Source organism: Nuphar pumila, chromosome 7 (assembly GCF_984573655.1).
Source record: "Nuphar pumila chromosome 7, dmNupPumi1.hap1.1, whole genome shotgun sequence".
Taxonomy (NCBI): Eukaryota; Viridiplantae; Streptophyta; class Magnoliopsida; order Nymphaeales; family Nymphaeaceae; genus Nuphar; species Nuphar pumila.
The window spans coordinates 97,453,565-97,525,653 of NC_143255.1; the positions used below are offsets into that span (position 1 = coordinate 97,453,565).

A 72,089-nucleotide genomic window follows, 5' to 3' on the forward strand; every position below is an offset into this window, starting at 1 on the left:
TAATTGAACCACTATGAAACTTTTTTGACAACCTTAGAACACATACAATCATGCTTTCATCACTATAAAATTGTTTTACTGCCTTAGAACACACATATGCATGATTGAATTACTATAAATTTTTTCTTAAAACACATTTATGCATGATTGAATCAATATGAAAGTTTTTTTACTGTTTTAGAACACATATGAGCATGATTGAATCACTATGAAAGTTTTTTGACAACATTAGAATACATATAAGCATGATTTCATCACTATGAAAGTTTTTTGACCGCCTTATAACACATATATGCATGATTGTGATACATAACACATTTATTTGACAGCCTTATAAACTATATATGCATGTGTGAATCACTGTTTCATTCTTTGACAACCTTAGAACACACATCTGCATGATTGAATCACTATAAATTTTTTTTCCAGTCTTAGAACACATATCTGAATTATGTTAATGTCCTTCAGTTTATTGCTAGTCTATGTGTCATTCAGCCATTTACTTTGTTACATTAGATTAAGTACATTGCATATAATTTATTTCATTATATTTTGTTTATAAATACTAACATTTTGGTTCTCTTGTAAGATGCTGGAGATGATCAGCGTAGAGGAGCTGATGGAGGCATGGAGGGAGGGGTAGATCGAGAAAATGAAAAGGGTGATGCCCAGAATCTTGGCGAGGATTAGATTCATTTGTTTAATTTGTTTGACGTACTTGTAACTAATTATAACTTGGCAAGGACTGTATTTGGTTGTTAAAGTTTGTTTAACTTAGAACTTGTGTTAAATTTGTTTCACTTGTATATGTATTTTTTATGTGTACTTTGTTTTTTATAAGCCGGTTATATGAATTGTATAACAAGAATTTTTTCTCGAGTTTCAGAATATTTCAAAAAAAATAATTTTTTTTTAAATTAGCAACGGATATTATCCATCTTTACTCCATTGTCAATTTAAAGCAGTCGTTGGTTTGCGACGGAATTTAAGCTATCGCTAATGGCCATCACCAAATTGGAGATAGACATTAGCGACGAATATGTATCCTCGTTAAAGAGTAGCAATGGATTATCGACAGATTAAATTCTGTTGCATAACCAAATTAGTCTCTATTTAGCGACGGACATGATCCGTCGTTAATCCATCGCTACTTAGCAATGGATTGATGATAGATAAATTCTACCGCAGTTTAGCGACTAGGGTTATGCGGCGGACGTTATCCGCCGCTATGCCATCGCTAAACACGTTAGTGACAGATGTTGTGATGGATAACATCCATCGCTAATACGCATTTTTCTTATAGTGTTACTCAAATTTTCAAGAAAAGTACTTCTTGAGTATTTTTCATCATTAGACAATCATTTGTCTATATACTTTTCATTTTGTTGTATCAATATACATTCATAATGAACACAAATTATTGATCATATTAACATCATTATCATAATTTTTTTTTCAAACATCTATCAATAATTATAATTGCCTGATAGGATATTACATTAATTTGTATCACTAATAAATATAGTGGTTTCTCTCAATAGTACTTTTCATCAAGATTGAAATAATTTTGTATCTTAGATATTTACATAAGTCATCCTTCATAAACTTTTTCATCTAGATTATATATATTTTTTTAGCTTTGGGTATTCACACTAATCATGTCATTTGTAAATCTCAAAGAAAATATAAATATGTCAAGTTGGAGCCAATTTGGCTCGGATCCACATACATAAGCAATTTATCCAAACTTAGGTGAAGTGGATTCTCTAGATCTGAAAAATGTCATTAGATAAAGAAAGTATGGGTATTACATTATGTCACTTGGAAAAACCTAAATATATATCAAACTTTCCCTCAAACATGATATAGTTTAAAAAATGGCTATCATATTATGAATTTGATAACCAAAGATAATACAAATGTATAAGGTCATTCATGATTTTATTTATATAAATCCTAGTGATCATGAGAGAAAAATTACCACCAACAATTCAAATATTGGTAATCAATAACACAAGAAAAATCATGTTTAACCAATTTGTATATTTTTTTTAAAAATAAAATTAACCCCACTGTTTTATAATCATAAAAATGCTAAATACATACCCCCTACTATGTCCTTGATTTTGAGGATATAACAAATAATAGGTTTTCATATTACCCATAATGTAAAATTTTCATTATGGAGTAAAATCTAAATTTACCTCCTTATTCTTGGAAGATCATGATACATTTTTTCATGCATTCTCAAAATAGTTTTAATTTATTTTAGTAGAATGAATACATATGAGATATACGACCAAACAAATATCAAGATGCATTTATTTTAAGTAGTCACCCATGATATAAAAAGCTTAGAGAATTTGAATATACAACATCTATCTCGGTATCTAGAAAATCATGATATCTTTATCCATCAAACAATCATGACTCAATTGCCCAATATAGTCATCACTTGCCCAAATTGAATGATTAATATTTCTCAAAAGTACTTTCATATACGATATAGACAATTATGATCAACAAATAATTATGATATATATCATGCCAAAACACTTCAGTTTGTCATAAAATATGCAATCACACTACTTAGAAACCTCAATTCAGAATTAAAATTTTAATTCTTAAAATCAATAACAACTCACAAGAAGCATATTCTATCAATCATTAACATGCATTAAACATAATAATAAACAAATGTGTATTCAATCTAAATAAATCTTGCTCTTATGGTTACATATTATAAGACCTATAAAATCATTATTTGGCTGATCATTCAACCCATAACTAATATTGCCAAATAGTTAAACTCATTATACACATTAATCCTTCTTTAGGAATAGGATATCTCAACGTATATATCATTTTATGATGAAGTTTCAATTTGGATCCTATGGTTTCATAACCAGTCCTTAAGTATGTTATCAGATCTAGCACACCAACTATTAAGAAGGTTTAAATATTGGCCTCAATATTTTAAAAAGTGCAAGTTCCCAAATTGTTCTTGGTTCTTCTCATTTGATCCATGCAATTTTACTAGTTCCAAACTTGTCCAATAAAATCCATACAAGTCCACTATAACCCTTTGACTTCAATGGGGTCTATTATGTCTAATTCAACTTGATCTTAATAGATCCAATCCAGCTTGAAAAGCAATCCAAGAAAGCTAAGTCCAACTCCAACTCTTGGCACAATCCATATACTTTAATCCAGTTTGAATTGTTGAACCCTGATTAAGGTGGATCATATTCGCTCAATACATATGAATGAAACCGTTTTGGCTTTACTTGATTCAATGTAGAACAAATCATAAGGTGACTAATATTTGCATGCAGAAGCAATGAAGTACCAAACCTTCGTATCTGGCTTTTGTCAATAAAGCAGTTAATTTGAGCAAATAGGAATTATAAAACTTAGATAAGCAAAAATATTTTTGATGATCATGAACAAAGAAGTGAAATTAGCTTTAGTTCTAGTTATTGTTCGTTACCAAAAAAATTGATTACTAACATTGGTTCTCCACAATGAACCCAAATAAAGCAAATAGGTTTTACTCCTAAACTCTAAAGCATACATGAAAAAAATGATTTTATCATGTATTTACTCAATAAATTACAAAAATATTATTATAATCCAAAACCTTAAAATCTAAAGCATACATAAAAAGTAAAATTAGATTTAGCATGCATTCACTCAATAAATTATAAAAAATATGGATCAAAATGCAAAACCCCTAAAATCTAAAGCATACATAAAAAAAATCAGATTTAGCATGCATTCACTCAATAAATTATAAAAAAATAAATTCTAATACAAAACTCTTAAAATCTAAAGCATACATAAAAAACTAGATTTAACATGTATTCACTCAATAAATTATAAAAATATAGATTATAATTTAAAACCCCTAAAATCTAAATTATACATAAAAAAAGATTTAGCATTCACTTAATCAATAAATTATAAAAGTATGAATTATAATCTAAAACCCCTAAAATCTAAAACATACATAAAAAAAATATATTTAACATGCATTCATTCAATAAATTACAAAAATATTGATTATAATCTAAAACCCCTAAAATCTAAAGCATATAAAAAAAATAAGATTTAGCATGCATTCACTCAATAAATTATAAAAATAAAGATTAAAATACAAAACTCTTAAAGAGAGGAGTGATCGGCAATGGTGGCTGATCTGGCTTGCTGGACGAGAGAGAGAGAGAGAGAAGGGGAAAATCAAGGTTGGTTTGCCCCTTTTCAAGTGTAGGTCTTTATTTACACACTTTTGCAATGCACCGGAAAAATAGCTTTTTATTGGCACACTTATTTAGTGCACTAACAAAAATGGATCTTCACTGGCGCACCTTTTCAGTGTGCAAAAAAAATGAATTGTACTGGCGCAATGCATAATTCACCAGTAAATTTCACTTTTTCACTGGCACTAGAAAAATATTCGCAGTGAAAATGTGCTTTTATTGGTGTGCCAATAAAAGTGTTATTTCTTGTAGAGATAAGACTATTGGTTGGGGGAGGATCCAGTACTCGAAACGAGTACCTTGCAAGGTACTTGGCCCCGACATCGAGTACGAGTACTGGGTCTGCTTTACTATTGGTTCCATGCCTGTTTGGACATGGCCAAAACAGAACAACCATATGATAGCCGGGTAGGATCATATATAGGCTTGAAAACCCTGTAGGATATATCGTTCCCTAGATTGACTTTGGTAAAAGACGGGTTGCCTTGTACTCTTTTGCTCCTTTTTTTTATCAATAATAGTAAAAGACCTAAGTCAACTACAAGATCCCCTTTTATAAAACAAGTTCAACATATGGCAGCACAAACACAATCTCCTCGGTTAGTCGTATTCTGATGATCGAATTCGAGGCAATGGTAAAGGAGCCTACACGCTTGAATCATGTGAGACCATGGTGCCTTATAACTACTACAATATAAATATTCTATAATGATATAGTAATTATCTGTTTATGACATGCGTCCCATCATTCAGATTTCATAGAAGCTATTCATGCGTAAGTGGTTAGGATTGATGCATTATTTGATGGAAATCACATGGCAGTTTAGGCAAAATTTTATGAACGTATGGGCCGTATGGCTCATCTCATAAGGATATCTGCAATTTCACCTTGACTCCATTTTTCCATTCCTGTCCATCTAGTTAGTTAGGACCAGAACTTCATAAAAAAACGCATCATGGGGTTAAGCATTTCGTCGCAGATTTTATTTTTTCAGACGACCTTGTCTTTTTAATAACTCTCTCTCTCTCTCTCTCTCGGCCATATCCCTTTGAGCCTCACATTTTTTTTGACAAGTATTTTATTTTACTTTATGTGAGAAGTTCACAGTTGAAGGTCAAACCCCACTTGTTTGAGTTACTCTTAAGAGGATACATCCCAATTAACAATTGAAGATTCCCAAACTTGTCCCCCCCCCCCCCCCCAAAAAAAAAAAAAGAAAAGAAAAAAGAAAAGAAGAAGAAACAAACTTGGGACATTATCCCAAGTGGTTTTCCTTGCTCGCTTTGGACAGCTCTGTTTTTTAATTCTGTAGCGACCAAGAGACAAGGTGTGTGATAGCAATTGATGAGCCTAGAACTGCTTATACCTTGAGTCAATCACATTTTCTTAATTTGAGCCCACTCGCTTAACCAGGACAATAAATCTTGAATGTCCTGGTCCACTTATCACCACATCCATTGGACTCCCCATGTGACTCAATTTTTTCAGCATGTCCTTGTTACCTTAGCTAGTCAACTCATGTAGAGAGCAGAGATCCGAACCAGCTAGCAATGAATCTGGACCAAGGCCCATGTCAACATGTTTCGAGAGTGATCCAACCTCAAGTTGCCTTCCTATTACATGCACCTCTTTGGGGGGAGGCTTTGTGGATGTTGATTGAAGGTAAAAAGACAAGAGAAAGAGCACAATACCCACATGTTAGGGTTAACTCCTCCCTGTGATTATTTGGGTCATTCTCTTTTCATATTCGTTTTGATATAACAACTTGGCTCAAGACATTCCACCTCATCTAAATGTTGGGGAGATCCAATGTAGGTTAATTAAAAGTGGTCCCCTTTACCTTTCTTTGTCAACCCCTAGCTTGGGGGAACCCCCAACAGTCCCTTTCTAAGGGTTTTAATACTGGAATCCCTAGCACATTCATTAACCTTATCCTTAATTATTATAATTAACTGCTGAACAAATGGAGGGGGTATGCTGCCAATTGTGTTAGTGGAGGATTGGGAAGGGGCACACCAAGGGCTTCTTTGTTTTCATCTTTTTACAAGCTTGTGAGAGAGCAGTTTATGGTTGGGGATGAGTAGGGGCACTACAAGAAAATTGCCAATTAGCGACAGATTTTTTCTGTCGCAACGTTGCGGCAGATTAGCGAGAGAAACTAATCCGTCGCTAAGTCGCAACACACGCGACGGTTAGCGAGGGATTTGGCAGCGAAAGTTTTTCCGTCGCTAAGTAGCAATGAAGTTAGCGACGAAAATCTTTCGTTGCTAACTGATCATGCAAATTTACGATGGTGTTGCGACAGAATTAGGTCGTCGTCAAATCCGTCGCTAATTTTTTCGTAAATCCCTAATGACAGCCCTTTTTCTCTTTCCTGTTTTGTCTCTCTCGCCCAGCCGACGCACTCTTCCGCTGCCCGAGGCACTCCCCGACCCGCCGCCCGTCGCTCCCTGGTCCGCCGCCCGACCCGTCGCCCCCGTTCCGCCGCCCGACGTCTCCCAAGTAAATCCCTCTTTTTTTTCGATAGGGGGGGAGTTTTATTTTTTCCGGCAGGGAGGCGACCCCCTGCCGCGTTTAATTTTTTCTGGTAGGAGGCGACCCCCCTGCTTCGTTGTTTTATTCGGGCAGGGGGTCGCCCCCTGCCGCGTTTAATTTTTTCTGGTAGGAGGCGACCCCCCTGCTTCGTTGTTTTATTCGGGCAGGGGGTCGCCCCCCTGCCACCACTGCGACCCCTCTTCCCCGTTGTTTTATTCGGGCAGGGGGTTACCCCTTCTGCCTCGTTTGTTTTTTCTGGCAGGGGGGGCAACCCCCTGTCGCATTTTGTTTTTTCCGGCATGGGGGTGACCCCCTGCTTTTCCGGCAGGGGGTCGCCCGTTCTGCCTCGTTTGTTTTTTCTGGCAGGGAAGGCGACCCCCTGCCGCGTTTTGTTTTTTCCAGCATGGGGGTGACCCCCTGCTTTTCCGGCAGGGAGTCGCCCCCTACCACTTTTTTTTCGACGGGGGGGGGGGGGGGGAGCGACCCCCTGACTCATTTTTTTTTGGCAGGGGGTCGCCCTCTTATCTTATTTTTTTTATTCGGGCAGGAGGTCCCTCCCCCCCCCCCCCCCCCCGCCCTAATTTTCCAGCAGGGGGGAGGGGGGCGACCCTGCCTCATTTTTTTTTTTCGGCAAGGGGTTGCCCCTCCTGCCTCATTTTTTTTCCGGCAGGGGGGGCGATGGGTCGGGTGGCACCCAGCGATCGCCGAGTTCATGAACCACGACATCACCCCGCGCCTGCCGCTTCGGGGGTCGATCACAGTATCTGGAGACCTCGTGCTGCTGTCGTACATTTCCGCCTCGTCGGAATCCCGTCCGGCTTCGATATTTATTCTAAATTTTTTTCTTTCGGCAAAGGGTGACTTCATTTTAACACAGTGTCTCTTGCAGATTTCTTAACGGATTCTGCTTGTGTCCCGCTACCCGTGGTAAGCGACAAAAATAATGCAAAACGGGTAAATATCGGTGGTGAGTAAGTGATGCAAGCACATCACATGTTATTTAATTTATTGGATGCAACACTTTACTGTTCATACACTTACTTAGTTGTTGATATCTAGGACTGCTTTGTTGGAGTTTGGAGATCATGCTGAGCATGATTTTAATGTATGAGAATAGAAGTGTTCTTATTTTTGGAGTACGGATTTCATGCTAGGAATGATAGTAGTTAGTGAGATATTTGAGTGTGTTTGTTGCAGGTACATGTTTGACATTTTTTTGATATGAATGATTTCAATGTATTGCAATGTTTGATGCGATTGTATCCATGCTTGCATGTAGTTGCTTTCAATTTGATTATGACTTACATGTGAAATTGTATAATGAAAGCATGATTTAAATGAATGTATCATGTTATGAATAGTTTGCATATAAAAATATTAATTTATCAATGCATTCATCATAATTCTTGTGATTGTATGACATCATATATTGCATGATAAATTTGATATTTTATTTATCATAGCATTCTGATGATTCTCTTTTAACTGGTTAGGATACTATTTGTAACATCACACGACAAAATGACTGCAAACTATGAATATATGTACCGTAGGATAGTTGACAATGAGTTATCGTATGGATATATGGATGGTGTTGAAAGTTTTATTGAATTTGCAATGGCAAGTGTCAGTACAGTAGATCCTACAGGTTGGATTAGGTGTCCCTGCAAGATTTGTAAGAACAATCGATTTATAGAACCTCATGGCGTCAGACATCACCTATATATGAAGGGTTTTGTGAGCGATTATCATAATTGGATGTTTCATGGTGAAGAATTTAGAAATAATTTTGATGCACAGGTGAATGTGGTGCACGATAATCCATATATGGATTTGATATTTGATATCGCAGGAACAGAATTGGGTTCTGCTATGGGTCCTAGTGATGTAACAACTACAATAGATGAAGAATCACCAAATGATGCAGCTAGTAGATTTTATGATTTACTTAGAGATGTTGATGAGCCACTTTGGAACGGTTGCGAGAGTCACACTATCTTGTCTGCAGTTATTCAACTAATGAATTTGAAGGCTGAGTATAATTTGAGTCAATCATGTTTTGACCGTTTGTGCATAATTATGAAGAGTATGTTGCCCAAAGATGAGAAATTACCACAAAATTTTTATCGTGCGAATGTTATGATCAACGCTCTAGGTATGGGGTATAAAAAGATAGATGCTTATCCAAATCACTGCATGTTGTATTTCAAGGATCAGAAAAATAACATATCATGCCCGTCATGTGGGCATCCTCGGTTTAAGCCAAAGACAAGAGGCAATGGTAGCATAAGATCAAAAAAAGTTTCATACAAGTCGCTCTGCTACTTTCCTATCACTCCTAGATTGCAACGATTGTATATGTCTTCAAGGACAGCTAAACACATGAGATGACATGCAAATAAAGTTTGACATGATGAAGACAAGATCACGCATCTTGTGGACGCAGAAGCTCTTTGATCGTACTCATTAGAACTTCACAATGGAAGTGAGAAATGTTAGACTCAGTCTATGTATAGATGAATTTAATCCATTTGGGGGGTAGATCAACTCCATACTCATATTGGCAAGTATTTGTAACTTCATACAATCTTTCACCAAGCTTGTGTATAAAGCGTCAAAATCTTTTCTTGTCTCTATTGATCCCTGGTCCGACCTCACCTGACCAAAATCTTGATGTATATTTAAGGTCATTGATTGATGAAATAAAAGTATTGTGGGATGACGGTGTTACTACGTATGATGCCCACAAAAAATAAAATTTCAATATGAAGGTCGTTGTTTTATAGAGAATCAGTGACTTCCCTGCATATGGTATGTTATCTGGTTGGAGCACACATGAGAGGTTGACATGTCTGTACTGTATGGAGGATACAAAAACTTTTAGATTGACACATGGAATGAAGCCTTGCTAGTTTGAGTGTCATCGACGATTTCTACCCAGTGACCATCCGTTTCGACGACAAAAGAATGTGTTTCGAGTAGGCACAACTGAAATGGAAGGTTCACCCACAAGATTGTCTGGCATAAAGATTTTAAGAAGATTGCGATACTTTTCAGATGTATTAACAGATACCCGTAGTCCGACGCCCTTCCTTGGATTTAGAAAGGATCACAATTGGACAAATAAATCTATTTTTTGAGAACTGCCATATTGGTTGACTTTATTGGTACGACATAATTTAGATGTGATGCATGTAGAGAAAAATGTGTTTGATACGACATAAGTTGTTTAGTGATAGACTAGCGGTAGATTAGCGACGGATTTAGGTCGTCGCTAATCCACAGGTTTCTTATAGTGAGGGTGTCAACGGGTTGGGTTGGGTTCGGACCCAGGTGGAATCAGACTTGGAAGAGATTTTCAGGTATGTTATTAGGTTTGGACTCGGGTCTACTATAAGAGAAACCAAACCCAGCCCCGATAAGAATTACATGAACCAGACCCAGTAAAATAATATTTTTTTTGTCATTTTTATATTGAAAATTTATGGGTCCTAATTGGAACTCGGGTTAGGCCTAGCTCTGATATAAAATTTCACAAACTATTAATCGGACGTTTGAGTCCAGGCCCAGGTCTTAATTGGGTCTTCTTATTTATCACTGTACCCAAACTCTATAGGGTTTGGTTCTGGTAAACCAGACCTATTGACACCCCAGGCACTAAGGGGGTCTCATTCTGTTTTGTGGACCTGCCTGCCGTAAGAGTGACAGAATGTGGGCCAACACACAACTCATGTATAGAGACTTATGTCAGACGGCCCTTTGGTTGCGACAACATGACCCAATCCAAGCCAAAGTTGGATCAAAAGTGTCCTTTATTTCCTCTCAATCATCTCATCTTTTTATCTTTGAAGTAAATTACCAAAAACCCACTTAACGTATCTACTATTTACAGAGAACCGCTACCATTTCACTCAGTACATTTAACTGCCTATGTTTGTTTCACAAAACACGCTTGGTCCTAGAATTACTTTGTTGATCATTGGTTTCTCTATCAAATTAAATAAAAAATACCATCAAAATTAATAAGCTCTTTATCAACAGAAGATAATAAGGGTTATTTTGTCAATAAAAGAACAAGGTAATTTTAGGCCTCAAAGGGTGTCGGAATAGAACAAGGAAAAAGCAAGCAGTTGATTGTCATAATGAAAAAGTGGAGCTGTTCCTTGTAAATAACTGATCAATTTCAGCTTTTTGTAACATTTCCTCAGTTCATTGAATGAAAAATATAGTGGTGTCATTTCTTGTAGTATTTTTAGGCCCTAGAAAGTATGGAAACAGGGTAAATCTGTCAACTAAGCCGGAGTGAAAAACACTGCGCTTTTGTCTAGATGAACAAGGGATCAATTGTAGCTTGATCTTCTTTGAATCGATCCATCAAAGCATGGTTATGACACGAGGCAACAAGTGTCATTTTTAGAGGGTAAAACAGTAAAAAGAAAAAGAAAAAGTGGGTAATGCTCAATTTCCAATGGGAATAATATGTGTTTTTGTGCATCCATTTCCGGAATATCTGGGAATTTTGATTTATTTTTTTTTTTGAAAAAACCCAAATGTCTTCTTGTCACATTGAGAACCTTGAGCTCTGAGTTTTGGGGCCCCTCGTTGAACGGCACTAGCAAGTCGGGCCAAACTTGTAATCCATATAGCAGTAAGAATCAAGAAACGAACAAAAAAAGGGAATTAGAAAATTAAACTAGCACCAAGATGGGTGGATTATTGTGCCCACCGCAAAACCCCACAAGGGCTTAAAGGCCGTTCTTAATTAAGCTATCAATTTTGTTTTTGTTTTTCATTTTCATTTTCTTTTTTATAATGTATAACCCTCGTCGAGAACCAGGGTCACTTATAGGCCATGCCTCCCTGAGAGGTAAAACTCTAGCTAGGTTGAGACTAACGAGGGCTCCGCGTGGTTGGTCAGTGCACATCTCCTTGTGATGGGACGTTGCAGGTTCAAAACGGCATGTTGAATATATAATAACTGGTGGAGTTTTACCTGGCAAAGAGGCAGGCCCGTTAAGTGACCCTGGTTGTCGGTGAGAGTTTTCCTTGGTCATAAAAAAAAATAAAAACAAAATTAATGGATTAAGCACGCCCTCTTGGGTCCCACGTGAGGGTATTTCTACGTGCAGGACACCAGCCAGACCAAGTTAAGGTGGGCCCTACTTGACAACTAGTGCTTGCCATATGTTCATCAGAGAAATTAAGGAGATTGGGATTCACACGTCTCATGGCCTGGGTCATACTTAGGGGTATCACCATGTAGGGTTTGGTTAGGACCCAGGTGGTACCAGACTTGGACCTGGTTTCAGGTATCGTATCGGGTCTAGACTTGGGTCTAATCAGGTCCACTATAAGAACTATATGAACCAGACCTTGTAAAACCATAGTTTCTAGCATTTTTATATTGAAAATTTGCAGGTCGTAATTAATTGGAACTCGGGGCGGGTCTGGGTCTGATATAAAATTTTATAAACTATACTCGGCTTCATGTATTAATCAGACCTTTCGAGTCCAAACTAGGGTCTTAATCGGATCTTATTATTTGTTACCATACCCAGACCTTATAGGGTTTGGTTCGGGTAAACCCAACCCGTTGACACCCCTAGTCATACTCATAATATAGACGCATGTGGCGAAGTTTGAAGTGGGACCCACCTGAAATCGCTGTGTAGTCCACAAAAATGGCATCATGTGATTGGTTACAGGACTATGAGACAATAAGATCACTTGATCCTGTACTTTTCCATAGGAACGAATTCAAAATTGTGTGTGGGGGGTTTGGTAAGGGGTGCTGTTCTATGGGCTACCATGTTCTTTTTCCAGTTACTTGGTCCTAACTACAGCTTTGATGTATTAACATGGGGCTCCGCTCGTTGTCTGGTAGGAGCAGGTGAACGTCACCTTGTGTTGGGACGTTGCAGGTTCAAAACCCAATGGTATATATAGTTGTATCTGATAGGGGTCTGCCTAGCCCCAGCTTGCCTTTCAAAAAAAATCTTTACAAAGTATTGACAAATGAATATATATATATATATATATATATATATATATATATATATATATATATATATATATATATATATATATATATATATATATATATAAAGTAAGGAAAACATAAAAACATTGAATTTTCGAAAACATGTTAAAATAAGTGATAAATACCACGCTTTTTGGAATTGTATTGGCGTTTGAAACATCATGATAAATCACTATATTTTCAAAATATCGCAATTATTTGTTACATAACTTCACCTGTCGTCCTAGACTTGATGAAGTACAGGTTTCACCTAAACCTTTGACCTGCTAAAATGTTTAAAAAAATGTAAAAGAGAACAATCTATGAATTTAACAGCACCACACGTGTGCGTGCACACACACACACACACATTCACACAAGGCACAATTTCTGGCAAAACTTTTGTGTTTGTAATCTTATAGGTTCCAGAATATATAATAAACTCGAGATGGAGCACCACATGATTGAAATGGCCCATGACTAGGACAATTCACTGGCTCACTGCTTATGGTTGGTGTTCTGGTGCTCCCCTTTGATGGTGTAACTTAGGGGCTTAACCCATATTGCCCTTTGATGGTGTCCCTTCGGGGCTGTTTGATTGGTGGGACTAGGGGTGCCAAATGGTCGGATCTGGTTTGGATACAGGTGTGCTCGAACCTGGATCTGACTAAAGGTGTGGGTACCGGGTTTGGAACTGGGTCTGTTCGGGTCTTTTATATGGAAAACCATACCGGGTCTCTATAAGAATTACATGAATCAGACCTGGTCCATACCCTGTAAAATAATATTGTTTAATCTTTTTTTACATTGAAAAAACATGAGTCATAATCGAAATTCGGAAATTTTTTGACATAAAAGGTTGAATTTTTCAGTCATAAAATTTTGGTATATTGTGAGCCATTGATTTTTGAAGCCCTTAGAAATCTTGATTATATATGTAGCACAATTGGACGATCCAAAACATGCAAGGCTTAATGAACAACAAAATTTGAAATCTCTCTCTCTCTCTCTCTCTCTCTCTCTCTCTCTCACACACACACACACACACACACACACACACACATATATATATATATATATATATATATATATATATATATATATATATATATATATATATATATATATATATATATATATATATATATATATATATATATATATATATATATATATATATAATTTTGGCTGATATAAAGGTACCATGCTAATGGAGCGAAATCACAATTTTTATTTATTTTTTTATCTTCCTTAAATCAAACTATATATACAAATGTGCACTACATGGTTTACATATTAGAACACAACACAGTTACGAAAATCTCAAAGTTCAAAAAATCATAATTTTATGTCAGAAAAATATAGTTCAAGATACTATTTCTAGCCAAAAAAAAACAAACAAACTGTTGAACGCATTTCAAAGTCAAATTGAATTGATACAACTTGCACATATGATTTTTAGCTTAATAATGTGGAATTTCAGGAGTAGCAAATATTAGTTACAAAAAATGCACATGAATGTGCTCCCTCATACATGCAAATAATTCCTCCCAACCCACAACTGGCCCCAAAGGAGATGACACCTGCCTATTCTTCATTATGTTTTGGTGTAACAAAATCATGATAGGCTTCTTTTCATCGCATCAACTACTGTTAAAATCTTTATGTATGTGTGCTTTCTTACCAATCAGGTAGAGTGTCAAAGCAGCTTCCTTACGGCCAAAAGAAGTCTTTGTTCTACCTTAGAAACAAGGGGGCACCTCATCATTTATAGTCAGAGTGGCCTTACCTTTTGGATCAAAGAATACAGGCCAAAGACAGCTGGTTGATTGATTCATGATCAGGGAAATGTGTCTTCTTGCAAAAGTCCAAGAGTGGAATAGAGTGCATAATTAATTAAGTCTAATAGATGTGAATGATTAGTGAATAACTTACAAATAATTAACTTGCTAAGCTATGGAACTTCCCTCAAGTATTTGTTCCAACAGCTGAACCATCGAAAGGACAGATAGTGGAATAGATAAATGTTGAATAATGCCATTTTTGTTGGGGAAGGCCAAGATCGATTCTGATTTTTTTTCAAAACAATCTCCAGCTCAACTATTTGTCTTCACTTGGGATAATACATTAAATCGATGACGAGCTTTTGCAAATAAACTTGCAATCCACAGTGATTCTATGCTAGTTATCAAAGTGCCGTATGCACCACCTTGTCTTCTTCTTTCATAGGTTACACCAACGTGGTGCATCATTATACGTAATACTTGTACTATATAACTAGCTAGCAACTTATGGAAGCACTTGGAGTTGTATTATTCATCAGCATAGTTATGAAAACTAGATATATAAATTAATTAGTCTCGACTAGGGGTGGGCATCGGCCCCGGTCAACGGCCCGGCTCATTTTGGTTCAGTTTTTAACGGGCTGGATCAATCTTAAAATGCATAAATGCTTGATTGAAATTATAGGTTAATGAGAGAATAGCAAGTTCTCATGCAACTAATTAGGTAAATATATAGTAATAATTAATAAATAACTCAGGTCCATCTATCGGGCCAGCCTGGTAGTCCGCGGGCCAGCACGAGCCCGACCCACGTATATAACGGGCCAGGTTTCGGCCCAGTACCTAAAGAGCTCAGGCTTAAAATCATGGCCCAAACCCAGTCCATGGCGGGTTCGGTCGGTTCTCTAGTGTTGACTTGGAAGCGTACAATGAGACAAAGTCAAGATGGATGTGTGAAAATACAATAAAAGATAAGATTCGGAATGAGGAGAGATACCTAAGAAGGTAAGCGTTGCACCCATTGAAAATAAGATGAGAAATAATAGTATACGGTGGTTTGGATATATTCGGCGAAGGCCTAATGATGCTCAAGTTAAAAGGATGGAGAAATGAAAAAATATATTAGTTAAAAGAGGTCGAGGTAGGCCTAAGAAGACATGGATGGAAATAATAGGAAAAGATATGAATGCTTTGAACCTCATCGAAGACATGGCATTGGATAAAAATGATTGGAGGAGAAGGATTCATGTGAAAGACCAAGAATGATTTTCTTTTTTGGTTCATATCACAGACCCCAATTATTTTGGGATGAAGGCATAGCTATAGTTGTAGTTGTTGTTGTTGTACTAATTGGGCGAGTGAAAGCTCCATTCAACTACCAAGTATTGGCGTTTTATGAAGATACAACAGCAGAGTCGAGAGAAAATGGTTCTCAAGGTGTATATGTGTTTTTCATTGTTGTCTGGGATCTCACCGCTCATCTCTCTTTTATGTAGATTCGGCCGTACAGACGAGTTTAGCATGATTCATGTGGTACGAATCATTTTTCCTATCCGTTAATTTGGATGTGAAAAGTCTTCATTTTTTTCATCTAGCATGATTCACCTTTTGGTCCTTTTCAAAGTAAATCTTAATATTAAATGTCCCAGCTCATATGATCATTGGTTATATTCAATCCCCACTACACATCTCAATTTTGTAAGATATGCGAGTGATATAACTCAATCTGCAGTTGTGAGGTTATGATGGAACATAACATCGCATACAATGTGCCGGCAACTCTTCTCAAATTAAATGAACCATGTTGAAACAATCTCTGAAATCAAAACTGTTTACAGGAAACCTCGTCCTAAAGGGGGGGCATTTTTTTTTATATATTTTACATGGAGACACCGTCCTCTGGATCGGAGACTTAGCCGCACTTGCTCTGCCTGCCCTACTTACTATCACTTTCCTTTGAAAGGGACACTTTAGAGGGAAGGTTGCTTCTCCATTGAAGGAGGCATGAACCCATTTTAATAAGAAAGCTGTTTTTTTTTTTTTTTTGGATTCATTAAATGGGTCTCAACACATATTTGGATCATGATGTTTGTTTCATCTTTTCTCAGCATCATGAAGTTCTATTTTCTATAAAAGAGAGCCTCTTTTTTCCTATAAATTAAAAGGGCATGAAACAAACACTAAAAGTAGAAGTAATGAGATTCTACTCATTGATACTAAATTTAAATTTGTAACATGCACATCGTCTATTTGTCTCCAAAGTCTTGTATGTATAATTTTTTACTTGACTCGTCCTACAAGCGCCAATTGACTTGTCATGGCCTCACTTGACATGAACCAAGAGAGTTTCTACCATAACCTTTTTTGATAGTTTTTGGTCGAGTGAACTTTTTTCATGAAGGAAAACCCTCATTGAGAATCATGCCACTTGGTAGACCCGCCTTCTTGCTAGGTAAAACTCCATGTTGAGAACACGACCACACACTCTTACGTGCCCCCAACCCTGATGAAGCAATAGTAACCCCCAATGCACCAGCCAGCTTTGCTACTGGGCCTTCAGCTAATTAAGGCTGGTCCCAGCTCACCACATGGGTAACCACGGCGGTGGTATTTGGTCGAGTAAACACTGAGAATGACATCACTCAATTAAAGGGTTGCTCAACTGCCCCATGTGTATTTCTTTGAATCCATCGGCCGTTTCACGGAGTTTAAGTGGCCACAGCCAAGATTAGACTGTTTCGAACAGACCAAGTCCACCGCGCAATGTGTTAAATCAACCCCACTCATGAAATAGTCGAGTAGATAAAATTAAGCCTCTTTATTTGTGGGAACATATTAGCCATACTTTATAGTACGGCATCTAGTTGAGTCTCATAAGTGGATTTTCATCTTCAAAAAAAAAAACTCATAGGTGCAAATATCTGACGAATTCGACTAGGGATGGCAGTGGAGCCGAGCGGGGCGGGGTGGGGGACAAGGTCTCCACCCCCGCCCCGCCTAAAGATTTTATCCTTCACCCCCGCCTCCATCCCTGGCGGGGATGGATTTTATCCTCCACCCCCGCCTTCATCCCTGTTTCATGTCCATCCCTGGTTCAAAAGGGGATGAGGCAGGGCGGGGCAGGGATATTGAGGGGAAAAGTGGTCGGGGCGGGGAAAAGTGCACATCCATCCCCGCCTCCACCCCCGGACGGGGATGGATTTTAACCTTCGTCCCCGCCTTCATCCCTGGTCTAAACGGGGCGAGGCGGGGCGGGGCCCGCTTTCCCCCTGTCCACTGCCATCCTTAAATTCGACCCTACAACTGCATTTAACATGGTTCGTTTTATTAGGAAAATGCACTTTTCATTGGGTGGTTTGGACTTAAAATATGATTTTATTATTGCCCTTAGAAAATCAGCTTATACAACATAATCTGGATCCAAATAGAATGAAAAACGTGTAAGGGTGGTTTTTACTTGGAGAGTACGATATACTTGAGGATAGCCAAAGATTTACAGACATGATCAACTCACCAGAATCTCTCTCTCTCTCTCTCTCTCTCTCTATATATATATATATATATATATATATATATATATATATATATATATATAAAAGCATTCTTCCTCCCATGTGCCTAGTGAAATAGAGAAAGAGACATCAGGCACTGTTCTCTTCACCGACTAATATATTGATATTTAATACCTTCTCGTTCTCTTTCTCTCTCTCAAACATTTATCAGGGTCCTGTAACAAGATTAACCCCCCCCCCCCCCCCCCGATTTGTGATAAAAAAACCACCAATGGGAAAGCCAAAGCTGATGGCATCCCTTAGAGCTCTCCACCAAACCCTCTGCAACTTTAGGCCCACTCCCCCCCGCACCTGCCTCTGCGTCCAACAGTCCCAGACCCACTCCTTCCGACTCGCCGAGGACGTCTACAAGAGCTTCAACTCCATCTACCTCCAAAACTCCACAAACGCAGACGAAGAAGAAGAAGACTTGGAGGAGCGAGACAGCCTCGTCCTCCCCCTCCGCACTCGCGACTCCACCTCCTTCGACTCCTCCGCCGATCCGTGCTCCTCCTCTGCCGAATCGTCCTCCGACTCGGTCCTCGACAGCCTGCTCGACGGCCTGAGCTCCAAGCGCTTCTTCTTCTCTCCCTGCACCACCAAATCCATCCTGGAAGAATCTAAGAGAGAGAAAGAAGCTGTTGGCGGTGGTGGTGGTGGCGATGATAGTGGTGGTGATGATGGTGGTGGTTTAGAGGCCAAAACAGAGGAAGAGTTGGAGTTCTGTAAGGAAAGCGTTACGTTGTCGATGAATTCAGACGACCCATATTGGGATTTCAGAGTTTCCATGGAGGAGATGGTTGAAGCTCATGGAATGACAGATTGGTCTTGTCTGCAGGCGCTGCTGCAGTGCTACCTTAAGCTCAATGAGAAGAAGACTCATCGGATCATCGTCTGTGCCTTCATTGATCTCATCATGAATATCCTTGATGACACCAAAGAGTGAGAGACCGCCTGTTTTTCTTCTTCTTTCTGCACTTTTTAACGGCTAATTAATGTAGGAATTTTGTGGAATGACAATTTATTGTACAGTTTCTGAGGATTTGTTTTTTTTGCTGCTTGTGGTGAGATGGAGGGTTTAAATTAAATGATGTTAGTTGGTTCAGTAATTAAGATATCTTCAGGGGTTTCTTTTTGTTTACTGCCTTCATCATGTCAGCTTCTTCATCTTCATCTGATTATGATTTTCCATCATTCAAAAGAAAAGAAAATCTTCTTATCATTTCCGTCTCTCTTATGTCTTTTTCGTTTGCATGTAAATTTTTGTTTTTTTTTCACTCTGATTATGTGGAATGCCCGTTTTCATCTGTATGTATTGTGAGAACGTCAACCTTGACCCTAGATGACAAATCAAGGGTTGAGAATCTCAATGTCATTTTCAAGGATGTGAAATTGTATTGCTCATCTTTGGAATGAAAAATAGGTGATTTTATTCATATTAAATAGTTGTTGATAAGAACGAAATTAGATAATTAATGGTCTGGAACATTTATCGTAGTGAGTAACTCGAGATTCTAAAATTTTGGGAAATCAGAACAACTAAGAGCTTGAATTCCCTCTCCCCAAGAATGCCCAAGCCCTTATTTTCATTTATTCACTCGTTTATAGCTAGGGATGGCAGTGGGGCGGGGCGGGGCGGGGGACAAGGTCTCCACCCCGCCCCGCCTCAAGATTTTATCCTCCATCCCAGGCGGGGATGGATTTTATCCTCCACCCCCGCCTTCATCCCTGTTTCATGTCCTCCATCCCCGGTTCAAATGGGGATGAGGCGAGGCAAGGTGGGGTGGGGATATTGCGGGGAAAAGTGGTTGGGGCGGGGTTGGGGTGGGGATCGTGGCGGGGACGGGAAAAGTGCACATCCATCCCCACCTCATTTTAACCTTCGTCCCCGCCTCCATCCCTGTTTCATACCCTTCATCCCCGGTTCAAACGGGGCGAGGCAGGGCGGGGCCCCGCTTTTCCCCGGTCCACTGCCATCCCTATTTATAGCCATGAGAGATGCAATCTTCTCTTTAAAATTTAATAAAGGTGGATGAGACTTCATTGTTGCATCAACAAGTTTATGCAAGGATCATAACTGTTAATTGGTTGGAATGTGTGTTTCAGCCTCATGATTCATATAGGTCTTGTGTGTTCTTTGGGGGGTAGGGTGAGGGCCACTCAGCCTCATTTAATTACTTTTTCCTGCATTCGCTTTTCGGTTGCAGTAATCTTTGGTGGTTTTTGTGCCGTGTCCATCCATTACTGAGTCTAAATTTAAGAAAGGTGCTACTTTTCACTAGACAGTATCATGTAAGATTCATTTTGTGTGTGTGTGTGTGTGTGTGTGCGCGAGAGAGAGTTCGCGCATACATATGTGTGCATGTCCATGAAAGGTACCTTCAGTTGTCATTCATCAAGGCCCCATCGTCTAAATGCTCCTTCCTTCAGTGGGACCCACAGATATATATTTTTTGCGCAATCTCATTAACAGATCACGATGAATGGCATCACAAACAACAATTCGCACATGGATCCTTAGGTGCCATTCATAATGAGGATGAGAACCAGCACCTTCGACAGATTCTCACCAGAATGTGGACTGATCCTAGCCATCCAGATGCATGGGTTGAACGGTTAGGAAGGACAGAGGATCCTACATCATATGTTTGTTGAGGGATATGATCCTTTTTCAGCATCGAGGCCAGATCCTAGATATCCTATTTGCATTGCAAGCACTTTCCACCAATCTTGTGAATAATTTACAGTCACTTCCATTTAGTTTATCTTGAAAATAAAATTATATAAAAAGCAACAATCATTTAAAAAATTATAGATCAAATAACATGGTATCTGAGTCATTCTAGTTGACTTGTATAGAGGTTAAATTCAACGTTAAGATACATCCTAGACCAAATTCATTATGAAAATAAAGTGAACTGGTTTGATGTTACATGAACTATGAGGCTCTGTTTTGATAACTAGCAGTTGGGATGGGAGTTTTTGCATTTTGGTAAAAACATGGCCAAAGTACAATTGGAAACTGGAAGTTGGGATGGGAGTTCATGCATTTGGGATAGAAAGTGAAACGCTCTCCTCATGTATTTTCACCAAATGCTGGATTTGATAACTGCCACCTCTTGGAGATGGTAACCGCCCAATCTAAGATTTGGCAGCTGCCACTTTTTCAAATACATAAAATCCCTCCTACCACACTTTCCAAACAGAAACTAAAGCGAGTAAAGGAGATGGAATGATTCACAGGAAGACGATCCATTCCCTCTGCCCCCAACCCCAACACACACATGCGTTAGTGCTCTCTCTCTCTCTCTCATATATATGCACACCTAGACAATAAAAGTTCAAGCCAGTTTGATGTGGTTCCTAATTTGAGTTTAATCTGGTGGGGATTCACGGCTTAAACTGTGACATGGTTCCAGATAGTTTTTTGGATTTTTAATAAAGTCTGATACACTTGCAGACATATAGGCACACATTTGTTGCCTTCTACAAACAGTGAAACCTTCTTAACGTCTCTCTTTATATATATATATATATATATATATTAGAGATCATATCATGGTGATATAAGATGGGTTCCATCTTACATTAAACCTAACGGTTCAATCAATGGTTAGGATTGGTCCACACTTTCACCTGAATGTGGACTGATCCTAGATGCTTCAGTTGGACCACTAGTAGGATCAACATCGGATGGAATCCATCCTATGTCGAAGGATGGGATCCTTTTTACTCTCTCTCTCTCTCTCTTGGAAAAGGGAAATGAGAATATCTTCTCCTGTTACGGTTGATCGTGGGGAAATGGTGTCCCGACTGTGGCATTCTTTTAGTGCATCGATATCACCGTAATTACAATAATGCCACCACGTCTAGGGACTCGAGCGCTGGCCTCCCTTGTTTTGCATGCTGCAAAGTGACAAAATGGAATTCAAAAAACCGTTTTTGCCTTTGCTTTAAGCAAACGATACGGTAACAAAACTTGAACCCCAGATGGAGTAGAGCATACATTTCGGGATGTTTCCGGAATTTATACCAGCTTAAGACCATGACTCCTAGTGGCATTATCGTAATTTCTGTAGCACAACGTGACCTAAAAACAATGTAATTTGATACGGTAGTGGGCATCATAACTTATTAGCGTTGAAGGGGGTATACGGATTCTTTTTTTGCAGGCTTCGTGCTCAGGACAGGAGATGGTGAGTTAACGAAAATGCCCTTCTATCCCTGCGTAGTTGTATTGAGGTATCTTTTGTGCTACTTTCCTACGTAAAATTTTTTGCTTTAATAGGACTCCTCACCGTAGTCGATCGTCGGTGACCGAACTTTTAACTTGTAGGGGGAAGTGTTGTGGGTACACCTGAAAATTGGTTATTTCCATTCACAGCTTGTTTTTTTTTTATTGAAAGGCTAATTTCACAGTTGATGCAGCCTCCTTTTTATTGGATATTCATACTATTTCCATTTTAGTCCACATGGAAATTGTTGTCGGTCATCAACTTAATCAAAATCAGCATATGATCTGAGCCAGCCCGGTTCACCCAGTGGTAAATCCGGTGTTTGGTAAGGAGACTTCATTAATTGGAAGAAGTTTTACTATTCTTTCACAGGACACTTCCATTTAGAGGTTGAATGAGATAGCTAGATGGTTAGATCACACTGTTATAACTGAGGGGTCTGGGTTGTTTTTCCACCAAGGATGGGGAACTTATCCTTGGAATTTGAGAGCTAGTCGTGCTGGTTAAGCCTGCCGTACTTAATGTTGTTGTCCAGACAGTGTAAACCCATGGCGCAACCCTTGCCCCTATGGAGTCGCCAATCTTAGGCTAAGCAAAGGCAAAGGCTTATCCCTTTCTCTCATTAATGCAAGGGGCTGATGCTCATGAGAATCGAACCCTGACCACCCATCCAGTGGCCAAGGCCTCCTCCACTGCACCAAACCCCTTAATTTGGGCTAGGGTCAGGGATTTCAATTCCACAAACTTATTATCCTATTAAAAAAATGAAAGAAAGAAAAAGAAACCCTTCCATTTAATTAGCACACCTTAGGATGACATAGTGTTCGATCACATCAACCACAAGGACAAGAAATAATGGAAGTAACCAAGTAGTCCTCAAAATTTACTGCAAATTTGTCCATATTTGTTCAAAAATGCAAATTGGTACAAGCCCGACTCAGTCAAGAACTGGTTTAGTGTAGTTAGGTGACCTAATGCCAATTAAGGGTCTCCGATTCCCAAAACACAGAGAACTTAAACTATAAAAATATAGTGATAGACCTCAAATTGGCCCAGTTGGCTACGTCCATCTAAGCCATTGGTCTGTCAGGGTCCAACAACTCCCAGTAAAAACTTGTGATGTCCATCTCCATCCCCCACCCTAGATAGCTAAAGGTTAATCTATACGTTTGAAAAAGGAGACAAGGCTAGGAACTCAAAGCATAATTCTTCTATAAGTGAATTATATATTTCATATTTTCCTTAGGGAAAAGGACAGGGGCAACTTTGTAAATCACAAAAAAACCTATTAGCCACTATTGTCATTTTGCACAGAGATTCTGAGATTCCTTCAACTAGGTGGGACCAATTTGGACACACTCTGGCCTCGGGCTTGTGGCTGAATCTGAACCTCTGGACCCTGCCCGACACCCCTCCTTTCTCTAATCCCCTCCCCTTGTCTCTGTGTAAATCCAAACCCTAACTCATTCACATGCAAGCACAGACTGCTCATGTTATCATACAAAAGCATACAAACATCTACTTTTCTTAGCACAATTTTATTGAACTTACTTGTCTCTATACCTAAAGATATGGCCATATGTATCATAATACGTATACAGTATGTTATGTAGACATAGGGGGGTGAATCCCCAACTTGGTTATTCTTGAAAAGGAACAATGTTTATGAAGAGATAAGAAGGTAGGATGCTGCTGCAGTATGGTGGTTGGTGCATGTGATTCTTGTTTGGCCTCTGCATGTGATCCCGTGTAGTTTGTGCTGTCTTGGCATCTGCATATGTATATGCACGTAGATGCATGGACCGGTACTTGGTAAAGAATCATGTTTCCTTTCTCTCTGTTTAGTCCTTTTCTTATTTGAGGTACACTGAGGTTGATCAGGTTAGAAATAGGTGCTTGAAAATATATATAGTAAGAGGAAATTGGTGCATCTCTTGTTCACCCATCAGGGACTCGATACTTGCAGAGATGCTGAGCACCATCCGAACCAAAACTTTCAATCTGCACAACAGGCTGTCTTACATCCTGAGTGGTGGAAAGATCTTTCATATGCTACTAATATTACTGCCTTTTTTGGATAATTAGGAAAATACAACCTCGCTCACCGAGTTCATTGGCATAAAACGAAGGTCCCCCTTGCCCACGGCTGAATACTTACCAGCTTTAGCCTCGCGGTTAAGGACACAAATGTGGGTTTTGAGTTTGTGATGTCCTGTCAACTTGGTGACATTCACGAGTTACCCCTGCCAGGGAGTGAAGCCCCTGTGGGCACTAATACTATTACTACAGTTATTGTTTTTTTTTCTTTGATAGGCAAGCTGGGTTTAGGCAGACTCCTATCAGATATCTCTTAAGCTCCATGTGTCAGAGGAATTCGAACCTGGGCCTTCAGCTTGGAACAGGACCCCGCTTACCACATGGGATACCACCTTGATGATACTGCCGTTATTGTTGTCATTAACAAAGCTGGGGTTTTGGCTAGATGCCTTAACCAAGTCTGCCATAAACTACTAGGATCAAGAGTCGTTGAATCCAACTTTATTAGATAAATTTTCATAACCTTCGTAAACAATACTCTGTTTCGGAGTTTATCACATTCAGGTACGAAATTGACATAACAAATTCCACCATTTTCTCTAGTGTTGCAGATGCGTTGGGGGGGGGGGGGGGGGGGGGCGAATTTGTGGGAACAGACATCTACACACGCACAAAGGAACGGTGTCAATATGCACGAATGAGACTTGAGGTCCTATTTGTAACACCCTAATTTTTATATCCCGAAAATTATAGAATTTTTTTTTTTGAAATACTTTTTAAATAGTTTCATAAAATTTCAGCAAAAAACTAAACGGAACAAAAACTTGGTGTGTTACTTTCTCGATTACATTCACATCCATATACGCAATAAATTTTAAAAAAATTGAACAATCATAAATGATTAATTGTTCAATTACATCTCAAAATTTATTAATAATAGTTCATTTAAAATTTAAATTAAATATCAAAGTTTTAAGCATTTTAAAATGCTCCAAGTCCAAAACACTTGAATGTAGGGAAAGGCTTGGCTCGGTCCCCGTTGCAACCTTTCACCATCGCATGTGAGATTACTTGCTACCTGAAAACATTAAAATTAATTCATAGGGTCAAACAAACATGTTTCAATAGAGTAGAACTATTCATAACACATAAATTAGAACTAATAGGCATGAGTAACTTTGATTTTTCATACATCCGATAAGATTAAATACAACACAAATAAGATTAAATTTTTAATACATCATTCGAGCATACATTTGCAAAATTGAAATCAATCAATCATCCACTTAACATGAATAATCAAAGATGTATGAACATTTACAATGCATGCACTTACCATTGCAGGAGCTGATTTTATGCATGAGCCAATTCTTATCTTTAATTAAATTTTCTTTCTTATATGATGTATGTCATAGTTATCTAATGTACATTCATTTAAGTTTTACTTCTTAACTCTTTAGATACTAACACAGGCTTATACCTAGATCAGGGCCATGGCGCATGCAGTGTTTTCAAACATAGGTAGATTTAGTCTAGCTGGATACCTTTTAGCAGTCCTACGGGTGAAGGACGAGCATATCGAGGGAGTGCTCCTAACACCGTCATCTCGATACATCAGATTTTTACTCATGAGTTTCGTTCATCTATGTTTCAATCTATTACAAAGGTTTTCTCTATCTCCGTAGTTAGGGAAGAGTAATCTTTCATGTTCAAAACTTTTCTCACAAAGCTGAAAGTATTGCTTGCCCTCTCCTTGCAAGCACCATTATTTAGTGTTACATGTTTAACTTCTTAAATTAAATCATTTTACATGCAACACCGTATAGGAATCCATCAAAGAGATTTAGTCACTTCAGGGCCAACAAATACATTATTTAAAATATTACATTCGAGAACATTGTTCAAACTCCTTTCTTTTCAAGCATATGCACACATGCATAAACAAAGCGAAGGATTTTTGTAACATTTCATGCATCCGTTCATTTACATGCTAATACCAAAAGGGCACTGTCAATGGGCAAAAACAAAGAATGAAGGATCAAATTGGTTCAAAAGGAAAATAGAGCATTGTCAGGAAGAATTGATAGCAGGGAATCAGGAAGCAATCCATAAAGAAATTTAATTTTGTGATTCACTTTAAGCTCTCCAGAAAATGGAAGAATCTATGTGCCATCAAAAAACTTGATGTCACTGGCTGGCAGACGGGGACAAAAACACAATTTTTTTTCACTCTCTTTACAACCACCATATCAAGAAGAATCATATCTCATCCTTAGTCCTTGATGATGGGTCTCAGATCAATAACCAAGAAGACATCAAGCGGGAAGTCATGACCTTCTTTACTGCTCTCTTCCTAAAAGACCCTATGAAAATCATGCCATTTTTTGGCACGAGAGAACCAAGAGTATCTCCCAATGAGAATGACCAATTGATTCAAACTTTGTCCCCATAAGAAATTAAAACAACAGTTTTTTAGCTTGATGCCTCTAGTTCCCCAGTCCTCGATGGTTTTCCATGGTTCATTTTCCAAAAATATTGGCATATTGTAGGAGAGGATCTATTGAAGGCAATCAATATTTTTTTTCACTCTAGGAAGTTGTTAAAAAGGGTCAATTGTACTTATATCATTATCATTTCCAAGAAAGAGAGAATCAACCATTTGAGTCAATTTTGACCTACAGGTCTTTGCAACCTTATATACAAAGTCATCACAAAAGTGATGGTCAACAGAATGAGAAGGGTCTCGAAGAGGATAATCAGCCCAAATTAGCAAGCCTTCTTAAAAGGTCAAAGAATTCAAGATAATATCTTGTTGGCCCATGAAATGGTGGATTCGATGTTCTTGAGCAAAAAGAAAAGAATCATTTTCAAAACAAATCTTGCAAAGGCCTATGATAGAGTTGATTGGGATTTTTTGAAGGAAACCCATCAATTTTTTTATTTTGCCCATAGTTAGACTGCTAGAATCATGCAATGCATGAGAACAACCTCCTATGTTGTCATAATTAATGGTGAAGCAACAACACAATTCAGGGAAGCAAAAGCATTAGGCAAGAGGACCCCCTCTCCCCTTATTTATTTCTCATGATCATGGAACATCTCACAAGGCATTTAAACCTCATTACCTCGCAAGGAAAAATCATTCCAGTATCTATAGAAGACTTTAAATGGCATCATTCATTTTATGCAAATGATGCTCCTATTCTTCTTAAAGGATCAAAAGCGTACTATTACATTTTTTTGGAAAGTATGGGCTCCTTTGAAATGGCCTATGGATTGCAGATTAGTAAAGAGAAAATAGTCTTTATCAAATGTAATTTGGCCCATGATAGAGTGAAGATAATTAGGGACTGAAGCGGGTGGAAGCCAGTAGATCTTCCTATCTCATATCTTGGCCTTTCTCTCTTCTAAGGTCAACTCAGAAAATATTTATGTGGCTCTCTCATAAGATCTCACTCCAAACTAGAGACATAGAATCGAAGATTGTTATCCCTAGCGGCTAGAGTTATCCTAATCAAATCTATCTTCTAAGCATTGCCCATATATTGAATGGGATCTTTTTGGCTTCCTTCAAGTGTTATAAATGCCATGGAAAAAGTCATCAGACAAACACTTCTTCTCGCAACGTACCTCAGGGAAAAATCAGATCCATCTGATAAGTTGGGAAAAAGTTTGCAAACCGCTTTTTGAAGGAGGTTTTGGCATTCGAAACATCTAGGAAATGAACAAGGCATGTATAGCTAAACAATCTTGAAAAATTGCAAATAATCATCAATCACCATGGGGCCAACTCATAAAATGTAAATACCTTCAAAAGGAATCCAGCTGGGTACCTCAAAATGGTATAAAATCCTCATATGCTTGGAAAGGCATCACTCAGGGAGCGTTGGTGATTATCAAACAAGTAAAATGGGAAGTGGGTGCCCGTAATAAGATAAATTTCTTGTTCGACCCTTGGTGTGAACAAGGATCACCTAGTACTAAAGGGATTATATACCATAGTTTACTGGGATAGAAGGTAAATAAATATCTTATCACCAATAGCTCTCCTCAATGTGTTTACAAGGAAGGTATTCTGTGAACAACTCTGATTGTGCGAGATCAAGTAAATAATCAAAATTGGAATCCTGTAGGCATTGACAAACTAATATGGAAGCCACAAGTGGAATTCTCCATCAAGTCTGTGTGAGACTTCTTAAGGTCCAGAGGACATGAAAATTAGATTTTCAAGAAAAATTGGTCAAAAGAAAGGTTTTTTTCCTAGAGCTGCCATCACACTTAGATGGGCAATGGAGGGCGTCCTACTCACCCAAGATAGGCTGCAACACAGGGGGTTCCAACTCCCCAGTTGATGCAAACTTTGTAAAGGCACAACAGAAAATGTGGCCAATCTATTCTTAAGATGCCCCATTGCATCTAAGATTTGGAGACAGACTACAAACTTATTGAGAGTCACATGGCGACCCCAGACCAGACTGACGAATGCCATTGAATCTTGATACTCAAAAAGATTCAAGGATAAAATAGTCAACAAGTGTTGGAGGAAAACTTTTCAGGTGGTTATGTGGGTTATCTGGAAGATAAGGAACAACCAAATCTTCAGTGTCCCTATCCCGAAGGATTACAATCAAATTAAAACAAAAATCATTCATATGATTAGAGAACGAGTTCTTTAGGCTCTCTTAAACATGGATGATGGAATCATAATCCTCTGGAGACATCTGTGTAAATGGTTTCTGCCCAAACCGGGATGGATTTAGGTATCCATTACAGGCATATTCTACTACAAGTGGCATTATGGATATACAATATATAATCACTCTGGTGGTTTTTTAAAAGCTGGGTGATTCTCACACAAGAGCCCTCCAGACCAAGCAATGGTGGGGATGAAGTGTTGTCTTGGAAAAGGTAGAACACAAGGTTTGTGATATGCTTGAAATACACCTTTCATATTTGTGTGAAATCCTTGTGTAGTAGTAAATATCTCTCTCTCTCTCTCTCTCTCTCTCTCTCTCTCTCTCTCTCTCTCTCTCTCTCCTCTTCGCATAGTGTCACAAGTTTTTTTTTTGCACTTTCTATCTCATGTGGAGAGGGAGCTTGGCTGGCTGCTTGGGTCGTGCGGCACATAGCTTGCCTTAGAGGTGAGAAGCTACATATCCCTGGTGGAAGCGTATTTGAGGTCATGCGTATCTCATACATTACTAGCATAGCAGAATTGTCTTAAGCAACAATGTTGAACGGGTCGGTAGTGGGGAGATGCCAAAGTCTTTGGCGTATGAGTGTCCAAGACAACAAAGGACGAGCACATCACCTTCCTGTGATGAGCGCACGAGCAATTGAGGGTCGAGCTCCCCTCTAAGGCCTACTCTTCAAGACCATCCCACCTCACATTGCCTCACCATGAGTTTATGAGCCATGTCCATGCCATATCTGTAAGTGTCGATTGGCTAACTTTTGAATACAAGTTGAATTCTTGAATATTGTGCCTTCATCCCTTTTTTATTGCCTTGCTCAATGCCTCATTGTACTGCTTGTGTACTTGCTTGTGTTGCTTGTAGATTGTTCGTGCTCTTTTGGTGATTGCCCATCACACTGCTTGCCTTTGTTTCATCGCGTACGACCATCCCTCCCGGAGTATTGCTTGCCCATGAGCCTCTAGCCTCGTTGGGCCTTCCAAGTGCTGAGATCATTGATTGGGCATCCACTCTCACGCGGTGGTCTTCGATAGTTGTCTCCTACATTTTGCTTCTGCTCCTCGGTGCCTTCCCTCGAAGCATCACCTCGTATTGCTCCTAGGTTTGCTCTAGTGTGTTGCTTCCGCCCTGTAGGCATGCCTAGTCGGCGCTGCACAGTCCTCACAAAAAAGGTCGTGACAATAGGGAGGAGTCCAAAAAAGATGAAAATGCACGTACAACTTGGCAAGTGTAATCATGCTATATCTAAACCGTTATTTTTTTGCCTTTGCTTTCATAACATAACCCTGTTATGGCTTGACTCGTGTAAATTGTCTCCAGCTTGCACCATCAAGAGAGCATGTTTTTTTTTGCCATCACCTTGAGTAGCTCAACACGAACATTACAAGAACTAAGAATAAGGATATAGAGGAAAAAGCAAAATTTCAATCTTCATTGTTAAAAGAGTGGATTAATAGGTTCCAAATATGGATTCAAGTCAAATAAAACATGGTTAAGACAAATCATGTCTAAGAAAAATACAAACTTAAAACACAATTTTGAAACATAAAATCAGCAAAACAATTTCTTGTCTACTTTGCTTTATTTATTTTTTATTTTGAAAGGCAAGTTGGGGTTAGGCAGACCCATACCAGATTGTACTAGTAAAGTAACATGTTTACAATGTTCTACATTCCTACTAGGTATCCAGTTCCCCCCTGTAAAAGCTTCAGCAGAGAGAAGAAAACATCTTTTTGTGTATTTCATTGGGAGATAGCCAAGTAGGCTATTTATAAGCTGAACAACATACAATAGTTTACATACATGAAAAATGATAACTCTATGATTATTGTTTTTTATAATGATTATAAAAAACAATAGTCAGCAACTTTTAATTGCATTCTTTGTTGATCGGACTCTTCACACGTTAAACTGTGTGAGTTTGTTATTGACCAGACTCTTCATGTGCTGGAGTATTCTGGACACAAGAGAGGTTGACTATGTTTGGAACTCTACGGGTGTCAAATGTATCCTTATCATGCCCCGCGAGCTCATTGAGCTTGTCACGAAAAGAGATGAACCTTGCGAACGGAAGAGGCTTCGTGCACCCATCATCCAGTTGATTAGACGAGAAGAGAAATTAAACTTGAATATGACCCTTTTGCACATGATCTCGTACAAAGTGAAAGTCAATTTCAACATGTTTAGTGTGAGCATGAAAGACTGGATTTACAACAAGGTAAAGCGTACCAATATTATCACATCAAAGTATGGGTGTCGAAAAGGGGGAACGACCAAGATCAATCAAGAGAGACTGTAGCCAGAGAAGCTCTGATGCAGTGCAGGCTAGCGACTTGTACTTGGCTTCAGTGCTGAAGCGGGCTATGGCCCTTTGCTTGTAGGAAGACCAAGAGATTAGATTGGTGCCCAAAAACACAGCAAAACCACTTGTAGATTTGCGATCATCAAGACTCTCGCCCCAGTCGACGTCAGAATAGGTTGTGAGTTAAAATGAGGAGGACCGAAAGAAAAAGAGACCATATTGAACGATGCTTTTAACATACCGAAGAATACGCTTGATTGTCGACTAGTGAGTCACCATGGGATGATGCATGAATTGACACACCTTGTTGACAGTAAAAGCAATATCAAGCTGAGTGATGGTGAGATACTGAAGGTTGTTGACTATACTCCGGTATAGTGTCGGGTCATGGAACGTGGAGGCATCATCTTTAAGTAGCCGAGTAGTGGAGCTCAAGGGAGTGGAGACAGACTTTGCATCCACCATAGAAGCACGACGAAGGAGATTTAAGGCATAAGTATGCTGGCATAAATAAAGACATGTGGAAGCGTAAAGCACTTCAATGCCCAAGAAATAGTTTAGACGCCTAAGGTCTTTGACGGAGAAGAATCAGCTAAGCTGCTGAATTAATTGGTTGATGGCATTGTGTGAACTTCCTGTAATTATGATATCATCAATGTAGATGAGAACATACATAATCAAAGCATGGTCTCGAAAGACAAAGAGAGAAGCATCAAAGAGAGACATTCGAAATCCACATGACTGAAGATAAGAGTTGAGGCGGTGATACCAGGCATGCGAAGCCTGTTTGAGACCATACAAAGCACAGTCCAACTTACAAACATAATGAGGATGGGAACTATTTTCAAAACTGAGAGGTTGTGCCATATAAACATCTTCTGAGAGAAGACCGTTAAGAGAGGCATTGCTAAAATCCAATTGATGTAGAGGCCATGCGAACGAGACCGCAAGGACAATAACCACTCGGATGGTGGTAGGTTTTACCACGGGGTTGAAAGTCTCAGAAAAATCAATACCTTCTTCTTGATAGAACCCCTTGGCAACAAGTTGGGCTTTGTATCAAGCAATGGAGCTATCGGCGTGACGTTTAATTTGGAAGACCCATTTGGAGCCAACAACATTATATTGAGGAAGAGAAGAAACAAGGTGCCACATATGATTGAGTTGTAAAGCATTAAACTCTTCTTGCATGGTTGAGTGCCACTTAAGATCAAGATTGGCCTATTTGAAGGAGGTGGGTTCAAGTGTGAGTAAAACTGGGCTAAAGAGAGCAAGAGAAATCGGATAGCGAAAAGAATAGAAGGTACACAGTTTAAGGGAGTTGGTCATGGACCGAGTAACCATAGGATAAACATGATCAGGAAGCAGTTTGGAACGAGTTCGGGAGAGTCAAATTGGTAGAGAGGGAGGTGGTGAGATAAGTTCAGGGAGGCTAGCAGTAGGAACGGGATGCATATCATTAGTGGGGGACGAAGGGGGAAGAGAAGAATCGAGTGAAGGTGGTGGTTCAGAAGCCGACAAGGGTAGGAAATCTTGGGGAGGAAGAAGAACGGGTGGGGAGAGACCCCAAGCAGAGAAGGAAGGTGAAGGGGAGTAGGGTTCAGAACATATGGGTCCAAGAGAGGACTCATCAAAGTAAACGTGGTGGGAGACATAAGTGTGATTATGAGACAGGTCAAGACATAGATAGCCCTTGTGGCGAGGGGCATATCCAAGAAATATACATGGGATGGTCTTGGGGTGAAATTTGGTGAGGAGATATGGTGTTAACAGGGGGTAGCAGTGGGCACCAAAAATGCAAAGTTGATCATAGGTAGGTTGGGTATTAAAAAGTAGCTAGTAAGATGTTTTATGATGAAGGACTAAGGTGAGGAGACTTAATAATATAGACAGTAGTACGAAAAGCTTCGACTTAGAAAGAGTGTGGTAAAGACAAGGAAGAAAGCAGGCACAGGCCGATTTCAACAACATATCGATGTTTTCATTCAACGAGACCATTTTTCTTGAGTGTGCAGACACGAAAATCAATGTAGTATGCCATGGTCTCGTAAGAAGTTTTCATGGAATTAGGCAAAAGAGACTTAACAACTAGAGTCACAAGGTTTCTGAAAGGTAGAGATTAGTATAGAGATATCCCATATGAGGTTAAAAGCCTTTTGTACAAGTTTGATTCTATTTCTATAGAAACAACAAAATACAACTCAAATCACATAGTAAAAATGTTGGCCAAATTGGTGAGGTGGGTGGGGGGGGGGGATAAGGATACAATCGACACCCGTAAACATCTAAACACAGTGAACCTCTCATGTGTCCAGAATACTCCAGCACATGAAGAGTTCGGTCAATAACAAACTCACACAGTTTAACGTGTGAAGAGTCTGGTCAACAAAGAATGCAATTAAAGGTTGCTGACTATTGTTTTTTATAATCATTATCAAAAACAATAATCACAGAGTTATCGTTTTTCATGTATATAAACTATTGTACATTGTTCAGCTTATAAATAGCCTAGTTGGCTATCTCCCAATGCAATATACAAAAAGATGTTTTCTTCTCTCTGCTAAAGCTTTTATATGGTATCAGAGCCACGACTCTCCATCGAGCTTGACATGGCCTCATCGTCGTCTCTTCCCTGCCCTATGACCTAGTAGAATGCTATTGCAAGCCTCATCTTGATTAAGCTTAATCGGGACAATTATTTATTATGAAGATCTCAGCTTGAGTCTGTCATGATCAGTCAGAACCTTCTTAAATTTGTTGATGTGTCATCTCCTTAACCAGAGCTTTTTATTGCCACGCCAGATGGAGGTAAGACAGAGATTCGAAGTTATCCTATTTGGACTTGCTCTGACCAATTGACACTTAGTTGGATAAAAGCTACCATTTTAGAAAATGTTCTTGGTCAAATTATAAGAACCAAAATAGCATATGAGGCTTGGCTTACTTTAGAAAAATCATATGGATCTCAATCTCTTTTAAGACTCATGATTTTGAAGAAAGACTTAACTTTTATTAAGAAAGAAAATCTATATATGCTATCCAATTTGGATCACATCAAATTTCTAGCCAACTCACTCACTGCCATAAATCACCCCGTAAATACAACAACAACTACGCCTTCATCCCAAAACAATTGAGGAAATCACCCCATAGATGATGAAGAATTAATCCAAATTACGGTGAATGGTCTACCTCATGAATATGAGAGCTTTGTGACACCTGTCATAACCAATTCAGTATCATACTCTTTTACGGATTTATATGATCTGCTTCTCAATCAGGAAAAACATGTGCTCTTATCTCATATCATGGTGGATCTGAATTATCGAACTTTTGCAAACCTCCATCTGCACCTTTCTATCTCCAACACTGGTAATCTTATTTTGAATCCTCAAGGCTTTACTTTTTTCCTAAAAGATGTTATTCACATTTCAGCTATTACGAAGAATCTCTTATTTTTGGGGAAGTTAAATGAAGATACTGACTGTATTTTTTAATTTACTCCCTTTGAATTTCTTGTAAATGATTTTCAGACAGGCAAGATTCATCTACGAGGACCGAAATTCCATGTGGGGCTCTACTCAATTAAACTGGATCACCATACACAGGTGGCAGCATATGCAGGCACAATAGCTTCATTTGACATTTGGCACAAACGTCTCGGTCATGCAAATAAGAAAATTATCTCTCATTTACATTCTAGTCATGTTATTTCTGTTAATAACAATAACAAAACAAATGTTTGTAAAAGTTGTCTTATTGCCAAGGCTCATAAACTGCTTTTTGGACACTCGGCTTCATCCATAAATTCTCCTCTCGAACTTCTTCACGCCGATGTCCAACGATTGAGCGCCATGCTCATGATCATCATCATATTATCTATATTTGTGGTCACCAACCTATGAATTGGTTGTGACAATTTCGATTCAGAGCAAAAGCGTGGTCCCTAATATTTCCATTGTAAAGGCTGATCATTTTGCTTGTCATCATCTTTAGGATGCCTCCACTGCACTCTTTAAAAATACTAAAGCAGCCTTGTCATTGAGGGAAGAAAAACGAGTGGGTGCCCCAGGTGCTCTGGCATCTCAACTGCTTCCTTCCTCTATATATATGTTGCTGCTCACAATAGACAGCAAATTATATAGGCAATTCAAATGAACATTGTTAGGAAAAACTACCTCTTCCTTTAATGAAGACGGTTTGATATATTTTACTGTACTACTGAGCACAGCAAATGGCTAGCCAAGAAAACTAATGCATTGATTTAAATCTTACTGGGCAAAAAAGCATCCATTCTTACAGGGAAGCACGGGTGCATTGTAGCAGTGTGCTTGCATATTATAGAAAATGTAACCAATGGAACTGAATTACAAAAAGCATGGTTGCATGGTTTCTTTAGCAGCCATGTTGAGCAGTCGAGCTCAGTAGTAATCTAGAAGCCTCTAGGAGATCTTTCAATTCGCTAGCAAGCTTGTCTAGAGGTTTCTATTTCTTCTAAGAATTCAGAACACACAACTGTTAGATGAATTAGAAGTGAACAAATATTGGTGAACATTTATAGTTTGATAGGGTGTCCAGACTAGTAAGAGAAGAGCTAGAAATGTGCAGACAGTGTTGGACGCATAACACTTGTCTAAATTCTGGGAATGGTCTAAACGAGGATGAAGCTCATGCTTAGGTGGAAAGATCCACTTTGATGAACATTTCCAAAGAGCAGCAGTCCTGTTTGAAGTTCTATACTGTTTCTAATTAAGTAAACTTCATTTAGTTGCCTAATGTGGCTTGTCTAGCCAAACTACAAGTATTTTTTCTAAAAGAAAGCTAATTAAGATGTAATGATTAGGGCAGTGAAGTGTTAAATGAGTAACGACTAGTAGAGTTGCAACCCCTGACAATCAGCTCTAAAAGGCTTTGCTGCCAAGGTTCAAATGCAGTCTACATAATTATAATAGTAACTTGTGTGACAGTTTTTGGTAGCACTATTAACATCGAGTTGGTATCTCAAAAAGTTGCACGCTAGTGGAATAGAGCAGTGAAACCCCACAGCAAAAAGCACAAAAATTGCTGGAAATAGAAAAAGTAAACCAGAAAATATCTAGAATTTTCAACTAAATCACCTGTACAGAACAAGAAAATTTTGCACAGACGAAGCAGTATCTTCTTCAGCAATTCTTTAATCTTCTTTCTGTGGACAGCTAAAATGTGCTTGGAAAGAAAAATCTATACCAGCAATTATCGGTTATGGTAATCTTACATTTTTATCATGCTGAAAAATGTGTTTATTTTTCCTAGCTTTGAAGTATATCCAATAAGCAATATTAAAAGAATAGTCAAATTAGGTCTCGATGAGGTACTAGAAAGTGGCAAAACTTAACTGCAGATCATTGAACCTGGGTAAGAGAACAAGTTCCAGGCAATTTTGTAGTTCGTTTCTGCAATCTCTAATAGTGATGTCACATAATTCACTACCTGATAACAATGCCTCACCATCATTCATGTTACACAAATATATAACCAGATCAAACTAAAATCTCAGGAAAAAGGGAAAAGAAAAAAGAACCTACGAACTTCAGGAAAAGAAAGGCAACTAAGCATGCATTTTGCATGCTCTGAAAGAAAATTGTTCATATCACCGGAGTCAGCTTTCAGCAACTTAAGAAAATTGTTCATATCACCGGAGTCAGCTTTCAGCAACTTCATCAGAACACCTGATGACAAGCTTTCTAGAACATTCTATTGCATATACTTTTATTTCACATTCATAACCTTCTGGAAGTACACAAAGTTCATAAACAGGAAAACTCTATTATCATCCCAAGATCTCATTGTTTTTCAATCAAAGTGGCTCTGGCTTGGGGTCATCTTACAGTTGGGTCAATGCAGAAACCTGCAAGGTTATCTATTCTGCCATAAGCCATTTATGCCCTAACCAAGAACCTCGATCCTGAAATATAGGCTTCCTTTCTTATGCTTATGCCTGGTTCAAAATTTGGCAGATGGCACGCATATACTGAAAGAACAGTGACTTTCCTTCTACTCAAATGGATGCATGTGGCTCAGTATATATATAAGTAAACTTTAATATGCATTCTCCATATATATATATATATATATATATATATATATATATATATATATATAACCAGCTTTTGGATCACAGGAATTTGTTTTTCCTGTGATCCAAAATCAATGGTTATTAAGGCATCAATTTTCCCGGCTCATATAAATATAACTTTTCATTTAAAAAACATGATCCAAGAGTCAATTCCCACCAAATCGAGCATGCCAAACACATCTAATGGCTCAAATCTATTATAAAACACTTGAAACTATGAGACTTAACCGGCCAACACAAGAAAAGAGGGCCTAATATGTTCAACTCTCTCTCTCTCTCTCTCTCTCTCTCTCTCTCTCTCTATATATATATATATATATATATATATATATATATATATATATATATATATATATATATATATATAAGAAAATGAAAATCTCCCCAATGGACATTTTATTGGATTTTTGTTGTTTTTTTCAAAATTCCGACCAGATGTGATCTATATGCTTGTTTTTATAGGAATCAGTTCTTGGAGCATTTGATTCCTATGCATGGATAAGTTTTTATAAGTTTCAAATTCAAGGGCATACAATCTTCATAAATTTTTGAAGCTCCAAATGCCATTTTTTCTATCAAAATTTTGTGATCAAAGTGTTGATTTATAGTAAATCAATCATGCTGAACACATCTGTATGGTCAGAATTTTGACAAAAAAAAATCCATTAAAAAGGTTTGAAAGGGTTTTCATTCCCCTATATATATATATATATATATATATATATATATATATATATATAGAGAGAGAGAGAGAGAGAGAGAGAGAGCATAAGATGTTTGTTTACCATGATACCATACGGTGGTACACTCACTTGTTTGTTTGGATCTAGCCATCAAATGTTAGTTTTAATTGTACAGATGTGTTTAATAGGATTTAATTATAACACATCATAAGATGGAAACTCAAATATTGTGCTTCTTCCATATGTGGGCCACGTAAGGCAGGGTGGTGGTGGGGCTCTTGCCCGCTTAGGCGAGGGTTCTTTGTCATTAAAAAGAAAAAAGAAAAAAACTTGTGCTTGAAATCCAACCCTAATGTTTCCTTTTCCCAAGAAACGATCCATACAATATGTGCACTTTTCCTTAGTGGCTATCTCATTCGCACACTTTAGTTTTTGGTTGGTAAAAATGGAAACATGTTTAAAAGCACCAAACGTTGGAGTGAGCACGACTGTGCACGTTTTAACGAACCCAAATTAACAGTATATAGGGATTATCTAACTTTAATCCAAAGTAGTCAAACTCGTCCTCTGCAATTCCTCAGGTTTTGCCCTTTTCAAAATATCCTAATAAGCCTTGGCATGCGAATTCTTATCTCCTTATGATTGATCAGCAAAATCATAAATTGTAATTTATTGACAAATTTATGAATTTTGGTAATTTCACATTAATAAGTATGTACAACTAAATTTTAAAAAATATATAACTAAAACCTTATCTATCTGTTCTCTTAAAATTGATGGCATGTTAATATCTTAATTATTCAAAAGAATTTTATAAAAAAATGTGCTATACTTGATTCTGTGAATCAGTTAATGTCTTTAGTGCAAGACATGGTTAGTTTTTACTTTATTTTTAATTATTAAATTAATATTTTCTTACAAAGAGGTGGAATTTACATAAAACGCTTTCATTGTTGTGTGTTGAGATAAGCATTACTTTCACCGAGATCCTATCTTTGGATAGTTGTTAGGTTGTTGATCTGGTATGACCGTAAGATTTGGAAGGCTTGGAGATTTACATAGCTGATAACCGACAAGATATTGTATATCCTTTCTTGTTAAATTTTCTTTTATGTTTTTGGTCTGTATCTGCCTCCATATATTAGAGTAGCTTATGATAAGAAATATACCAGAGGGTCGGTCGGTTCGTGAATGTAGGCCATCCTTAAGGCTGAACCACGTTAAATGTTTGTGCCTCATTTATTTTTGCACACCACTTACAAATCGTAACAAGGGGGTTGCACACCACTTACAAATCGTATCACTACACATCACTTACAAATCGTAACATGGTATCAGAGCATTTGGGTTATTAGCATTGTAGCAGTCCATCAATGGCTAACAATCAGAATCCCAGCAGCAGCAGTCCTTCAGAAAAAATGGTCGTTAAGCAGGTAACCCCAAATCTTAAGATAACTTCTATTTTATTGAATGGAAGAAATTATATTGTCTGGGCAAAGTTTGTTACTCTGTATCTCAACGAAAAATCAAAGTTGGGCTTTATCAATGAAAAACTGCCAAAACCAGCAAATGGAGATCCAAAACTCGATGAGTGGCAATCCTCCAATGACCTGGTTATGTCATGGATCTTAAACTCCATGGAGCCAAAGGTCGCAGAAAGATTTCTTTTTCTTTCTACTACTCAAGAAATCTGGAACATTGCTAAAAAAATATATAGTGAACAATTTAATATTGCTCGGATGTATCAACTATCCCAAGATATCCGGGAGCACAGAAAAATTGATTAATCCATGAGTGAGTACCTCGGCAGGTTTAGGGTTATGTGGGATGAACTCGAAGCATATTTTCCTACTTCCAATGACCCTATTGTCTCTCATAAACTTAAAGAACAAGAGAATATATTTCAAGTCCTTGTTGGCTTAGGACCTGAATTTGAAAACTTTACAAGTAAGTCCTTACATCGGTCAAACTCCCTTCTCTCAATAATGTTTGTGCTATCCTTATGCGTGAGGAAACTAGGCATCGAGTTATGAATAGAGGGCAGCAAGATTATTTACCTTTTGAAAACAAAGATAGAGTTGCATATGTTGCCTATTTTAGTGATGATAAGAACATAACAAATTATAAAAGTAGCAATAGATTCAAAGGTAAGAAAATGGTTTGCTCTAATTGCAAAAAACAGGGACATGTAAGAGAAAAATGTTGGTTTCTCATTGGTCGACCAATGACTAACAAATTTGATCCGCCACGCGACAAAGCTATCTCCACTGCTAAAGGTGCACAAGCCATTGCTCAGGTCACGCAAGTCTCTGAATCCATCACCCTTGAAAAACTTGCAGAAATGATTCGGAATTTTTCCAGCTCTAACGATGGAGGGACTTACTCGACAATAGGTTGTATAGAATCGGGTAATATCTCTTACCTTAGTTCCTTAAATTCTTGCACTTGGATTGTGGATTATGGTGCCTCCAAACACATGACCAACTCTGATAAATGCATTATTAATCTTGATCCTAAGAGGCAACATAAATCTGTTACTACAGCCAATGGATCGTCTATGACAGTTAATGGAAGAGAAATGTGTTTTTTAAACTCTTTACAACCTTCAAAAGTGTTGTTTACCCCTAATTTGACCTCAAATCCGCTATCAGTGAGAAAAATTACTTATGCAATTGATTGCAATGTGATCTTTACTCCCAATACTGTTATATTTCAGAATCGCAAGACAGAGAAGAAGATTGGTAGCAGATATCGAGATGGAAATCTCTATTTTTTGCCAGATGAATGTAAAACCTTATGCACCAAACAACACATAAATGAGAAGACATGGCATATCCGATTGGGACATCCCTCTAAGAGTGCTCTTAAAAATCTGATTCATGATTCCCATAGTTTGTTTGATAATAAGGATTGTGATGTTTGCAAGTATGCTAGACTCTCTAAACCTAGTTTTGTTTTGTCTGAAACCGTTGCTGAAAACTTTTTTGATTTAATCCATTCTGATGTATGGGGTCCGACACCATTAGTCTCTGGTTTCAATTATTATGTCAGTTTTATTGATGATAAATCTAAGGTTACTTGGCTTTTTTTATTGAGAAGCAAGGACGAAGTGCTTCATAAGTTTAAAAAGTTTTGCAAATTTGTCGAAACTCAATATGGCAAGAAAGTTAAGGCTATTAGATCGGATAATGGATCCGAATATAAGAATAGATTGTTTGAAGTATATGAAAAAAAAATGGCATAGATCATCAGTTCACTTGTGTTGGTACTCCACAACAAAATGGAGTCACCGAACATAAGAATCGGCATCTTCTTGAAAAAACTAGAGGACTTTTATTTTAAATGAATGTGCCAAGCAAATATTGGTGTGAAGTTGTTGCAACAGCTTGCTATTTGATAAATAGACTGCCCAGTCAACAATTGGGAAACAAATCCCCTTTAGAAATTCTTAGAAACAAGAAAATCAATATCAACCATCTCAAAGTGTTTGGATGCACTGTGTTCATTGCGTCTGACTCATCAAAAAGAAACAAACTCATGCCTCGAGCTCACAAATGTATTTTTTTTTTTGGGTATTCTGTATCCAAAAAAGGATACAAGTATATGGATGTCAAAAATAATAGACTCTATGTTTCCAGAGATGTGAGCTTTAATGAGCATCTTCCCTACTTTACTAATCTTGTTGAGTATAGCGGTCACAATGAACCTAAGGGGGAGAATGAGCCTACAATTAATTATGATGATTTTGTCATCATCAAGGAGAAACCTTCTGAGACTGAAATTGATGGTGATCAGACCAAAAGTCAAAATGAAGAGAATGAGCTTTCTACTACTACACCTCAAGTAAGGAGATTTGGTCATACTTTACATCCTCCATCATACTTAAAGGACTTCCTCACTTTCCGTACTGGTAAATATCCTCTGGAGAATAACATTACTTATGATCATCTTCCAATACATTATGTCTCTTATCTTGCCAAAATATCAGCCCAAAAAGAACCGATAAGTTTTCTTGAAGCCAAGGAATCTCTCATATGGACCAAAGCTATGAGAGAAGAGCTAGATGCTCTTGACAAAAACAAAACTTGGGAAATCACTCATCTTCCTAAGGGAAAGCTAGCGGTTGGACGTAGATGGATATACAAAATAAAATACGAGAGTGACGGATCTGTAGAAATATATAAAGCCAGACTTGTTGCCAAAGGATACACTCAGACTCATGGAGTTGATTATGGTGAAACATTTGCCCCGGTAATAAAAATGAACACTATCAAGGTTCTTTTGTCAATCGCTTGCAACAAGCAGTGGAATTTGTATCTAACTTGACATCAAAAATGCCTTCTTGCAAGGAGAGCTAGAAGAAGAAGTATTCATGTATCTTCCTCAAGGGCACCCAAAGGAAACAGACCCAAACCTTGTGTGTAAATTAAATAAGGCTATTTATGGGCTAAAACAATCTCCTAGAGTGTGGTATACCAAACTCAGTTGTGCTCTTGAAGAAGTCAACTTTGTTATCAGTGTGGTAGATAATTCCTTGTTTATTAAACATTATGAAGGGCATACCACGGTGATTCTCGTGTACGTTGATGACATTATAATCATCGGAGATTGTGAAGATGAAATTGCTAAAACCAAAACCTATCTTCACAAAGTTTTTTATATCAAGGACCTTGGCCATCTTCAATATTTTTTTAGGATTGAGGTTGCCTACTCAAAGAAGGGTATTTTTATTTCTCAAAGAAAATATGTTCTTGATCTCGGAAAACTGAATCCAAACCTATTGGCATACCATTTGAAGTTCATTCTAAACTTTGCAATGAGGAAGACCCAGTTATTGACATAAAAGGATTTCAAAGACTTGTTGGAAAATTAAGTTATCTTATGGTCACTAGACCTGACATTGCTTATGCTGCAGTGCCATGAGCCAGTATATGCACTCTCCAAAAAAAGCTCATCTCGCGGCCATAGATAGAATTTTACGGTATTTGAAGAAGTTACCAGGGCAAGGAATTTTGTTTAAGAAGGGAAACAATCTTGACATTGAAGGGTTCTCGGATGCCGACTGGGCAAGCAGTGAGGATAGAATGTCCACTACTGGTTATTGCATATTTGTTGGAGGAAATCTCACAACCTGGAAGAGCAAAAAACAAAACATTGTCTCTAGGTCAAGTGTTGAAGCTGAATATAAGGTTATGGCTTCCATGATAGCAGAAATTATGTGGACCAAGCCTCTATTGTGAGAATTAGGAATCAAAATTAAAAAGCCTATTCAAATGTTTTGCGACAATCAAGCTGCTATCCACATTGCCTCAAATTTTGTTTTTCATGAAAGGACGAAACATATAAAAATCAATTGCCAATATGTAAGGGAAAAGGTAAAAAATGGTGAAATTTGCACTCCATATGCAAAGAGTTCCGATCAACTTGCCATGCGCTAACTTGGAAAAAGCCAGCTTTATCAAATATTAAGCAAGTGGGGTTGTATAGATATATACGCTCCACTTGAGGGGGGGGGTGTTGAGATAAGCATTACCTTCACCGAGATCCTATCTTTGGATAGTTGTTAAGTTGCTGATCTGGTATGACCGTAAGATCTGAAAGGCTTGGAGATTTATATAGCTGATAACTGACAAAATATTGTATATCTTTTTTTGTTAAATTTTTTTTTTATGTTTTTGGTCTGTATCTGCCTCTATATATTAGAGTAGCTTATGATAAAGAAATATATCTGAGGGTCCGTAACAAGAGGGCTGCACACCATTTACAAATCGTATCACTGCACATCACTTACAAATAGTAACAAATTTTGTGTTTTAACTTTATATTTTATATAGGTTTGTCTCTTTTTATTGATGAATTGTAAATACTTATTGATTTTGTCATTAATATCACAAAGTAACAGATTTTTTTATACATATTACCATCTTTTTATAAGTAAATCAGCTGTCATTCCGTCATCCTCCTGTGAGGACTCTCTCTCTCTCTCTCTCGTATCATCATAACTTTTTGGTGGGCCCCACAACTTGCACATAGGATTAAAGCAATGGATGTTGAGAATGTCAGATCACTTGAGATCTCTCTCTCTCTCTCTCTCTCTCTCTCTCGTTTCAAGTTATAGCTAATTTGGGAACCAGCAGAATCATCAAGGGATGGGACCTCTTGGAGGGGAGAGACACTGCCCCTTTTTAGAGAAAAGCCTGCAAAAGAAAGGCTGATGCAAAAGCCGGCACCAACCGCACCACTTGCTCCACGGGTGGATATCACGTCTATCAATTCACTGAAAGGTGTACGGATGCATAACAAATGTATACAAATCAATCGAATGTTCCATTTTAAAATTTGATCGAGTGCACCAAATTACCAACGAAGTGTTGGAAATTGTGATTTTCTCCACAATGTAATATTGCCTCATTTCTTGGATTTTGGATGATGAGAGTGCATCCGAAAAACCTGCAATGGCAGAATGAACTGCATCTGCAGCCATAGATGCTGATGCCACTGCTACTGGTCTGAGAATAACCCACTCAACCCATAAACAGCAATTATTTGGTATATCACAGAAGGGAACAGCAAAAGTTGATGGACCAAGACATCTAGATGACCAGCGACGAACCACGTTGGTTCATTCATTTCCTCTTTCCACTATTAATCATGCATTTGCTCTCAAGGAAAAGGGGGCTCACTTGCGAGTAAATTCCTGATAGGATGGTGTCTCATTGCCGTATGGACCATGAAAGTGACGGGTCCCAAATTCCCCTTGGGGGCTAAGGAATTAGCCACAACAACCAAACTGGGCAAAGAGGGACACCACATCTCAAGCCAAATCAATGCAGCAGACGGTGGATAACTAATTGCAGATGCTACATAGAAAAAAGCTAATCTAACTTGCTACAGATTGTAACATATCACCTGTACATGTTTTCAAAAACAGAAAATTCATACAAACCACATCCATTCCGCTAGATTGCGGTGAAAATCCTACCAGTCCGCCAATGTACAAGCTTTTCCAAGCAATTCTCCGGCCGGTTTTGAGTACAACATTTGTGTGACTGCTACCACAACAGTCTATCAAACTTACAAGGTACATTCCGTAAGATCTCATTCACAAGCCAACTTGGTATCGAAGCTGCTTAGACAAATCCCAAATGCCTGAAATGCAGAAAGTGGGTAACGGTAATCCACGGTAAAGATATCCTTCCCTATCTTACCAAACTGTAGCAGTATCTTGTCATGCTCGCTTGCTCCACCACCCTGAGAGGTGCCAGCAGCAGCTGATTCCGGTGATTCTACGGCAGCAATCAGCTGGAAATTCTTCACAGAAGCCACTGTCACACGCCCACGGAAATTCAAGCACCAGCATTGGAGCTGCTCATGCCACCTAGGAGCCTTGTTCTTCAGGACCAATGGAGGCTCCTTCCCCACTACATTGCTTGATATTTCTGAAAATCTAGCACTGCTCGCAAATGAATCTGTTGGGCCCAATTCTCTCCCAGCAATCAGGTCCATGGAGTGAGACAAGGAGATGTTAGAGAAGGATTCTTCTACGGAGCGGGGAAGCTCTGTGTAGTAGGGAACACAGCCTCCAGCCTCAAGGGCAAAAGCTGGGATGGAGTGCATGGTACAGCGCATGCGCCTCGGCCCCCGTGTGCCTAGCATATTAAGCTCATAGGCTATGTGGGCAATGTCATAATTACCAAAAGCCACCTTGGGAGAGACCTTCCTGGAGTAGAATCTCCGGTTTGATCTGCCACTAGACATCACAGCCCCACTGTATAAGGGCTGGTTGTCGTAGATTGCAAATTTGGTACCTAAAAAGTTTGATCTGAGACACAAACAAATCAAATAAGAGAAACTGTGTAAAGAAACAACCTGATACTGCTAGTAAACCTTGAATAAGAGGAACTGTGTAAAGAAACACCCTGACACTGTTAACCTTGAATATTAGTAGTAGAACATGGATACAGATACAATTTTTTTTTTTTAGGAAAAGATGAATTTCTTGATAGATACCTTAGTTTTCCCATATAGCTGCTACTGTTTCGGGATATGTCCTCTGCATCCATTGATATAATGTATTCTGCACGAGTAGGGCGCCTGATTTTTTTTGCAGCAAGTAGAAATTTTCCATTCTCTGCAATTAACTGACAACATTAGACAACTATAAAAACAAATGCCCGCAATAAAGAAGACACCTGCAAAAATTAACAAATCTAAGATGATTCTGGGAGGCCACACAAAAGTCACAGTTCTAAATCCTACAGTTGGATCCTATACTTATTTCAAATAGAGAACTCGTTTAACATGAGTGCACCAACATAATAAAGTAAACAAGGATAATATGTCTCTGTATCTGTTCCCTTTTTCCAAAGAACTTTTTCCCCAGGGTGTGTGGTAGTTTGCAGAACTATCGTCCACGTAGAACTCTACATAGAGAATCATTCTGTGGAAGGCAAACACACCCTAAACCTCAGTCTGCACAGCTGAGCATCTGCACAAGACATGCTTGAGGACGGACTTTAAAGATGGCCTTAAAAAGCTATCAAGACCTTACAAACAACTTTTATGAATAAAGCTGAAGATTTCCACTTTCCATTGATGAACAAAGATTCCAGTTTGACATTTAGCGCACCCACCAAGAATCTCTCTCTCTCTCTCTCTCTCTCTCTCTCTCTCTCTCTCTCTCTCTCTCTCTCTCTCTCTCTCTCTCTCTCACACACACACACACACACAAAGTAAAGCAAGTTCAAATTCATATCAAAGTTAAAATCTGACATAAATCATAATATTCATAAATGGTATGCTACTTAAACCAGCAGTATTTCTGATTTTAACTGGCTTACATAGAATGCTGTGTCAGGTAACCAACAAGCCCGAGACAACTAAAAAAATTACTACATTAATGAGAGAACTGAATTATAACCAGTCAACCATAAAGAGTTGAACAGAACCATCCACAATGGAGAATTTCGTTTTAAATAACACCAACTAAAACATAGCATTCTCTCTGGGCATTGCCATCAGCCTGTCACAAGTCTACCACCATCCAACCAAGCAAAAAGTGGGCCAAATGTGCATGGTTGTGGTGTATTGGTCTGGAGGTTCTTTCCTTTTTGTTTCCTCAACATTCAAGCAGGAGGATAGTCCCCATGGGATTCGACCACAAGACCCCTCCATTAGACTAGTGTGACTCCAACCAGTCACCTTGGTCTCACCTACCATTAACAGTTCTTCTATGTGGTGAATGCACTTTTTTTTTTCTTTGAGAGGCATGGGCACCGTTAAGTTTCCTAGTACAAGCATGCAAAATCTCAGATTAAAAATAAGTTGTTCAATCTAATGCTGGCAAGTTGAATAATTATTAGCCATAAATTTAAGAGTAAGATCCAACTAAAAGTGTGCATCCATAGAACTTTCCTATGATTAGCTGTAGTCACATTAACCCTCCCATAGTATTTATTGAAAAGTATTATATCTAAAGCCACAACAAACAACTGACTTTCCACATACACCAGGAGAAATAAAGTACTCTTATAGGCCATGACAAAAAACTTAATTGTTTGGGTCATACTAATGCTTCTGCATCTCAATTTACAGGGACCAATTGAATCTAGTAAGACAATCATGGGATTTAGCAAGTACTGTATTCAACATAAAATATATTTTGAAATCAATCACGTAAAACAGGGTCTCATTTGCTTTGGACTTCCAACATTCAGAAATCATGCCATGTAGCGATGCATTAGTTAACAAAATACAACTTGTTTCACACTTGGCTGATAGATGGGAGATATGCATCTACATTCTACACTGGCAGTAATCCTTTCTTCAACCTCTAAAAGTTCAATTCTTCTGCATGAGAAGTTAGTCCAACAAAAACAACTCAAAACCTTTCAAGGAATTTAATTTCCAAACCCAGCACTAAAGAGCAAGGTATCTTGATTTCTCTGCAGTCTGAAGCATCATTGACTTCAAGACAGAATTTTAGTGTGCAAAGTCTTTTGTACACCTGTTAAAGAACACGTCCAGCTTTGAAAAGTACCTCGATCTATCCAACTGATCAATGAGGTCTGCGGTTAGTGGCAATGGAAACTTGTTCTTATCAGTGAGCTTGTTCAAAGACCGAGGATTTATTAGATGTTGACTTTCCTTCATTATACACTTCTGACAGGTTTACACCTCCTAAAGACAAAGATCCATGTAGAACAGAGAACATGATCCACGTACTTGCACAGATCTACTAAAAAATTGGAACTCACAAGTTCAGGATAAAAAGTTATAAAAAGGTTGCAGCACAAAGGATGTGTTTGGTTATACAGACGTGCAATACCTTCCAGTTCAAGCTTTGACAGCATTGCTAGGGCAAGAAGTTGCAAAATTGCAACTGTTGATGTTGCAACACCCTGCCTAAATGTCATATCGCCTATTAGACTTTACAACACTGTATCCGTACTCCACTGCTTAACACCTTGCGAAAAGACAACCCATCCAACACCCAGATCATCAACATGTATTCAAAGACGCATCAAGAACAACAGAAACTCCTGGGATATATCATGTGGAATTTCCACATGAATTCCAAAAGATGCAATCTCAGGATTCTGACCTATTGCAACAATAAAAGTTCATATAGTCGTTGAATTCCAGATAAGTGTGCGGATTGTAACAACAATCCACAAGAAGTTATTATCACTACAGTAGCTAGAACCATGTATTACTGACCAAAATTAACGAATTTTAGAAAAGCTGAACTGAAAAGAATAAAAAGGAAGGAAGGCGCAACCTTTTTTTGGCATGACTAGGACCATGTTCAAAATGGTCTTTGTGAAACCAAGAACTTTGAAAGGAAAACCATGAAATTGCACCAGAACACATCTTCAATGAACTGGATTTTAATCAAACAACTGGATAGTAAAGCCCCACAATCATAATCGAAGGGCCTCCGGTTTAAATCGCACAGGGAGTATCACGCAGCTTGATTATCAAGGAAAAAATCGCACCAATTCACAAACGCATCTAAAAATTAAACCAACAAGAAAAAGACAAAAACACAAGCACTTTACCCAAACTCAAAGGCATTCGATATTCCAAAGAACAATCGAACTCCATGGATACATTCACGCCCACCAACCCGGATTAACAAGCTCCTCCGCTCTCCCCAATCCCGCAAAAACACACAACAAATCACAAAGATCTAGTATTTCTGTTCCATACATCATCATAAAAGGCACAATTTTCACTTTAGCTTCACAATACAAAATCTTCAACCAAAGAAACAAACGCGCAAAAATCAAACTACACTAAAGAGACAAAAACGTAACAGAAAATCAAAACAAAAAAGAAACAGAAAAGGCACACTCACCAGGAGTAAGACCCAAGAACAGGTGGTAAGTAGACGCGGATTTATTCCTCTTTATGTAACACTGAATCGGCCCGCTCCTCGCCCCAGGCTGCCATTTCCCAACCAAAAAAAAAACAAATCCTCATCAAATCCTTATCAAACCAACCCCAATAGAAAAGGAAAGAAAAATTTTGTTCTTTTCTTCATCCCCACAAACACAACCAGAAGAAAATCAGAGAGGAAGAGAGTGAGAGGAGGAGGAGGACCTGTTTGAGGGAGACGGGGAAGGTGAGCTTGGCGCAGAACTCGGGGGCGGCGACGATCTCCTTGCACATCTGACGCCAGGATCGGCAGACGGCGGCGCAGGCGACGACGTGCTTGCGCGCCGGCCAGCTGCTCTCACTCGCCTCCAGCCGCTTCATCACGTCCCTCAGCAGCTCCGGCGGCAGCCCCGACCAGCACCCCTGCTCCTCCTCCAACTCCGGCCGCTGCGCCACCACCACCGACGATCGCATCACCGCCTTCGAGTCGGAGCTCCGCCGCGATAGGCTCCCCAGTCCGCCCCGTACGATGCTCCTGAAAGACATCGCTTCTAATGTTCTGCCACTCTTTTATCGCTCTCTCCGGCACTACGCCTTGTCGGAAAACTGCCGTCGACGAGGAGATGGGCGGTTTTAGGGTTCCGGTGGGAAATGGAATGAACGTTGCGGGAAGCGGTTTTTAGAGAGAAAGTGGGTGGTGACTGGTGAGGGAGAGCAAGAGAAATAAATTATTATATTAAATAAAAAACGGGAAAAGAAAGTGAGGCAGGCGAGGTGTTCATTTTTAACTCCTCGCTCGCTCGGTCCCCACTTTTTCTTTTTCTTTTCTTAATTGTTTGTCTTAATTGCTATTAGGTTGGGTGGAATTGATTGTTTTATCCTTTTTCAGCGTACGTATTTACTAAAATAACCTTTGGTCAAGGAGGAGTTACAGAAAAAAATGAATATTTTGCGCGTATGAAATGACGAAAGTACCCATATAGAGAGTGTGAATAGGCGTAGGCGCGTTTATTGGCCAGCTTTTGTCGGGGAAGGAAGAAGAGTCAAGGCCAGGTTCTTTGGTTGACTCGGTGTGGACTCGTGTCGCTAGAGCTGAGTTGATCTTTGACTCGGCCTCCCTCGTCTAAGACTCGAGAATGTTGCAAACCGTCTCAGAACGTAAGACAGAATTCTGGATTTGATCTGATTCCATCTAATGCTGGATCCACATAAAACGGATCAATTATATGTTTTTTCTTGTGAAATACATAAAATGGGTTGGGCTGGACCTGGTAATCGATTCATTTGTCTGATTACGATCGGGATCCAACTGAACCATACAGTATTCTTTCAAAATCTGACCCAATTATAAACAGACCTTATTTTCATGAACAGCATCTGCCTAAATTACCTTTGATCGGGTCAGAATTGGATAAAGGTCTGACCCACTTGTACTTGCACGCATAGGTATATATATACTCGGATGCTCAGGACAAGGCAACCAAGAGTCAGACCCAAACTGGGCGGGAAAAACGGCAAAATTTTGTTAAAAGAATGAAGAATTAGAGACGTTTAGAATTCAAAAAATACTGGATGAAGACGGTGAGGTAAAAAAAATCATTTACAAAAATTCAACAGAAATAGAAATTGAAGGATTTAGTTAGATTTTGATTTTATCAAAAGAGATAAAAACAGACATATATATATATATATATATATATATGAGATCTTTTTTGAAAATCAAGTATGATATAGAAACTGCATACAACAACAACAACAACTACGCCTTCATCCCAAAACAATTGGGGTCGGCGATATGAACCAACAAAGAAAATCATTCTGGGTCTTCCACATGAATCCTTCTCCTTCATTCATTTCTATCCAATGCCATGTCCTCGGTGAGGTTCAAAGCATTGATATCATTTCCTATCACCTCCATCCATGTCTTCCTAGGCCTACCCCGACCTCTTTTAACTAATATATTTTCCAATTTCTCCATCCTTTTAACTGGAGCATCATTAGGCCTTCGTCGAATATGTCCAAACCACCGTAAACGATTCTCTCTCATCTTATTTTCAATGAGTGCAACGCCTACCTTCTTACGTATCTCCTCGTTCTAAATCTTATCTTTTATTGTATTTCCACACATCCATCTCAGCATACGCATCTCAGCTACACTCATTTTTTGAATATGATGTCTCTTGGCAGCCCAACATTCCGTACCATATAGTAAAGCGGGCCTAATAGTCGTCCTATAAAACTTTTCCTTCAACCGCAATGGCATTCTACGATCGCACAACACTCCAGTTGCACTCTTCCATTTCATCCACCCAACATTCCGTACCATATAGTAAAGCGGGCCTAATAGTCGTCCTATAAAACTTTCCCTTCAACCGCAATGGCATTCTACGATCGCACAACACTCCAGTTGCACTCTTCCATTTCATCTACCCAACATTTATCCTATGATTTACATCTCCATCAATTTCTTCATACTTTTGAATGATAGATCCCAAATATTTGAAAGAATCATCCACCGGTATTTTTTGCTCACCAAGCTTCACTACACTCCCATCTCTATTTTGTTGCTTACTAAATCGACATTCTATGTATTCTGTCTTACTCTTACTCAACTTAAAACCTCTTGCTTCCAATGTCTGTCTCCATAATTCTAACTTAGCATTAACCCCAGCTCTAGACTCATCAATCAAAACAATATCATCAGCAAACAACATACACCACGGCACATTTTCTTGAATTGATCTCGTAAGCTCATCCATCACTATAGCAAATAGGAAAGGGCTTAAAGCAGATCCTTGATGTAACTCAACCGTTATAGGAAAATTGGTTGTCACCCCTCCACAAGTGCGGATATAGAAACTGCATGATTAAAAGAAAAAAAACAGTTTTTTTTGCATTTTGAAACATATGAGCTTCATTTGGTTACCAAATTGTATGGAAGAAGATGTGTTTAAAACGGAGTTTTGCTCACTATAGATGTTTTGATTGAATAATATACTGGTACTCAACGGGGGGCTCCTGTTGTTTGGTAGGAACAGTTAGTGCACGTCACCTTATGTTAGGACGTTACAAGTTCAAAACCCAATGATACCTTGTCTTAACAGGTGTGGATCTCCCTAACCCCCACCTTGCCTATCAAGGGTATTTTTGGTAGGCAATAAGGGTACCTTCCCTTGGGTTGGAAGAGAGAACCCTCAATTATGATAGTGCAACATAACCATTTAACTATCTTATTGAACCTATATTGAGTATTTAAGTTGAAAATTAGCGTAATAAGAGTTATATACCGGGATGCAAGCTGGTCCGATTTGAAACAGGTAAAAATTGTAAAACTTTCATACCGGATCTGATCGATTTGCATGGCTAGATCTATACAACTATAAAGGTGGGGTCGGCTTAAAGCTTTCAAGTTGAAGGATGTCCAGAGTGTCTGGTAGGAGCAGCTAGTGCATGTCACCTTGTTGGGATGTTGCAGGATCAAAACCAAATGTTATATTTGTATAACTGGTAGGGGAACCCAGCTTGCCTTTGAAAAAGAAAAGTTGAAGGATGTCCGGAGTTCAATACCTCGTTTATTCACAGGTCAAAACCAAGTGAGAAACTATTTGCACTAGGTAGGGCAAGTACTCCTAAAGCTCTAACGTGATGTTCAAACCATAGCGGTGGTTTCTTTAAAAAGACGAGAATAAGGAAAACTTGAAATAAAGAGCCTTGACCGAGTTTGGGTTCGGGTCAAGTTTAGTCGACTTAATCAGAGCAAACTTAGCTCGATTGGCATTGGGGATATGGATGTCATTTTTCCAAAACAATGGGGGAGACGAAAAAGAAAAAGTATGCCCTTCTCAAAGGACATATTGGTCATTATGAAAAAAGCCGAGGACGAAAAGTTAATGCAAGGGTACGATCGTCTTATTATCCCTATGCTTTAGAGAAAAAGACACTCCAGTTCAGCCTGAACTTGTCCCTACAATCTACCTAAATTACATATATGTTCCCGTGAATTTAGCCGCGTAGAAATAGCGATTGTGATTGTGACCGCTCCCCCAAACGTCAAAGCCTACTTTTTGTCTCTTCCACTCTGAGAACCCCGCCGATTCTGTTGAACCATTTCTGAAAAGACAAATTCGTTTTTCTAAAGGGTAGTTTGGTCCAATTCAAATGCCTCGCCTGACGACTCACTTCCAACGGTAACAAAACAGAAGCTAGAGAGCCATTAAAATTGTAAAATGACAAAAATGCCCGTAACAGTAAGATTTCAATGCACAGCTTCACTCGCAATCGCCACCTTACTTTACCAAGGTGCTACCGAGTTTCTTTTTCTTTTTTTTTTTGCCTTTTTTCTCTGTTTTAGGTTTCATCACCCACATCAACAAGAGAAAGTAAAATCAGAAAAAAAAAAAAGCAAAAAAAAAACGTTTTAAGCTTAGCTGTCATGCAAAATGTTGACACTTAGCTGTCATATAAACTTTAGAACGGATTGGATATAGGTCATGGATTGTTCGATCCATATTCATAAAAGGGCTCCGAACACTTAGCTAAGTGTGTGAGTGAGTCGGTTGAAGGGTTCAAAGTAAAAAGAAAGAAGGTGCACGATTGTCTCTAGTCACAAAACCGAAGCTAACAAGAAAATATCTCTGATGAGCATGAAAGAGTATGGCATCTCTGAACTTATAATGGGACGTCCAAAACTATAGTTGCTAAAATGGATACTGAGGGCTTAAAAAGTTTCAAGTATGTTTTTATTTAAAACGTAAATTGATATTTGATATTAATTCATAAAATATCGGTACAAGTTTCTTATAAAACATTGATGTGGTTTCTAAGAGAAATAAAACGAGTTTATGAAATATATATTTTCATAAAGATACATATAAATTAAAATAGTTAAATATACATATATAATCAATCATTATTGTATAATAATTTTTTAATAAATTATAATATGTAAAAAAATCTTAATAAAAATGACTTTGTAAAATAGTATTATTATTTATATACAAAAATATTAATAAAACTAGGTCGATAAGTACTCATTTATAATATAACATAAATCTGTTTCTAGTTATATACAGTTCTCAGGTAATAAGAACGAATCTCTTTAACATTTGATACTTCTGGTTATGGTTTCCTAAACAAGTTTCGTATCGGTATCTTGTATTGGTAGGCCTGATACTCGATACTCTAACTTGTATCGAGTACCAATGTAACTATGGTTCAAACCAAAGCAGTGGTTCTATCAATAAAAAGGATGTAAACACTGAAATATGGTAAGAGTCAATTCGCCATCTCCTAAGCTATGATGAGACGTCCAAACTGTAGCGGTGGATTTATCAAAGAAAAGGATCGAGAAGGTTGTGCTCCAGTGGATACATAAATGGCAGCCAAAATTGACCCAAACGCACATGGCTCTCGTAGCTGACAGGTTGCGTGGAAAAGATGGACGGTGACAGATAAAAAATGTTGCATATGATTTTGGACCTTACTAGAAAGATTGGTGGTATTCACAGCCTTCTTCACGATGGCTTGAATGTCGATAATAGATCTTGTCCTTATTGAGGATAAGTCCTCCTCTCCTTTGTAGCCATTATCCAGCCAAAATGCCATGAATTATTGTTTTCTTGCATTAAAAGAGGAAACAGTTTACATATGCCTAAGTATAGGCATCTTATTAGCTCCATGCATGCCCTTACCATGCATGTGAAGGTGCATAACCATACGGGTCATGTATGACCAATATCTGTCACTTGGCCATGTTAACTGAATCATGATGCAGTATTTTCTTATTATTGGAGTCATACACTTGTGTTAATATCCTAACAATGAGTCATTTTAATGTTACTTATTCAGCTAAATGCTACAATTAGACATATCTTAATTTCATATAGGATACATTCTGCCTTCCATTAAAGGATATGCAATCATATCAGAGGTTGATAAGTAACTAACTGTAATTTCATTTTTTTTAATTATATTATAAATATAATAATATTTTACCATTATGTGTTTGCTTTTAGAGCTATCAGTTTCAATTTTCATGAGAGTGATAGTTGCTTGATTATCATAATAAATTTGTATTGTCTCCGTTATATTTAGATTCAAATCACTGATGAAGTGACTTATCTAAAAAACAAAGGTGGTAGTAGCATTGCAGAAAATATACTCAGCTTCGTGAGTATGCTGAGATACATAACCTTGTTTCTTGCATAACCAAGAAACCACACTTCTTTCAAAAAGAAAAATATATCAAGAAGTGGATTTACTAACATCTCTGTTGCATGCAAAATAAGTGGTTCTAAAATATCTTTTTAAAAACACAATTACAAGTTTTTAGTTCATTTTAAATATCCAAATATTTTTTTCATTACTTGTTAGTGAGGATTACTCTGTTAACGACTAACGAGACCAACAATAAATCTGATATCAGGTCTCGTACATAACATAGCATACATCAAGCTTTCAGCAGTTTGTGCATAAAGAACATTCACCTTTCTTGTCCTTCACCTAGTTAATCATTCCTACTTAATTTTATACATGTTACCATGGGTGTTTTAAGAGGCTTGCAATCACTCGTTAGAAACTTTTTGAGTATATGATTAATATACTTTTCTTGACTCAAACTCAAAAGTTTAAATTTTTTATCTTGAATGATTTTGATTTTAAAAACATAGGATGTCTCTCCCATGTCTTTTATCTTGAATTGAAAATTTAACCATGACTTGGCTTTAACAATCATATCATTGTCGTTTTTAGTCAAAAGAATGTCATCCGCATATAATGAGAGAATAAAAAATTTGCTCACACTTTTTGGAATATAAACACAGTGATCAAATCTATTTTCCACAAATCCTAGTATATTAATTGTCTTATGAAACTTTAATTACCACTGATATGGTGATTGCTTGAGTTTGTATAGAGATTTTTTTTAACCTATATACTTTATCCTCTTATGCTTTAACAATATAGCCTTCAAGTTATTTTATAAAAATGATTTCTTTAAGCTCATCATTTATGAATGTAGTTTTAACATACATCTGATTTAAATCTAAATCATAGTGAGCTACAATAGCCAAGATTATCCTTATAGAGGCAAATTTTGCAACAGATGAATATGTAATCTAACCCTTTTTTCTAAGCAAAACCTTTAGCTACCAATCTAACTTTAAATTTATTTATACTTTCATTATATTTAATTTTTTTTTTAATATCTATTTGCATCAAATGATTTTTCTTTTCAGGTAAATCAGTCAATTCTCAGACTTGGTTTTTCTCAATAAACTCAATTTTCTCGTCTATGACTTTTACTCAGTTTATTGATTTAAGTTATTTTATTGTCTTATTATATGATAAGTTACCTTCTATGTCATCAAGGTTCATCGAATAACATAGTTCAACTGACAAATAAACATAATAATCATCTAAGTATGAAGTAAGCGCTCTTAACCTTTTGTAGTCAACATGAGTTTGATATGAAGAAGAATGATCACTAACACTTGAATCATTATTACCTAATTATTCTTATGAGTCATCAGAATCATATATGAGATCAAATGGATCATCGTTATTTGATTTGGTAATAATCGGTTTCATGTTTTGCTCTTCAAGGAAACAACATCTCCACTTTCAATTAAACCCTTATCAAGATGATAAAATATATAACCCTTGGATCTTTTTTGGATATACAATAAAGGTGCATCTTATAGATCTACTATCTAGTTTATCCCTAGATTGATCTATAATTTTTATATGGGTCATTGAACCCCATCTCCGAAGATGACTAAATTTTAGTTTTTCTTCCAATCTATAACTCATAAGAAATAATTATTATGGTTTTATATGAAACCCTATTCAGAATATATGTTGTATAAATAACTTCTACCTAAAATACCTTAAGTAACGAAGCATGAGATAAGAAGGATTTTACCATGTCAAGCAAAGTCTTGTTATATCTTTAAGTCATGTCATTTCGTTGAGGTGTTTCAGGTGTTGTGTTTTGATGTTTGATTTCGTTTACCTTACAATATTCAATAAATTCATTTGATGTGTATTCTCCTCCTTGGTCAAAATTTAAGACCTTAATCCTTCTTCCAAGTTGGGTTTCAACTTCTTAATGATATTCTTAAATTTCTCTAATGCCTTAAATTTATATGTTATAAGATATATATAATTATATCTTAAATAAACATCAATAAAAAATATGAAATATTGTATTCCTTTGTGAGTTTGGGTCCTAAAAAGATCACAAATATCTAAATAGATAATTTCTAACAATTCAGATACTTTAATTACTTCAGTTGAAAATGATTTGTTTATCATTTTTCATAAATACATGATTTCACATCTATACAATGATGTTTCTTCAAAATAAAGTATTAAATTTAATTTAATAAGTTTCTTCATTTTATTTAGACTAAAATGTCATAATCTTTGGTGTCATACATTCATATCCATATTAAAGACACTATCAATATAAACAAAAAAAATATAGTTTTATTCATTTCAGAAACTTGCAGTTTGAATAAGCCACGGTCTTTATCAAAGACCCCCATAAACTTGACTCGACCATATTTTTCTACAGTCACCTTCTCAAGCAAAAAATATATTACAAAATGCCGAATTTGAGTCATAAAATTGATTAAAATGAAAGAAATCCACCAAATGTTCTCAATAATTAAAAATCCTTAAATCAATTTATAAAGCAAGTGAATGCTTGCATGAGAAATCCTCAAAGAAGGCTAGCACTTCCACTTACCTATGAATTAAATCCATAAAGCACCATTTAGTGAATCGAAAAGCCCTACTTACACATCAGCTAAAATCAATCTTATTCCAAATGCAAACACAACTCAAAATATGCATAACAAAACAAGTAGAAGAACTCAATGCAGCAAAAATCTTTCTTTGATGATCGATAATCAAATTCACTTCATCGAGAAACTAATCGACCGAGTAGAGACGAGAAATGTACACATCGGGAAGGCAGAAGAGAAACCGATCGATCTCTCAAGGTGAGCTTTGAAATGGTTGACGTGAATTGTGTGGTTAAGTAGAAGGGTAGCAATTTGCAGTCGAGTCTTGACTTCGATTATGGGCAAAGAGACCTGACTCTAACACATCACCTCTAGGCATTTCATAGTTGCTCCAACGTCGTTGTTGTTCTCATGAACGTCGGTCAGCCCCTATAGTGCCTCGAAGATGTTCATCCAACTGAAACATCATCCAAAAAATCCCTCACTAGGCGAGAACTACAAAGACAAAAAGAAGGCACGAAGGGAATACTCTATCATGAGCGCTAATATTCATTAATGAAAAAAACAGGGAGGAAGCTTCCCGTGAAATCGAAAAGGTAAAAATTCCTTTAATATTAACTATGACCTGAAGCTATAGCTATTACTTGAAAATAATCATCCACTACGGTTTTTTTTTGCAGTCGTTGTTAAAAAGGTATACCCTATGCGACTATTTAAGCACTACTGAAGTCATAGTTAAAAGTCAAAGAATCATAGTTAAAAATTTCAAGACCCATTATTAGTTATGACTTTTTATTAAATCATAGTTAATAATTATTTTTAACTATGACTTTAGCAAATGTAGTTAATATTTTGTATCTATTACCTCTTTATTTGGAATGTGATGAGTTTGTTTTCGCTTGATCGGCAGCCTCGAGTGACGATCCACAACTTTGATCGATGACTTTGATCTAGGGATGGTAGTGGACCTAGGGAAAACAGGGCTCTGCCTCGTTTGGACCAGGGATAGAGGACATGAAACAAGGAATGGACTGGAGATGAAGGTTAAAATCAAAACAAGTGTAGGGATGGATTTACTCTTGCCTTCACCTCGCCTCACACCGTCCTTGACTTTTATTAAAAAAATTACTATTATACCCTTATATATATATATATATATATATATATATATATATATATATATATATATATATATATATATATATATATATAGAAAACCCTAACATAAAACCCTTTCTCGAATCTCTCGTCTCCTTCCTCTAACGAAGTCACGTGAGCTCTCATTTCATTCCTCTAATAGCAGAAGGCGGCAACGATTGGAGGACTAGGGAAATGGAGCCCCGCCCCACCTCACCCCGTTTGGACCGAGGATGGAGGATATAAAATGAGGAATGAACCGGGGATGGAGGTTAAAATCAAAACCCATATGGGGATGGAGGGCAAAATTTTGAGATGGGGCGGAGGTGGAGTCCTTGTCCCCCGCCCCCACCACGGTCCCTACTTCGATCAGCGAGTTGGAGCGAGACTCTACGCACACCAGGTACATATGGCTAGCTTTGATACCACTGTAGGACCTCGATAAGATGGTTCTGCACAATGGTAGAGAGAGTGTAGAAAGAGAAAAGAGTTTTTTGTTTTTTGGTATTCTCAGACTTTTTCAGGAGGGCTTGATTTCACTGTCGATAATGAATCTTGTTCTTATCGTCAGTTTTGCGCTCTTATAAAGAGCAGAGGCCGAAGATAAGTCCTCCTCCCCTAGGTACCAGTTACCCAGTCAAAACGCATGCATTCAGGGAGTTAACCATTTAAAATATGCCCACGTATGGGCATGGGCTCACTCGTTGAACAGGGAGTGGGGCCCACCTCTCTCCTTAACGCATGGGATCATGCACGTGAGGGTGCATGGCCATATGACCACCAGATTTCACATGATTCAGCCTCCCAATCTTGGGCCTATTATCTTTCTACAGCAATAAGAAAAACGGATGTGGTTCAACCCAGTAGAAAAAAGTCCCGTTTGGCGCCTCACTTTATTTGCCTGAGTGGAAATTACAAAATCAAGATAACTAGAAATAATCACCAAACAAAGCACAAATAATGGTCTATTCCCCAATTAAACAACCAAAAAGCAGTTTATTATTTTATCATCCAAAGGCTGCCAAAAGCCGCCCCCGCCCGTGTGCTTATCACACAAGTGTGAGGGAAAGTCCAAATCATCTTTTCTAGATTTTGCTTTTTGGCTCAGAGTAAGGGTAGGCATCGGCCCCGCCGGTTCGCATAGAGCCTGACTAGAACCCAGGCTCGATTATTATCAGGTTCTGGCCAGACTGGGACGGCACTGATCAAGCTACCCCGTTAATGTGGGTCTGGCAGCCCAATCAATAGTGGATCGTGTTTGCAATCTGCACTCCGGACCCAACTCATATATATGGAGTCAGATATTCGACTAATGTGAACTGGGTACCCGGTCCGATAGGCATGCGAAAAAAGAAAGAAAAAGAATTCAGAGGTATCACCTTTGTTTGTGCTTATCCTAAACCATTATAGTTTAATACGCCTCAAAAAGATTATTTCATTCTTGAAGGCACACCATCAATGTATCGTATCAGTGGCAAGTTCATCTTGGTATCCTTCGAACATTGTTGGTTAATAATAGAAAATTTTAGCTTGCTTGCTTGGGCTTGTGATTGCTGTAGACCTTCTAGAACCTTTTTTTTTTCTAGAACTGTTATTGGATATAAGGTACTTTTATAAAAGCTATTCTTTACCCATCAAGTATTCTTAAATCTTAAGAGATGCTTATTAAACTAATAAAAGGATAATAATATATGCTTCAACTTGTAAGGAGGGAGAGAGAGAGAGAGAGAGAGAGAGAGAGAGAGAGAGAGAGAGAGAGAGAGAGAGAGAGAGAGAGAGAGAGAGAGAGAGAGATCTCACCATCTTGGATAAGTTTCTCCAAGGAACCATCCTCTTTTACCTATTAAAAAACATAGGATTCTTTTTTATTAATTCATATCATTTCTTTTTGGCGAAGCTATTGAACCTCAATGTGTGTCATGAAATTTAAAATTTTTGGTAGTCAAAAGTATTGCTGTCAAAATCGAATAACTTCACCCATTTATTGTTGAAAATCAGGTCTGATTTGGTTTTCTTTTTTCTTTTTTAATGTCTTGTGATAATTATGATATTTGTTCACCGTTATATTTTTAAGTATTAAATGCATATTTTAGAATTTAATTAAACCTCTTAATTCAGATCATTTACTTCATTTCTGTATTTCCTTGTTTTAGATCATTTTTCTGCAATCTTTTATTTTCCTGGATATTTTATGATTTTTCGGCAGCATGTAAGGCAGGATAGTCGTGTCCTCATCTGGGATTTTTTCTCCGTGTTTTCTTCATCAGAAAAAAAAAACATTTACAGGAATAAGGGTAAAAGGGTTCCTCTTCAATTGATTTTCTATATTCTTATTGTTTACTTATTGTTTATATGCTGTGACCATGACTATTTAAAGGCAACATTACTTTTTTTTTCGACAGAGAAAGATGGGGTTAGGCAGACCCCTACCAGTTATACAACCATGCCATTGGGATTCGAACTTGCAATGTCCCAACACAAGGTGACGTGCACTAACTGCTTCTGCCAGACAAGCTGAGCCCCGTTGCCCCTTCAATTACAGAAACCCCTTGCATGACTTGTTAGAGGAGGAAAAAGAAGCAATAACATTAATCACGACCACAAATATAATGTTAGTTGGCATCAAGTTCACGGGGTTATTTCCTCCCACAAGGGGTGAACATTCAACAAGTCTGACCTACATTCAGGCCTGAGCTCAGCCCGACTTATAACAATTGGGCTTGGATCAGGCTCGGGTTCGGATCGGTCATGTGGCCCTTTACGTCTGACACAATTAACTGGCTGGGTCTGTCAGGCCCTGTGCATTTTGCACATGGGCTCAGCCCAGGCTGTAAAGTGTAGCCAGAGTCTGACCCGAACCGGGTTGGGTGTTCCTATTCTTTTCAGGAAGAAGGACGATCCTGACATCGTTCATGAGAGAAATGATATTACCTATGAGTGTTTTTCAAAATATTGATTTTTTTTCGCAAAATCTTCATTATAATCGCCAAGGGTTCAATATTTTGGCCCAATCTTTTTCAAAAACCAACCCTTATGTTGGTCTTATTTTCCAAAAGTGGTTTCGAACCATTATCTTCAAAAATCAACCCTTGTGTTGATTTTCTTTTCCAAAATTTGGTTTTGAACCATTACCTTCAAAAATCAACCCTTGAGTTGATCTTATGTTGAACCATTATCTTCAAAAATGAACCCTTGTGATTGATTTTCTTTTCCAAAATTTGGTTTCAAACCATTACCTTCAAAAATCAACCCTTGAGTTGATCTTATGTCGAACCATTATCTTCAAAAATTAACCCTTGTGTTGATCTTATTTCGAACCATTATCTTAAAAAAAAATCAACCCTTGTGTTGATCTTATTTTCCAAAAAGTGGTTTCGAACCATTGTATTCAAAAGATCAACCCTCGTGTTGATCCTCTTTTTCAAAAATAGGTTCGAACCATTTGCCTTCAAAAATCGACCCTCATGATGATCTCTCTTCATAAATCGACCCTTGTGTTGATTCTTCTTCGAAGATCAGCTCCCACGTCAATCATTCTCCCAATTTAACCTTGCGGTTGATTTCCTTCCCAAAAATGATTTTTCACCTGTCTTTTTAAATAAACATTCTCCTCTCGCTTTAAAGATCTCATATGCAGGCAGGATCAGACAAACTCTTTTTCCTCAAAATCTTATCAATTTTCAGTCAATCTTGTTATCTTTATTAGTTTCATCCATTTTTCATTTTTTAATTTGATCAAATTTTCATCAATTTACTATCAAATTTTATCAATTTTACCAAATTTTATCAAATTTTCATCAATTTTATTAAATTTTATCAATCTTTTTCTCTTGCCCTTTCAGGTTAAGGGATAAACCTGATGCCTCTTTCCCATGAGGTATTTCTTTTTCCTTCTAATTTCCCGTTCAAGATAAGGGATAATCCTGAAACCATTTATAGAAGCAGCATAGTCTTCTATAATGATCCTTCCAAATCCAGTTTAACACTGGCCCTTCATCAAATCCAATTCTCACACTGGCTCTTCATCAAATCCAATTCTCACATTGGTCCTTCATAAAATCCAATTCTCATATTGGTCTTTTATAAAATCCAATTCTCACATTGGTCCTTCATCAAAACTCCAATGTTTACATTGGTCCTTCAAAATTCCAATTTCTCAAATTGATCCTTCAAAATTCCAGTTTTACACTGGTCCTTCAAATTCCAATTGAGCATCAAAATTCCAATGTTTACATTGGTCCTTCAAAATTCCAATTTTCTCAAATTGGTCCTTCAAAATTCCAGTTTTACGCTGGTCCTTCAAATTCTAATTGGTCCTCCTTCAAAAATTCCAATGTCTACATTAGTCCTTCAAAATTCCAATTTCTTAAATTGGTCCTTCAAAATTCCAGTTTTTACACTGATCCTTCGAAATTCCAATGTTTACATTGGTCCTTCCCAAATTCCAATTTTCTCAAAATTGGTCCTCCAAAATTACAGTTTTACACTGGTCCTTCAAAATTCCAATGTTTACATTGGTCCTTTAAAATTCCAATTTCTTAAATTGGTCCTTCAAAATTCCAGTTTTTACACTGGTCCTTCAAAATTCCAATGTTTACATTGGTCCTTCCCAAATTCCAATTTTCTCAAAATTGGTCCTTCAAAATTCCAATGTTTACATTGGTCCTTCAAAATTCCAATTTTTTCAAATTGGTCCTTCAAAATTTCAGTTTTACATTGCTCCTTCAAAATTCCAAATTTCTCCAAATTGATCCTTCAAACTCCAATCCTTCAAAAAATTCCAATTTGTACATTGGTTCTTCAAATTTTCAATTTTCTCAAAATTGACCCTTCAAATGACCAATTTTTCAAATTCGTCCTTCAAATTCCAGTTTAACACCGGTCCTTTACCAAAATCTTTTTTACCAAAAAATTCCTTTACAAAGATCCTTCTCAAATTCCAGTTTAACACTGGTCCTTTAGCAAATTCTTCTACCAAACTCTTTTATCAAGGTCCTTTACCAAAATTCTTTACTTAACCTCATTTTTTAAGTTGGTCCTGTAAAAGCCAGTTTTACTTATCAAAATTGCCAAAATCAAAATTTTTAGCTCGAGGTCCTATCAAAATCTATATTGAGTGATTATTTCACAAAGGATTCTCGAAAACTTTGCCAATCTGCTAAAAATGTGTTGATTTCAAACATTTTACCGCACAAAAGAATCACCTCAGATTACCTCTAGTATTCTTTCCAAAAAGATGAAGCTTTTTATGAAAAAGAGTAAAATTCAAATCTTCTCTTTGTTGGTCAACCAAGAGGATGTAAGAAATATCCTTGGTATGATTAGCGAAAGAAATATTCAATGATGTTGAAAAGCCGGAAGCGAATCGATATTGATCATAGCTATAACACATGCTTAAAGACGACTTTCTGGCAATTAGGCAGTGAAAATATCCTGAGCAATAAAAAAAAAATCCACTCAATCCATATCTCCTCGTTCATTTAAGCTACAATCAAATATTCACAAAGAGGATCTCTCAATTATCGTCAAGATGAAGACGAATACGCGAGTTCGACCCCCGGGGCCAAAGAAGATTCGAATCATCTTCGAGATGAATGAGTTTTTGACAGATCCTTCCAGGGAACGTTCAGATCACCGTCAAGATGAAAGCGACTGCGCTGAACCTCCCGACAAACCCTAAAAAATATTTGATTGCTGCTATCATCAAGAGATTTTTAACCAATGAGCCAATATCCCCAGTATAATTCCTGAGAAGAAGAAGGATCGGAGCATCTCCAAGATGAAGAAGTTTGTGATGTACCCTTCCCCGAAGAAAAGAGAGAAAAGTCAGGACATCTCCAAAAAGAAGGATGATATAAAAACCCGAGAAAGCTCAATGTCTGAAAAAGAGTGCCAGAAAGATCATCAAGGGAAAAGTCCCAGGACATCAAACTGCCAAAATTGCCAAAAATCCTCTTTTCTTATGCGAAATTCTTTTATCAATATCTTTTCATTACTTGTTTTTATGAAATTAAGAAATATTTCTTATCTTCTCATACCAGGGAAATGGATAGCTTCCTTAAAGAAAGTCATCAGCGCTAAAAATTTGAATTTGATTCTTAAGACCGAGGAGTTAACCTCGTTGGAGGAAATACTCTAGGTAAAAGAGGAAATGTCTTTTGCACACACGTGCACATTCTGAAATATTTGAATCAACTATAAATTTTATCTTATTGGCAAAACCTTCTAGTCATCCAAGAATGAAATAAATATTTAATATCTATTTTTTATGCAACCTAGCGTTGTCTACATCCAGGAAAGAATCAACAGAGTTATCTCATTTAGACAAAGGTATTTCTTCCAGTCCCATCATGATAGGGATTTCGAAATCGAGTTTCTCATAACTGGTCAGGATTTTCAAAATCCAGTGTTTTCACTGGTCGGGATTTTAAAATTCCAGTTTCTCATAATTGGTCGGGATTTTCAAAATCCAGTGTTTTCACTGGTCAGGATTTTAAAAATTCAGTTTCTTATAACTGGTCGGGATTTCAAAGTCTAGCGTTTTCACTGGTCGGGATTTTAAAAATCCAGTTTATACAACTGGTCAGAATTTTTAAAATCTAAATCTTTATAATATCCATCCAGAAAGAATTTTACTTGAGCTTCATCTCACAAGGTATTTTTCAAAAATGTCCCGTCAGAATCCTCATGTATTCCTTTCCCATTCAGGTAAGGGTAGAACCTGAAATTCATCTTGATATATCTTCATCCCATCTAAGTTAAGGGCTAAACCTGAGTCATTCTAAAAAGTTGATCGTCTCACTTATGAGATATGATCAAAATTCATATTTTTACCATTACGAGATCTTCACCCAAAGTCCCATCACGATTTCCTCATTCCTATTATTCAGTCATATCAACTTTCGAGGATTTTGTCTCTCCAAAGCCACTCAGGATAAGGTTTTAAACCTGAGAAATCATGTTTTTCAAAATAAAATTCTTCCACACCCAGTTCAGAATTGCTGACTGGGGCATTTTTCAAAATTTAGAGTGTTTTCTTTGCCACTAAGCTCGGCTTTTAACCGACTTAGTAGCAAAGAGGGGCATTTGTAAACACCCCAAAATTTTCAAATCCATTTCGGACACCCCCTTTTATAGATGCCAAACCCTTTTTGAATTCCTGATTCATTTAGGAGTATATTTGAATCAATTCGTGATCTCGAGTTCATCTGCGATCCGAGATCCAACTTTATTTTTTTTTTTTAGTTTTGATCTAATATCTAAGATCTGGTTCCAGGTTTGATCCAATATCCAAATCTGAACTCCATCATAAGTCTGGATTCTCCATTTCTATAAATTCATTCCCGAGGTTTGAACCCAATTCGAACTAATCTCCCTTATTTTGATCTGTAATCAAGATCCAGATCCAAATCTGATTTTTATTCAAAACCTCAGATCTGGATCCTTTTCAAAATTCAATTTTGTCCTAATTTTAAAGATTAATTCTTAAATTTAAAATTCAAGTCCATCATTTTACAAAAATCTTTTGAAAATACTCTGGATCCAATTCATAATCCAATTCCAAAATACCAAAACGGATCCAGATCCAGTTTCAAAATCCAATTTTTATCTCCAATTCAAAAACAATTCTTGAATTTCAAGCCCAAAATTCAATACTTTTGCAAAATTTCTCAAAATTCTACCTGGATCTGGATTTTAACTCAATTTGGATTCAAAAATCAAATTGGATCTTGGATCCAATTGAAATCAGTTATTTTTAAAATCCTCCTTTTTATATTTTACTTAACTTAGATTTTTAAACCTATTAAAATCATAAAAGAAAAGAATACGTTTTGTAAGGTCGTTGTCTCAGCCCAAGACCCTCCAGAAAAATGGGAAGAAAAAGAGGAGGAAACAGAGGAAAAAAAGGAGGAGGAAAGAAGGAGGAAAAGAAGTAGAAAATGAGCAGGAAAAGAGCAGAAAAGATGCAGGAAAATGAGGAGAAAGAAGGATAAGAAGAGAAAGGAAGGAAAGGGGATATTCAGCGATTGGTGGTCAGCTCTCTCTCTCTCTCTCTCTCTCTCTCATCTCTCCTCTTCACTTTGAGTTTACGAAGTTTGGAGAAGTTTTTCAACCCTTTCTTTTAGACCCCTTCAGCCAAGGTGAGTATTTCTCTTCTATCCCCTTAAAATTTCTTGTCATAACATGATTAATAAATTAAAATCTGAGTGTTCATCTTCCTATTTGCTGCGTTTTAATCTTTGTTTGACATATTTTGATTGAACCAAAAGAATTGAAGTGATTTGATCTTTTTATATCAGATCCTTCTTTCAAATGGGCTACAACAAGTTAGATTTGTGCCTCAGCTATTTTTTTTTCTTTTAATGCATTTTCTATCTTAATTTTTCATCATCCATGCATGCATTTATGTTTTAAGGCATTAGATCTCATGTTTAAACATCTACGGATATGCAGTTTGCTTTCATCATGTTAAATTGCTTTCTAGATTATACTTTGAATTCTGGTGCATTTTAGATCTATCAATTTGTATGTAACCAGAGCTTATTTTAATATGAATTTTTTACTGCAACGTTATGAATATGTTTTCATGCTCTTCACCAAAAATCAGATCATTCTGAGTTTTTTTGGCCCCCTTTAAAAATCGATTTTCAAAACTTGTTATTTTGCACCATCAGGATTTTAGCAGAATCAGGACCAACTTGCGGGAGTGATTTCTCCCTAACCAGAGATGATCATTCCAATCTGTAAAAAGGGTTATTTTTTAAATTAAATTCAGTTTGTCCATACCAAATTTCAATGATTTCTATGGTGTTTTCATACTAGGTTTGGGTCAAAAACCACAACCCTATCACCTTGTGTCATTTTAACGACTCAGATTTTGATCCATATTGTCAGAATTTTATTTCCATAATGGAAGATCATTTTTCAATTCTGTAAAACGAGTTCTTTTCGTTTATGTGTCTAGTTCATCCCTGTAAATTTTCAAAATTTTTCATGGTCAATTGCTACTTTATTTTGATTTAATACCAGAATCCTGTATCCAGATTTTGCACATGTTCTGATTTTGGCCCCCATATCATGACTGTTGTAGCACTCCTTCAACAAATCGTCATTTGGTTGACAACATTCTTCAACAAATCGTGGTTACAATTTTTGGGGTCTCCAATGAGTCCCTACTATGATTTATGGTGTTTTGGGTCTTCAACGAGCCCCACAATGATTTATAGTGTTGTCCAATCTTTTAACTACGATTTGTAGTGTTTTTGGGTCTCCAACGACCCCTACAATGATTTATAGTGTTGTCCAATCTTTTAACTACGATTTATAGTGTTTTTGGGTCTCTAACGAGACCCACAGCGATTTGTAGCGTTGCTGAACCTCGCTATAGTGATTTGTAGGGTTTCTCGCTAACACTACAACGATTTGTGATACAAATCGCTGTAAATCGTTATCCAAATTAGGACCAACTTGTTAGGGCCATATCTCCCTAACCAGAGATCAGATTTTAAATCCGTAAAAAATGGTGTCTTTGTTATGAAATTTAGTTTATTTATGTACATTTTCAGCGATTTATATGGTCATTTGATATCCCATTTGGATCTAAAACTGGACCCCTATCAGTCTGCCTTATTTGAGTGACATAGGTTTTAGTTCATTTTGTAAGAGTCATATCTCCCCAATGGGAGATTATTTTCTAAATCCGTAAAAAGGGTTTTTTTCCACTATGAGTCTAGTTTATATTTGAAAAGTTTTATAACTTTCTAATATAATTTAATATTTCAATCCTGTTAAAAACCGAGACTGGTTACAAAATTTTAAATTCTGTAACAGGTTCATTTCCTGTTTGGAAACAGTGACTTCCCGAAGTCGCCATTTTCTAATCAAAATTGATTTTTCAATTCTGTAAATTGGGTTGGTTTCTTGATTGAGTTAAGAAACCTTTACCTCAAATTTGGGAGAAATCGGGTCTGTTTGGTGTGTGTAATATCCAGTTTACTGAAACCTATTTGTTAAAATCCAATTTCTTGTTTCTGAAACTAATGCTCTGATGTTTTGATCATAACTCTAGTTTCAAGAATGATTTTGATATTCTGTAAAAAGAGAATGCTTTCTTTCTATGTTGTGAATCCAGGACTTCATTTTGAGTTTAAACCAAATCGTTTAAGACTTCTGTCCACTCAGAATGCTCTGACAAGTTCACCTGCAAAACCCTGATTCTGCAAAATCTTGTCTTATCTGGATAAGAGAATCCAAATTTGGGTCTTCCTCAGATGATTGCTTGGCATTTTCAATTTTACAACATTCATCAGATTGTTAAGCATCTGCATATCATTTTAGACATTTCTAAGGTCATTGACCATTCATTTATTGCATCTTTCAAAAACTGATTTCATAAAGAAGCATTGCTTTGTTAAAAGGAAGTTAAAATGGGCATTTTATCACTTTTAAATTCAAATTTTCAAACATAACTCCTGTATTTCATAAATAAAAAATGAATTTTATCAAGTTAGAATGCCTTAACTTCATTTCAAACAAACTTTGGAGTTTATTTGCCTTTATTTCAATCATTTTCAATAGATTTTCATAAAAATCTCTAATTCAAGGTTAAACTCACTTTAAACTCAAGCTTTAAAATGTATTTATATGTTTTAAAGCCCCAATTTCAAAAATTCAAAACTCCAAAGCACCATTTTTAAATGTTTTCATGAAATCATGCATCATATGTGTTTATTTTGTTTAATTTTCTTTATCTCTGAGGCATAAAAGGCTGATTTTGGATGTATTCTTCAATTTTTCAATAATTGAGGGAAAATCCATAAAAGCCTACACTTATTTCTAACAAGTTTGCTAATTTTGCAGGATTTTCTGTTTTGTTATTTCTTCTTTTCAATTATTGTATCAATTCAAAGGTTGTAATAAATCAATTAATGAGAAGTTTACTTTTCAATTATTGCCTTAGAACACATATGAGTAAGGTAGAATCACATATACAGTTTTTTTACTGCCTTAAAGCACATATGAGCATAGTAGAATCACATATAAAGTTTTTTTACTGTCTTAGAGTACACATGAGCATGATAAAATCACATATACAGTTTTTTTATTGCCTTAGAACACATATGAGCATGGTAGAATCACATATACAACTTTTTTGACTGCCTTAGTGCACATATGAGCATGGTAGAATCACATCTACAGTTTTTTTACTGCCTTAGAACACATATGAGCATGATAGAATCACATATGAAGTTTTTTTACTGCTTTATAACACATATGAGCATGATAGAATCATGTATAAAGTTTTTTACTGCCTTAGAACACATATGCGTATGATAGAATCACATATAGAGTAGGCTATATTTCAGTATATTTTGTTTATCAGTACTAACATTTCCTTTCTCGTGTAGGTTGATGGCGATAATCAACGTAGTGGAGCTGAAGGAACAGATAGAGACACTGAACAAGAGGACGCACAAAATCTTGGCGATGATTAGATTTATGTGTTGAATTTGTTTTACCTTCTTTTTGTTTCAAAAATATAAATGTTGAATTGTAAATAATTAGAACTTGCGAATTTTAAAGTGGTTCGATTAATTGTTTTAGTTTCCTTTTATATGTATTTTGATGTGTACTTTGTTTTTTATTCATAGGAAATATAAATTGTACAGGAGATATAAATTGTATCATGAGACATTTTTTCTAGATATTTAATTTTTAAATTTTTTTTCTTTTTTTACGACGGATTAACGACGGATATATCCGTCGTTAATTAGTATGGGCATTGAATTCAGTGACAGATTAGCGACGGCGATAAATCAGTCGCCAAACCGAAATCACCGTTTAGTGAAGACGGACTTGCGGCGGATTTTGTCATTCATTATTCTGTCAAAATTTAGCGACGGAATGGGCGACAGATACAGTCTGCCGCTATTTAGCGACAGAATTGGCGACGAATATATGTCATCGCTTATTAGCGTTGAAAAAATTGTGATGGAAGATATCCATCGCTAATCCATCGCTAAACAAGTTACTGACGGATTAGCGTCGGATTTAGGTCGTCGCTAATCCGCTGGTTTGTTGTAGTGAACTCAGTCATTCACCAGGACATTTTATCTGTTACTTTGTAAAGTACTTGAACCCGATCGCTAGATCTGCTCTGTTATCTTGGTGGGGAATAACTCAGTCGGGTCTCTGGTAAACGCCATCGATCAAGCAGTGGATGACGGCACAAACTCCGTCTCTGTAATATAAAAGTATGAAGATCTTGCTCGTCACAAAATGCGTGAGAGTTGTTTGTTGCCAAATAACTCATGGAGTCATGTATTCATTGTGATGCAAATAATATCTCTTGTAAGTGCCTGTAGGTCCTTGTGAATGACTGAGTTCACAAGGACCTACAGGCAATGATGCACAAAATAGCACTCTCTAGATGCTGACTCTAAATGCAATATTTGAAAAGGCTGGTAGGACCTTAATCATAACTCTAGGATTTTAGATCATCTGATTCCAATCAAGATACGTTGATATACTCAAGTCAAAGCTCGAAGTACGTGGCATATAAAATATTTCTCCAGTTCTAAGGTAATGACTTCCCAACATCCTTGAGCACC

The 72,089-nt window shown here is 37.4% G+C and overlaps 2 protein-coding genes across 2 annotated transcripts; one reads left to right on the forward strand and one right to left on the reverse strand.

Annotated features, from left to right (window-relative positions):
- Positions 1-18,897: 18,897 nt before the first annotated feature.
- LOC149832572 (secreted RxLR effector protein 161-like) lies at positions 18,898-43,455 on the forward strand. The gene is made up of 2 exons (XM_090013269.1): positions 18,898-19,091; positions 43,131-43,455. The coding sequence occupies exons 1-2, from the start codon at positions 18,898-18,900 to the stop codon at positions 43,453-43,455; spliced, it is 519 nt and encodes a 172-aa protein (XP_089869395.1).
- A 1,661-nt stretch (positions 43,456-45,116) lies between these two features.
- LOC149832573 (tubby-like F-box protein 8) lies at positions 45,117-50,345 on the reverse strand. The gene is made up of 4 exons (XM_090014585.1): positions 49,820-50,345; positions 49,575-49,662; positions 46,226-46,346; positions 45,117-46,037 (listed from the first exon to the last, which is right to left on the reverse strand). The coding sequence occupies exons 1-4, from the start codon at positions 50,138-50,140 to the stop codon at positions 45,314-45,316; spliced, it is 1,254 nt and encodes a 417-aa protein (XP_089870711.1). The 5' UTR covers positions 50,141-50,345; the 3' UTR covers positions 45,117-45,313.
- Positions 50,346-72,089: the final 21,744 nt, after the last annotated feature.

Excerpts from the sequence above, each read along its gene's own strand:
- LOC149832572 (XM_090013269.1), top strand. The coding sequence starts at position 18,898 with ATGAATTCAGACGACCCATATTGGGATTTCAGAGTTTCCATGGAGGAG. Across the intron at positions 19,092-43,130 it reads ATCCTTGATGACACCAAAGA|TGCCATGAGCCAGTATATGC; the intron begins GTGAGAGACCGC and ends CTTATGCTGCAG.
- LOC149832573 (XM_090014585.1), bottom strand. The coding sequence starts at position 50,140 with ATGTCTTTCAGGAGCATCGTACGGGGCGGACTGGGGAGCCTATCGCGG. Across the intron at positions 46,347-49,574 it reads GTTCTTGGGTCTTACTCCTG|AGAATGGAAAATTTCTACTT; the intron begins GTGAGTGTGCCT and ends AGTTAATTGCAG. Across the intron at positions 46,038-46,225 it reads AGCTATATGGGAAAACTAAG|ATCAAACTTTTTAGGTACCA; the intron begins GTATCTATCAAG and ends TTTGTGTCTCAG.